A 72,089-nucleotide genomic window follows, 5' to 3' on the forward strand; every position below is an offset into this window, starting at 1 on the left:
CTGCTGCTTGCAGTTGCTGACCTAAACCCTACCTCCTTCACCCCGATGCCCCTGCCTGATGCCCAGGATAGGCTCTGCCCTGCAGGACCTGAGATCTATATAGCCCTACAGTACATAATGATGGGGACCTCTGCAAAACACTTTTTAAACATTCTGTACATTTTCATTGTGGATCTCCTGAGTGTTTTTTGAAGGACTTCCCACTCCAGACAGATTTACTGCACAGTACTATGTGGTTTGTATTTCTTATTGTCTGATGTGAATGAAATCCAAGACATTTTCATGGACTTATCTAAAAGGAAAAACTGTCTTTACAGTCACAACTTGTATTAACAATAATATTTGTGTTTTGTCCACTTATGTATGGTCTCTGAAAAGGTAGCTCAGTTGGAAAAGTAGGGCGTGGTTCTCCATCTTTTGCATTCTCAGAAACTAACGCTTCTCGAGAATGTGTGAAGTTTTGACTCACTGGGTGCAATGTTGAGAAATGTTGGTCCTTTCTGTGTGGAGTGTACATGTTGTCCCTGTGTCCTCACGGGACATCCACTCCAGCTTAACTCCCACATTCAAAAACACACTTATTTAGGATCTGCTCCTTTCACCGTCCCTGACAGAGGCCTCACGTGTTCTCCTGCTGGACCAGGAACACAGCCAGAACTTTGTCCCCTGTTTTTTTTTTTTCTCTCCAGCTGTCTGAGTGAAGGAAAAAAAAAAAATCAGCACACAGAGACCTTTTATTGTTCAACTGTGTCCACATTCAAAACACACTGAGACTGTTGAATTGTTAAACAAGTGGATGATTCAAATTGCTACAAAATATCAACAGTTCTCACCATGTTCATGAACTGCATTAACAGTGACAACAGAGAGTTGTTTTCAGATGGAGATTAAAAAAAAAACCTATCAAAGCAGCTGAAGCTGTTGGAATTCTAGTCTGGCTTCTTTTTTTAGGTGACCTATGCTTCACAAATGAAAGTTTAACCATACCTGCTCCCAGTAAAGAGCTGATCTGCAGATTTAACAGCTGGCTGCTGTGAAGAAATTTTTGTGAATGTTTCAACACATCAAAAATGAGATACAAAGAAGATTATGTCCACCAAGGACGCAATAAAATCATCAGTGTTTATTATTTATTTGTCTGTCTCTCTGCCTGCCTGTTAGCAGGATTACTTCAAAACCACTGCATGGATTTTGATGAAATTTTCACCACAGATACACATTAGGCCATGGAAGAATCCATTCAGTTTTGGAGGTGATCCGGATCCGGATTCTGGATCAAGATTTACTGTGTACAGGGTTTGAAGGATTAAATGAAAACTACGACAAGGGGTCTGATGAGATTTTTAACACAGATAGATATTAGGCCATGGAAGACTCACTATATAAAGTTTCACTTTATATAGGCTTTGAAGTATTACTTCAAAACTACTTCACAGATTCTCACCAAATTTGCACCACAGATAGATATTAGGACATGGAAGACCACTGAATTTTGGAGATGATTAGGATCCGGATTGGTGGATGTCAGAAATCTGTGATTGCTCTTGTTGGTGTAAATTTATCTCACTGGAAAAAAAATAACCAAATAAACAAACAGCTTCACCTCTGAATGTACAATAAACTTGTTAATTAATTATGATTATCAAGTGTGGAGAATTAGTAGCTTACTAATGAGGCTTACAGTCAGGTCCATAAATATTAGGACAGTGATGCAATTTTTAATTACAATTACAATTACAATTGAAGTAAAGCAATCTTGATGTTCTTTTAGTGTCAACTTTCATATTTAAGAGGTTTTACAAAAATATTATGCAACCATTTACGAATATATATATATATATATATATATATATATATATATATATATATATATATATATATATATATACGAGGGTAGGCTGAAAAGTTCTAAGGCTCACTATGATACAGTTAATGCATTAACTACATCATAGTGAGCCTTAGAACTTTTCAGCCTACCCTCGTATATATATACTTACATACCCAAAAAACCATCCCAACCATGAAGCATGGGGATGGAAACATCATACTCTGGGGGTGCTCTTCTGCAAAGGGGACAGGACGACTGCACGGTATTAAAGGGAGGATGGATGGGGTCATGTATTGTGAGATTTTTGTAAACAACCTCCTTCCCTCAGTAAGAGCATTGAAGATGGGTCATGGCTGGGTCTTCAAGCATGACAATGACCCCAAACACACAGCCAGGGCAACTAAGGAGGGGCTCCGTAAGAAGCATTTCAAGGTCCTGGAGTGGCCTGGCCAGTCTCCAGACCTGAACTCAATAGAAAATCTTTGGAGGGAGCTGAAACGCCAAACCTGAAAGATTTGGAAAAGATCTGTATGGAGGAGTGGACAAAAATCCCTGTTGCAGTGTGTGAAAACTTGTCAAGAACTACAGGAAACGTTTGACCTCTGTAATGGCAAACAAAGTTTCTGTACCAGTTGTTAAGCTCTGTTTTTCTAAGGGGTCCAATATTGTTTTATGCAATAAAATGCAAATTAATTATTTAAAAATCATACAATGTGATTTACTGGATTTGTTTTTTAGATTCTGTCTCTCACAGTTGAAGTGTACCTACGATAAAAATTACAGACCTCTCCATTCTTTGTACGTGGGAAACCTGCAAACTGACAGGGGGTCAAATACTTATTTTCCCCACTATAGAGAGAGAGAGAGAGAGAGATAGTGATATTTTAAATTTCCCACCTATATTGTGGATGGTTTTTTTTTTTTTTTTGTTTTGTTTTGTTTTCAGAAAATCCTTCTCTGCTCCACTTTGTAAAACTACTGATGCAAAAGGCAAACATGTACTATGAACAGTTTCTCTAATCCACAACCTTAAAGTCTCTAACTCCTTCAGAGTTGTTAAGAGTGTCTTGGTGTCTTCCGCCACGATCTCGTTTTCTCTCTGTTTTGAGAAATACCACATAGCATAACTTCTCCCAGCCAGACTTAAGATTTCAGAGCTTTCATTCAGATTTCAACAGAAGGCAGCTGCTCTCCCTTTCAGTCATCACTCACTACAAGAGAGAAGTGCACATAGTTTTTTTTTTTTTTTATGTCAGGTCAGGTCTCACTTGTCTGCTGCTTGCAGTACTGACCTAAAACGCTACCTCTTTCACCTCGCGGTCCCTGTCTGTTGCCCAGAGTAGGCTCTGCTCCTGCCCTCTTCTGATGGCAGAAACCGAGATCTACGTCATGATGGGGACCTCCGTGAAACACTTTTTAAACATTCTGTACATTTTCACTGTGGATTAAAATCATTAATGTTTTCTTGTCTCCTGAGTCTTTTTTGAAGGACTTCACTCTCCAGACAGATTTACTGCACAGTACTATGTGGATTGTATTTCTTATTGCCTGATGTGAATGAAGTCCAAGACATTTTCATGGACTTATCTAAAAGAGAGAAAAAAAAAACACTGGCTTTAAAAGTTACAACTTGTACTAACAATAATACTTGTAGTTTTTCCACTAATATACGGTCTCTGAAAAGGTAGCTCAGTGGGATAAGACATTGAGCTTTGAATATGTAGACCTGGGTTTGCTTCCCAGTCTGTCCTTAGTGAAGACATTTTGTCTGCATTGTCCCAGTCCATAACCTGTGATTGACAGAGGCTCCATGCACAGGGAGTCTATGACTCCCTGTGCATGCTCTGTTTCATGCTACAAAATCAGTGGATAATACTGGCACCATTGGGCGACAAGACCACTACAGGAAAATAATTTGGACTCTGTCTTACTGATTTCACATCACAAATGAGAATGTTTTCTCCAAAAATCATTGCTGTAAATAATATATTCTCTAATGCGTCAAGAGGAAAACATTTGCAGATGACCAGGTTGAGTTGAGTTCTGACTGACTACTTCAGTAATATGGGTTTGGAGTCTTTCATTCCATTTGCACTCTCATAAGTTTAATATGATAGGAAAATGATGAAATGATGGAAAGAGTTTTGGCTTGTGTGTAACACTGTGCTTCCTTTTTTATACTTTGGAAAATATGTAGGAGGACAGCAGTGGAGAAAGACAACATATATGTGCTATGTTTGAGTCCAAGAACAACCCCAGGTTTCTTTTCAGCACTGTAGCCAGGCTGACAAAGAGTCAGAGCTCTATTGAGCTGAGTATTCCATTAACTTTAACTAGTAATGACTTCATGACTTTCTTTGCTAACAAAATTTTGACTATTAGAGAAAAAAATACTCATAACCATCCCAAAGATGTATCGTATCTTTGGCTGCTTTCAGTGAGGCCGGTATTTGGTTAGACCTCTTTCTCTCCGATTGTTCTGTCTGAGTTATTTTCATTAGTTACTTCATCCAACCATCAACATGCTTATTAGACCCCATTCCTGCCAGGCTTCTCAAGGAGTCCTACCATTATTTAATGCTTCAATCTTAATATGATCAATCTATCTTTGTTAGTTGGTTATGTACCACAGGCCTTTAAGGTGGCAGTAATTAAAACCATTACTTAAAAAGCCATCACTTGACCCAGCTATCTTAGCTAATTATAGGCCAATCTCCAACCTTCCTTTTCTCTCAAAGATTCTTGAGAGGGTAGTTGTAAAACAGCTAACTGATCACCTGCAGAGGAATGGTCCTATTTGAAGAGTTTCAGTCAGGTTTTAGAATTCATCATAGTACAGAACAGCATTAGTGAAGGTTACAAATGATCTTCTTATGGCTTCGGACAGTGGACTTATCTCTGTGCTTGTTCTGTTGGACCTCAGTGCTGCTTTTGATACTGTTGACCATAAAATTTTATTACAGAGATTAGAGCATGTCATAGGTATTAAAGGCATTGCGCTGCGGTGGTTTGAATCATATTTGTCTAATAGATTACAGTTTGTTCATGTAAATGGGGAATCTTCTTCACAGACTAAAGTTAATTATGGAGTTCCACAAGGTTCTGTGCTAGGACCAATTTTATTCACTTTATACATGCTTCCCTGGGGCATTATTATTAGACGGTATTGCTTAAATTTTCATTGTTACGCAGATGATACCCAGCTTTATCTATCCATGAAGCCAGAGGATACGCACCAATTAGCTAAACTGCAGGATTGTCTTACAGACATAAAGACATGGATGACCTCTAATTTCCTGCTTTTAAACTCAGATAAAACTGAAGTTATTGTACTTGGCCCCACAAATCTTAGAAGCATGGTGTCTAACCAGATCGTTACTCTGGATGGCATTTCCCTGATCTCTAGTAATACTGTGAGAAATCTTGGAGTTATTTTTGATCAGGATATGTCATTCAAGCGCATATTAAACAAATATGTAGGACTGCCTTTTTGCATTTACGCAATATCTCTAAAATCAGAAAGGTCTTGTCTCAGAGTGATGCTGAAAAACTAATTCATGCATTTGTTTCCTCTAGGCTGGACTATTGTAATTCATTATTATCAGGTTGTCCTAAAAGTTCCCTAAAAAGCCTTCAGTTGGTTCAGAATGCTGCAGCTAGAGTACTGACGGGGACTAGCAGGAGAGAGCATATCTCACCTGTGTTGGCCTCCCTTCATTGGCTTCCTGTTAATGCTAGAATAGAATTTAAAATTCTTCTTCTTACTTATAAGGTTTTGAATAATCAGGTCCCATCTTATCTTAGGGACCTCATAGTACCATATTACCCCATTAGAGCGCTTCGCTCTCAGACTGCGGGCTTACTTGTAGTTCCTAGGGTTTGTAAGAGTAGAATGGGAGGCAGAGCCTTCAGCTTTCAGGCTCCTCTCCTGTGGAACCAGCTCCCAATTCAGATCAGGGAGACAGATACCCTCTCTACTTTTAAGATTAGGCTTAAAACTTTCCTTTTCGCTAAGGCTTATAGTTAGGGCTGGATCGGGTGACCCTGGACCATCCCTTGGTTATGTTGCTTTAGACCGTAGACTGTGTTTCATAATTATTGTATGGCCTTGCCTTGCAATGTGGAGCGCCTTGGGGCAACTGTTTGTTGTGATTTGGCGCTATACAAGAAAAAAGTTGATTGATTGATTGATTTGATTAACAGATTTTTATGACATGACAAATGCACTTTTATTTTGTTAAAATTTTTATTTAGTATCGCATGATTTTTTTAAATGACAGTACTTACAGAAGGAACTTACAAAAAAAAAAATCAGGTACTGATGTTATAAACATTAATTTACTAATTAAAACAACACAACCGTCAGAATAATGATCACAAAAAGCTACAGCACCACTGACAACCATAGAACAGTACATGTGGAATAAAATTTAGCATAATTTGAATAAACAGTATGAAAGAACTTATTGTTATCAAAGTAATGCCCAGGTTAAACTTTAAGTAAAACTTTTTCACTAGTTAGAGGTTCTTCTTTATCCTACAGGTCAGGCTTTGTGGTTTCGGCTCTGTGCAAGTCGTGGTACATTTCTGTCAGGCGAGTAGCCTCTCTCTGTCCTGACAGCAAAGCACCATGGGTAGTGGAATAGTATTTTCTGTGGGTGGCTTCTCCTGCAAACAGGACCTGTAGGGGCTTCAGGGAGAGGGCAGCAGAGAAGGAACAAAGATTTGAGAGACAGATTTTCAAATTATATCTACTATAACTGTCCAGTACATGCATGTCATTTTTTTTTTTTTTTTTACAGATATCGATTCACTCAGAAATGGCCAAAGATTAAAATATCCTCAACCAAAGTGAATCACATCCAGTGGTACAGACAGTGGTACCGTTTTTTCCTGGGGGGACCCCCTTGCCCACCCACCATACACTTATTGTCCACTAGAGGTTGCTACTGTCATGTTTCAGCCACAGTATTATTTTGTGAAGTATATGATAGTCATGGGCAGCACGGTGGCTTAGCACTGTGCCTCACAGCGAGAAGGTTGTGGGTTCAATTCCCGTGGCCTTTCTGTGTGGAGTTTGCATGTTCTCCCCGTGTTTGCATGGGTTTCCTCCGGGTGCTCCGGTTTCCTCCCACATCCAAAGACATGCGGATTAGGTGGATTGGAATCTTTATAATTGTCCGTAGGTAGGTGTGTGTGTGGGTGTGTCTGTGTTTGTTTGTCTATTTGTGGCCCTGCAACAGACTGGCGTCCTGTTCTGGGTGTACCCCGCCTCGCACTCTATGACTGCTGGGATAGGCTCCAGCCCCCCGCGACCCTTAATTGGACTAAGCGGTAGAAGATGGATGGATGGATGATAGTCATACCAGGATCCTCCTAGTTGCACAGGCAGGTAGTGGCACCTCAGTGGCAGTCTGTGCCAAGTCAACCGCATCTGGTGACATCACACTCTTACGGTACCTCAGTGGAAATTTGTGGCACCTCTGTGGCAGTCTGTGGCATCTCAGTGGCACCTCTGTTGTGTGTTAATTGAGGTGCCACTGGCTCCCAGTGAGGTGTCACCACCTGCCACTGCCACGACAGGGTTCCTGCTGCCTCTTACACCTAGTGTCTTGATTTTTTTCAAAATTAGGAACTAATTCCGAAAGTAACTGTTTCATTGACCGTTTTGAACATTTCAAAGAGGAGAATTTTTTTAATTGTTCATTTACGAGGTCTATTAGAAAAGTATCCGACCTTATTCTTTTTTTCAAAAACCATATGGATTGAAACTCTCGCATGCCCACGAGGGTTCAAGCACATTAGACATGCTTGAACCCTCGTGGGCATGCGAGAGTTTTTCACGCCTGTCAGTTACGTCATTCGCCTGTGGGCAGTCTTTGAGTGAGGAGTCGCCCACCCTCTCGTCGTTTTTTCATTGTTTAGGAATGGCTCAGAGACTGCTTTGTTTGATCAAAATTTTTTCAAAACTGTAAGGCACAACTGAGTGGACACCATTCGATAAATTCAGCTGGTTTTCGGTAAAAATTTTAACAACTGATGACAGATTTTGGTCTGGTAGTGTCGCCGTAAGGACGGCCCTGTTATGTGCAGACACGGGTTGAGGAGCGGACCTGCGTCTGACTGAACCCAGCGCTAAATAACCAGAAAGCGGTTCCAAAAACAAAACAATTTTATTTTTCTCCTGTGCAATAATTGGTGTACAACATAATGTGCGTTTGTCTGGCGAGGTGAAGGACGGCGCGCTCTCCAGCGCCCAAATGGATCACAGCTCCGCGCTTCTGGACCCAGACTCACCGCCAAACACCCCCCAGGTGGATACGACAAACTGACTCTGAAGGATGGAAAAGGTGAGGTAAGTCAACAGCTACAACAAATATACTTCAAAGGCACACACTATCAGCAACACATTCAGGTCTGAATTTAAGCTTTATGTAAATGAGCAGCTTCTCACAACAGGTGGAGGATCATCATTCCATATGCCACGGCAGTGAGAAGCGAGCTGCACAATTCTCATCAATATTCAAATATACTGCGTAACAAAATACCAAATTACTGTTAACACTTATTCAGACAATAATCACCTCTGATGTGTGCTGACAGCATGTGTCCCTCACCCGTCCTCCTTCACAGGCACGATGTGTCAAACCCTGGCGCTGTTGTGAAAGTGACGTGACACGAACCCACAACAGGGGGCGTTAATGAACGGACAATGGATAAGCCAAAAAGTAACAATTTAATGTTGTGAATCGCACAACAACGTACAGACAATAACAATATGGTGGACTGTCAATCATACACCAGGTGACGTGTGGGCAGGCTCGACGATAGAAGACGCCTGGAGAGAGAAGAGCTGGATCCCCACACAGCTTCCACCACCAACGGAGCTGAAGAACACCGGAGCCGCCAAGCCCTGCGCCCCAGGTGGCCGCTGTCTTCAGCAATCAGACCCGGTACTGCTGGCAGAGAACAGAGACAGTCCAGATGAGTGTGAGTTCGCACACTCAGTAATCCCACAGTCTGTATTAAGTAAAGGAGGGAAAAACTCCACCTCCAATCACACACACTCGTGCAGCTCCTGGTAAACCACTTATCTGAGTTGGGGTGTGAGGCGAAGCCGTCGCTGTCACACCAAACGCCAATCCTCCAGATAGGAAACACTCCAGGAAAACGGCTGCAAATAGAAGTTCAGCTTAAACACACACAGTGTCAGGCAGCAGAGAAATTACCTGAATGGTAGTTGATTTCTCGGCGAGGAGGTGGAGTTGCAGTCCGGTCTTTGTAGTGGTGGTGATGGGTGACAGCTTGTGTTGATTGATGACAGCTGTCACCTCCAGCAAAGCCGACGCCCTCTTGTGCTTGAAGCCCACACTTCAAGCAGGGCGCCATCTTGTGGTGGTGGGCCAGCAGTACCTCCTCTTCAGCGGCCCAAACAACAGGCGCGGTCCTCAGCGTCTCACAAACGAACGTCACAAGGTCGAGTTCCCGGCAATTCTGCTTGAAACCACTCATGGCTTAAATGCAGAACGCCATCTCATTATCTGCTTCAGCTGAAAGTCCTCAAGTCTGCACGTGAGCATCATCCACAGGTGCTGCAAATCATGCTGATGAGGGTGAAGGACTCTTCTGCCAGCACCTTCTCCACAGACAAAAAACAGTTTGCATACCACCTGGAGAGCAAAGAAAAGAAAACAACACCAAAATGTCCAGCCAAACCCCCCAACACACAACAGGCCCGCGGTGCCTGGCGGCGATCTGCGCTTCGAGGCGGCAGTGTCTCGCCGTTTCAAGTTGAAAACTTCCACATTTCAGGCTCTGTTGACCCAGGAAGTCGTCAGAGAACAGAGAACTTTCAGAAGAAGTCGGCATGAGGAGTTTATTCAGACATTCCATTGTTAACGGACATTTTGTAATGAAAGAACGTGCGGGCAGAGTCGCATGTCAGGCCGGACCCGACCGCGGGGGGGTCGCGACAGGAAAAACACCTCCGTTGGAAACCTTAACGGGCAAGTTGGAACATGCCCAAGCTGTTAAACAATTTCTCAGTTACTCACTTGTTGAAAGTCATCAAAAGCCGCCTGAATTTTACAAATGGTTTTCAACACAGAGGTGTTTTTCCTGTCGCGGTGCACACAGATTTGCCAAGTCGTCACGGAAACGACTCTGCGAATTTGCGCGCACGTCTTTCATTAAAAAATGTCCTTAAACAGTGGAATGTCCGCATAAAGTCCTCATGCCGGCCTCTTCTGAATCTTCTCTGTTCTGTCACGACGTCCTGGGTGAATTAAGCCTTAAATTAGGATGTTTTCAGGTCAAAACAGGCCGACGACGGCGCCTGGAAGCACTGCATGACGTCCCGCTCTGTGGGAAGTCCTTACACCGACAGAAACACCCCATAATCTCTCATCAGCCGTTAAACTTTTCACCGAAAACCAGCTTAATTTCTCGAATAGTGTCCACTCGGATATGCCTCACAGGTCCAGAAAAAATGTTGATAAAGCAACACGCGCCGTCTCGAGCAGTGTGTGAAACAAAGGAATTCAGCCGAGAGGGCGGGACCACATCTCACTCAAGGCCTGCCCACAGGGAAATGACGTCACCGACACGCGTGAAAAAAACTCACGCATGCACACGAGGGTTCAAGCATGATTGGTGTAATCGCACGTCATTCAAATCCATATAGTAAAAAAAAAAATAAAAGGGTCGGTTTATTATCTAATAGACCTCGTACTCTTTCAAGTATTTAAGAAAAATGAATTATTGTCTGACACAAACTTTTCCTGTTTCCAGCATTTCCAAAGAAAATGATTCCTTTTGTTAAGAAATTAATTTACTGTTCATGCATTTGAAGTACTGTTTGAAGTAATTGTTTAATTTACAGTTTCAACCATTTAAAATGAACTGTTTTGAAAACCATTTGCATAATTTACTGTTTCAAACATTTCTAAACAGTGAATGTCTGCCTGAATATAATATTTTGTGCATTTTCAAACTGTGAACAGTGGCATGAAGCATTTGATTCATTATTTAGTTCATTATTTCAAAATAATGAATCTCTGTAAGAAGCAATTATTTCATTTCCTGCTTTGAGCAGTAAAAGCAGTGAACTGTATTTTAAAGTAACTGGATCGCTTGGTTAAACTCTCCCTAAAACTTTGTTCTTGCCGTAAGTGTTTCATGAGGAGTTCAAAATAGAAATCTAAACTTTGGCTCCACTGGTGATCAGCTCGTTGTACTTGTAAATGCTGGACAAAATACAACAAACACACATTATTTGAAAGTAGAGTTGTAACAATACACAAACTCCACAATATGATACATACCACGATACACTTATCGCGATTCACCTCATGTCACAATACATTATTCTGAAGTATAAATTGTAATACATGATGTTATCTGTATCTTATTTGTATATTTAATAATTTATTTATGACTTTTCTGCAAGAAGTCATTATTTCTTCCATGCAATAGTTGACTTTCCATAGTATTACTACAGTAAAACTCACATATAATCGATTCAGGAGGACTAGTGAATTTTGTCCATTATAATTGAAATCTGTTACACGAGGTCTGTTAGAAAAGTATCCGACCTTTTTATTTTTTGCAAAAACCTGATGGATTTGAATCAAGCGTGTTTGCATGAGCCAACCTTGAGCCTTTGTGCGCATGCGTGAATTTTTTCACGCCTGTCGATTGCGTCATTTGCTGGCAAGCAGTATTTGTGTGAGGACGTGTGTTGTGCTCTCGGCGGATTTTCATTGCAAGGAAAATGGCGAAACGACTGGAGCAGCGCTACTGCATCAAATTTTGCCAGAAACTGGGCGACAGCCAGGTGGAAACCATTCAGAAGATTCAGACGGCTTTCGGTGACGACCCTAAGGGCATCACACAGATTAAGGAGTGGTACAACTAGTTTAAAGACAGCCGCACAACAGTGGAGAGCGCGCCACGCTCCGGTCAGCCATCAACATGTTGAAATGACCAGCTCATTTCCAAAGTGAACACTGTGGTGATGCGGGGACCGTCGTGTGACTATCCGAGAAATTGCGGAAGAGGTGGACATCAGCACTTTTTCGGCACATTCCACTGTGACAGAAGATTTGGCCATGAAAAGAGTGGCGGTGAAATTCGTGCTGAAGCTGCTGACGGTGGAGCAAAAGCGCCTCCGTGTTGAAGTCTGGACTCCGACAAATGATGCCCACCTCTTCCACAATTTCTCGGATAGTCACACGACTGAAAAGCCACCGAAAGCCATCTGAATCTTCCGAATGGTTTCCACCTGGCTGTCACCCAGTTTCTGACAAAATTTGATACAGTAGCGCTGCTCCAGTCATTCCACCATTTTCCTTGCAATGAAAATCCGCCGAGAGCACAACACACGACCTCACACAAAGGCTGCTTGCCAGCAAATGACGCAATCGACAGGCGTGAAAAAATTCACGCATGCGCACAAAGGTTCAAGGTTTGCTCATGCAAGCACACGTGATTCAAATCCATCAGGTTTTTGCAAAAAAATAAAAAGGTTGGATACTTTTCCAACAGACCTCGTAAAATGGACAAAATCCGTTATATCTATGCAATGGTTTAGTTACAGTCAGGAGGTGCCAAATGATTTACGGGGAATCCCCAGCACCTTATGTATTTCCTTGAATAAACACCTGACCTTGAATAGGGGCCTGCCTCATTTATTGTCTGATATGTCTGATCACGGTTTGAAAAATAAACGCCCGGGCTTTCAATCAAGGAAACAAGGTACCCACTTTTCTTGAATCGGCAAGTGTCAGTGCTGAACTAAATTTCGTACCTCTGTTAGTGGGCACGTCCAGACTGCTCTGTCCGTTATATGAGGTGGGCTTTTAATGGAAATGCATTGCAATTGGATGGGACATTTTGTCCAAAATGAGTGAAAATCTGTTAAACAAAATCTGTTATATATGGTGTTTATTGCATGGAAAACCATACAAAAGCATTGGGACTTTTGTTCGGTGAGTGCGAGTATCAGGTTTATACGATGACGTTTAAGCAGGTTTTACTCTATACTCATTAAAAACCGACAGGATTCCAGTGGTGGGCACACCTAACCAAAAAGTTAGCTTCGATAACCATTAATCAGGTAACTGAAAAGTAATATTTTATGACGCTAAACCGATAAACTGCTAAAAAAAAAAAATCTTTATTACAGATAGCCGATAGGCGATAACTTTTAGAATTGATTCGGACGCGACCACATCAGATTACACTGTCGGCTTCTGATAAACCAGTTTCACTTTCACTTTTCACCGCTGGGTAAATTCAAGGATCACAAACACATAAGAATGCACAAAAAATGGATGAATAAAAAATAAAACCCCAAACACTGTCATCATTTTTCAAAAGCAGTAAAACACAGTATTAAAAGTATGAACTAAAAAGCTGCTGCTTTTTTCACACGCTTTGAACCCTGTGGCTTAAACAACCGAAATACGTCCATTAATGCATTGATTGGCAAAGTAAAAGACTTAGAGTAAATATAAATTCTTACCTGTTAGTTTCAGTGGGATTCATCTGAAGAAATAATCCACATAATGCGTCCTTTAATTTTATCCAAAACAGTGTCTAAATGGTGAAGAAAAGTCCCTATGTACACAGCTGTGCCATGAGAGCTCCTCTCCCCCACCAAGTCTTGGCAATTACATTATACCATCAGCCACAAAGGCATAAAATAAAATAATGTTAAAATTAGTCCTTTTTTTTTTTTGTGTCGAGCACACGGTAACACTCACTGTAGCGTCCAAAGTGAACCTGAACTACACTACCCACAATACTCCCTGCGTCGACCGGCCATCATGTTTGGCGCTTAATGATGACATCATCAGCAAACAATAAGCAGCCAGTCTGCCACAAATACACAACAGACGGACTAAAATGTTTGATTTTCGGGTTACAAACATTTTTGAATGTTAAATTTTGCTCACTTTACCGGCAAAAAATGTTATCGGACTGAAAGTTATCACAAGTAAATTTATCGGAAAACAATTGGTCCGATGATGATTTTAGAACTCATCTGAAGAGCTAATCCGCTAGCAAATCATTAGCTTCGATAATTATCTGTTATCGGATTAGCTGAACTGTGCCCACCACTGCAGGATTCTATACAAGCCCCACTGTACGAGTACCACAATAAACAATTTAACGTTCCACCCTGAATGTAAATCAATGAGCTTGAGAAATGACTCCCGTAAAAATCAGAAATATCAAATCAGAAAGATTTGTCACTGTTACTTATTTCGAGGTTAATGTGTTGTAATCATTATAATATTTTGATGTTGTTGTGTTAGGACTGTCTCACCGAAGCCTTGGTGCTGTTGGTGTATGGCAGTGGCGTGGCCAGCCGTTCAAAGTCACCCCCGTTAGAGCCCACTCGTGTGAAGGAGTACGAGCCCCGAATGTAGGGGTTACTGCCCCACAAGGAGCGCAGCACGCGCCTCGGCTTTGGAATGTTTGGGTTGCCTATGGTAGAAAGACAGATGGACAGAAAGAGAGTAGATATATTTGTAAAAAAAAAGAGAACATGTAAACAGATGATTGTTTGTTCAAAACTCAGTGACCATCGTACGAGAGCGATGTGACACTGCACAGCTGCACTTCCTGGCGCATGTAGCGAATAGTGCATGGGTCGCCTTGAACTGAGGGCTTTCTGGTTTCTGGAAGGCTCCAGCATTTTGCACATCAGTTGATCAATTTTTAAGATATGAACAAAGAAACCTTGAGTGAAGGTGGGGCTGTGATATTTTACCGAAGTCTCCCATCTACTCACACAACCATACTGAGCATCCACAGAGACACACAGGATCTTGCCTGTGTTTATCATAGATTGTATGTGTAGTGGACAAACCCCCACCCAGAGGCTTTCAGACAAACCAAATGATGGGAGCAAGTATTAAAATGTATGACCAGCATACTGGGACCATGGTCCTATGTTGCAAAAGGGTGGATTGTCGTCTCTGGGTCAGGGGAGAGTTATTGACCAAAGTGAGGCAGTTCAAGTATGTCAGGGTCTTATTCTTGAGTGGGGGTACGATGGAACGTAAAACTGACAGATGGATTAGGGCTGTGTCTGAGGTCCTGCTGGCACTGTACTGGACCATCGTGGTGAAGAAAGAGCTAGCCAACACGCAAGACTCTTAATTTACCAGTTAATTTGGAATCCTATCCTCACCTGTGGTCATGAGCTTTGGGTAGCGACCAAAAGAACAAGGCTGCAAATGAGATTCCTCCATCGAATATCTAGGCTTACACTCAGGGACAGGGTGAGATGCTCTAACATCTGGAAGAGACTCAGAGCAGAACCGCTGAGTCTTCGCATTGACAAGACTCTGCTGATCTGGTTTGGGCATGTGGTTAAGACTGCCCCCTTCCACTCATGTCAGGGTGGAAGCCTGGGGAAGACCCAGGACACACTGGATGAATTATATCTCCTAGTTAGCATGGAACACTTTGGAATCCCCCAGGAAGAGTTACAGCACTTGGCCAAGGATAGGGAAGCGCGAGGTGAGCTGCTTAGTCTGCTGTCACTGTAACCTGGACCCAGAAAGTGGCGTTAATGTCACCAAGCTATCGATATCATGTAATTTGTGCTAACGTTGCTAACATACAAGTTAAATAATAGTGAACTCTCACTCATTGGAAACATTGGAGCACAGACTTGGTGGATGGTCCATTAGGACAAATAACCTTACAGTAAGCCATATTATCTTAGATATTTGTAATGAAATACTTAGAAATGACAAACACGATCAAGTCCACAGAGACAAGCAGGTGGACACCTTAAGCCGGCACACTATCACTAAAGCGATCATGCCACAATTATTCATAATGTTATACCTTAACATGAAACTGAAACTGCTTGTCTAAAATCACCTCCCACCCCCACACAGTTGTCATGAATGAGGAAATGGTACAGAGACCAAAACAAGTTTTTGTATCAGGCTGCAAATGTATTTTTTGTTCTGCTGTGAAGCTGGACATTTTAACATGGTCATCTATGGGGAGTGACTCTCTTTTGGAACAAGTCTCAAGTGGCCAGTCAAAGAACTGCAAGATTTGGCACTTCCACAAGGTCTTCAGTTTTCAGAACTGGAGGTTGACACTTGGCAATCATGTGCCTTTATTTTATATTATTATTATTATTATTATTATTATTATTATTATTATTATTTTAAATGGATTTTCTAATGTTGAGCCATGAACATGAGTCAGTCTATCACGTTTGTCCATTTTGTGCCCATTTTGCGAGTTCTTTTCCAGGAGAGATTTCTCTCTTGTACAGGATGTGATGCACAATATTAAAGGGGAGCAATCAAAAGTCATTTAAAGGCCCTTTTCCTTCAGCCGACACATCACTCACAGGCTTAGTGTGATTCACTGACACAAAACAAACACCTGAGTCATTCAGTCATGTCTGCACAGTTCTTCACAGAAAACGCGCTTGACGTCACAGCTGGAGGTTATGTCAGTTGCTATTGATGCAACACTTTGATCCCGTGTATCTCAGGGTTTGTCTGAGTCACTGACTCTCAGCCTGCTGAGGTTATTGCGTTAGCTTTGGTAAAGAATATAATTGCTATAAACATATTCTTGACAGGATGATGACTAAATGATGAGATTCTCAACTCTGTAAATACGTTTCCTGTCTGCTTTGATGTTTGTGTCCTCACCTGTAAAGCGCCTCAGCAGCTCACTGCAGATCTCGGACACCATTTCATCATCGCAGCGCTCCATGTGAAGTGCCTCCTGCCCACATATCCAGCCGCTCAACATGTATCCGTAGCGCTCAGGTGGGTAGAGAACATCAAACCTGCAGATCTTCTTGTACCACAGCTCCTCTGGATAGGCCAGCTGTTCCAGCTGAGCCTCGTCCTCCCACACAAATTGAATGCTGTTGCATTCCGGGCTCCAAAAGGGCTCAGCGAACTCTAAGAATATCTTATCAGTGGTGCTGATGCCAAGCTTCTGGATGGCTTGGACCTTGTCCTCTGGCAGCGATGGGGAAAACATGGTCTCGTGGCTCTGCTTCAGCACACCCAGGGAAGCTGTCACGATCACGTGATCGGCTTTGATCCACTCCTCGTCTTCGCACTCCACGTAAACAGGGTGCCCTAGGATAAGAGGGTCCTCGTAAGGTTGCCAGCGATGGTTGTTTTCATTGTGATTGCTGGTGCTGCTCTTGGTGATCACCTCCTCGTGATGGGCGGAGTAGTTCCAGTGGATGCAGCGGACCGGCTTGTTAAGGCAGATGGTGTGGGAGGGGATATCCTGGGCCAGCAGCTCCACAATCTTCATGAAACCTCCAGGAATGACATAATGTGCACCTGGGATCTCGGTCCACTCACCAAATGCACTCAGAGACACCTCATCCATGCTGGGAGAGCTGCTTTCACAACTCTCCACCTGAAACAGGAGAGCAGAGAATATTAAGACAACTCAAGCTCATGTCTGGGGAGGAAAAAAAAAAAAAGCAAAAAAAAAAAAAAAAAAAAAGCTGCAAAGATTTCTGACATCCACCAATCCGGATCCAGATCACCTCTAAATTCAGTCGAGTCTTCCATGACCTAATATCTATCTGTGGTGCAAATTTGGTGAGAATCCATGAAGTAGTTTTGACGTAATCCTTAAAAGCCTATAAAGAGAAACTTGATCCAGATCCAGATCACCACCAAAATTTAATGGAGTCTTCCATGGCCTAATATGTATCTGTAGTACAAATTTGGTGAGAATCCGTGAAGTAGTTCAGACGTAATCCTTCAAAACCTATATAAAGTGAAATCTCGAACACTCAGCCACATGGGGTGTGCAGCCAGTACATTCTGAGTGCCGGTCCCAAGCCCGGATGAATGAGGAGGGTTGCGTCAGGAAGGGCATCCGGCGTAAAACAAGCCAACCCAACTATGCAGACTCAGAATCGAATTCCCATACCGGATCGGTCACGGCCCAGGTTAACAACGTCCGCCACTGGTGCTATTGCCCAACAGGGTGCCGGTGGAAATTGGGCTACTGCTGGGCGAAGACGATGAAGAAGAGGAGGAAAACGTTGCCACGAACAGCGGGAGAAGAAGAAAACTAGAAGGGTGGAAATGAGAGCGGGGACTTTGAATGTTGGTAGTATGACTGGTAAAGGGAGAGAGCTGGCTGATATGATGGAGAGGAGAAAGGTAGACATATTGTGTGTGCAAGAGACCAAGTGGAAGGGAAGTAAGAGCAGGAGCATCGGCGGTGGGTACAAGTTGTTGTACCATGGTGAGGACAGGAAGAGAAATGGTGTTGGGGTCATTTTAAAGGAAGAGTATGTTAAAAGTGTGTTGGAGGTTAAGCGAGTGTCTGACAGGGTGATGAGTGCGAAGTTGGAAATTGAAGGGGTGAAGATGAATATCATCAGTGCATATGCCCCACAGGTAGGTTGTGAGATGAAGGAGAAAGAAGATTTCTGGAGTGTATTAGATGAGGTGGTGGAGAGTGTGCCCAAGCATGAAAGAGTGGTGATAGGAGCAGACTTCAATTGGCATGTTGGTGAAGGGAACAGAGGTGATGAGGAAGTAATGGGTAGATATGGTATCAAGGATAGGAATGGGGAAGGACAGATGGTAGTTGATTTTGCAAAAAGGATGGAAATGGCTGTGGTGAATACCTACTTTAATAAAAGGGAGGAGCACAGGGTAACATATAAGAGTGGAGGAAGGTGCACACAGGTGGACTACATTCTTTATAAGAGATGCAAGCTAAAAGAAATCACAGACTGTAAGGTGGTAGCAGGAGAGAGTGTCACTAGACCGCATAGGATGGTTGTTTGTAGGATGACTTTAGAGGTAAAGAAGAAGAAGAGAGTGAGAGCTCAACAAAGGATCAGATGGTGGAAGCTGAAGGAGGAAGACTGTTGTGTGAAATTTAGCAAGCAGGTGAGAGAAGCACTAGTTGGAGGGGAAGCAATTTTGGACAACTGGAAAAGTACTGCAGATGTGGTGAGGGAGACAGCTAGGGCAGTACTGGGTATGACATCTGGACAGTGGAAGGAAGACAAGGAGACTTGGTGGTGGAATGAAGAGGTCCAGGAAAGCATAAGGAGAAAGAGGTTGGCGAAAAAGTTTTGGGATAGTCGGAGAGATGAAAAAAGTAGACAGGAGTACAAGGAGATGCAGCGTAAGGCGAGAAGAGAAGTGGCAAAAGCAAAGGAAAAGGCATATTGCGAGCTGTACAAGAAGTTGAATAGTAAGGAAGGAGAAAAGGACTTGTACAGATTGACCAGACAAAGGGACAGAGCTGGAAAGGATGTGCAGCAGGTTAGGGTGGTAAAAGATGCACATGGTAATGGCTGACAAGTGAGGAGTGTGTGCTGAGAAGGTGGAGGGAATATTTTGAAGAGTTGATGAATAAAGAAAATGAGCGAGAGAAAAGGCTGGATGATGTAGTGAGAGTAAATCAGGAAGTAAAAGAGATTAGCAAGGAAGAAGTGAGGGCTGCTATGAAGAGGATGAAGAGTGGAAAGGCAGTTGGTCCAGATGACATTCCAATGGAGGCATGGAAATGTCTAGGAGAGATGGCAGTAGAGTTTCTAACCAGATTGTTTAATAAAATCTTGGAAAGTGAGAGGATGCCTGAGGAGTGGAGACGAAGTGTGCTGGTTCCTATTTTCAAGATCAAGGGTGATGTGCAGAGCTGCAGTAACTACAGAGGCATAAAGCTGATCAGCCACAGCATGAAGTTATGGGAAAGAGTAGTAGAAGCTAGGCTTAGAAAACAGGTGAGGATCTGTGAGCAGCAATATGGTTTCATACCGAGAAAGAGCACTACAGATGCAATGTTTGCTCTGAGAATACTGTTGGAAAAGTACAGAGGACAGTAAGAGTTACATTGTGTGTTTGTGGACTTAGAAAAAGCTTATGATAGGGTGCCAAGAGACGAGTTGTGGCATTGTATGAGGAAGTCTGGAGTGGCAGAGAAGTATGTTAGGGTAGTGCAGGACATGTACAAGAATAGTGTGACAGCGGTGAGATGCGCAGTCGGAATGATAGACTCATTCAAGGTGGAGGTGGGATTACACCAAGGATCAGCTCTGAGTCCTTTCTTGTTTGCAGTGGTGATGGACAGGTTGACAGATGAGATCAGACAGGAGTCCCCATGGACTATGATGTTTGCAGATGACATTGTGATCTGTAGTGAGATTAGAGAGCAAGTTGAGTCTAGTCTGGAGAAGTGGAGATATGCTTTGGAGAGAAGGGGAATGAAAGTCAGTAGACGCAAGACTGAGTACATGTGTGTGAACGAGAGGGAGCCCAGTGGAATAGTGCAGTTACAAGGAGTAGAAGTGGTGAAAGTAGATGAGTTTAAATATTTGGGGTCAACTGTTCAAAGTAATGGAGAGTGTGGTAGAGAGGTGAAGAAGAGAGTGCAGGCAGGGTGGAGTGGGTGGAGAAAGGTGGCAGGAGTGATTTGTGACCGAAGAATATCAGCAAGAGTGAAGGGGAAAGTTTACAAAACAGTAGTGAGACCAGCTATGTTGTATGGTTTAGAGACAGTGGCACTAACAAAAAGACAGGAGGCAGAGCTGGAGGTGGCAGAGCTGAAGATGTTGAGATTCTCTTTGGGAGTGACAAGAATGGACAAGATTAGGAATGAACATATCAGAGGGACAGCTCAGGTGGGACGGTTTGGAGACAAAGTCAGAGAGGCGAGATTGAGATGGTTTGGACATGTGCAGAGGAGGGACCCAGGGTATATAGGGAGAAGGATGCTGAGGATGGAGCCACCAGGCAGGAGGAGAAGAGGGAGACCAAAGAGGAGGTTCATGGATGTGCTGAGAGAGGACATGCAGGTGGTTGGTGTGACAGAGGAAGATACAGAGGACAGGGTGAGATGGAAACGATTGATCTGCTGTGGCAACCCCTAACGGGAACAGCCGAAAGACAAAGAAGAAGAAGAAGAAGTACAAATATAGTGAGAATCCTTGAAGTAGTTCAGACGTAATCCTTCAAAACCTATATAAAGTGAAATCTTGAACCAGAATCTGGATCTGGATCACCTCCAATATTTAATGGAGTCTTCCTTGGTCAAATATGTATCTGTAGTACAAATGTGGTGAGAATCCATGAAGAGGTTTTGACATAATCCTTCAAAACCTATATAAAGTGAAATCTTGAACCAGAATCCAGATCTGGATCTGGATCACCTCCAATATTTAATGGAGTCTTCCTTGGTCAAATATGTATCTGTAGTACAAATTTGGTGAGAATCCGTGAAGAAGTTTTGACGTAATCCTTAAAAGCCTATAAAGAGAAACTTGATCCAGAATTCAGATCCAGATCACCACCAAAATTTAATGGAGTCTTCCATGGCCTACAACCCCTGGCAAAAATTATGGAATCACCGGCCTCGGAGGATGTTCATTCAGTTGTTTAATTTTGTAGAAAAAAAGCAGATCACAGACATGACACAAAACTAAAGTCATTGCAAATGGCAACTTTCTGGCTTTAAGAAACACTATAAGAAATCAAGAAAAAAAGATTGTGGCTGTCAGTAACGGTTACTTTTTTAGACCAAGCAGAGGAAAAAAATATGGAATCACTCAATTCTGAGGAAAAAATGATGGAATCACCCTGTAAATTTTCATCCCCAAAACTAACACCTGCATCATATCAGATCTGCTCGTTAGTCTGCATCTAAAAAGGAGTGATCACACCTTGGAGAGCTGTTGCACCAAGTGGACTGACATGAATCATGGCTCCAACACGAGAGATGTCAATTGAAACAAAGGAGAGGATTATCAAACTCTTAAAAGAGAGTAAATCATCACGCAATGTTGCAAAAGATGTTGGTTGTTCACAGTCAGCTGTGTCTAAACTCTGGACCAAATACAAACAACATGGGAAGGTTGTTAAAGGCAAACATACTGGTAGACCAAGGATGACATCAAAGCGTCAAGACAGAAAACTTAAAGCAATATGTCTCAAAAATCGAAAAATGTACAACAAAACAAATGAGGAACGAATGGGAGGAAACTGGAGTCAACGTCTGTGACCGAACTGTAAGAAACCGCCTAAAGGAAATGGGATTTACATACAGAAAAGCTAAACGAAAGGCATCATTAACACCTAAACAGAAAAAACAAGGTTACAATGGGCTAAGGTAAAGCAATTGTGGACTGTGGATGACTGGATGAAAGTCATATTCAGTGATGAATCTCGAATCTGCATTGGGCAAGGTGATGATGCTGGAACTTTTGTTTGGTGCCTTTCCAATGAGATTTATAAAGATGACTGCCTGAAGAGAACATGTAAATTTCCACAGTCATTGATGATATGGGGCTGCATGTCAGGTAAAGGCACTGGGGAGATGGCTGTCATTACATCATCAATAAATGCACAAGTTTATGTTGATATTTTGGACAATTGAAAGGATGTTTGGGGATGATTAAATCATTTTTCAAGATGATAATGCATCTTGCCATAGAGCAAAAACTGCAAAAACATTCCTTGCAAAAAGACACATAGGGTCAATGCCATGGCATAGGGTCAATGTCAATGAGCAGATCTGATTTGATGCAGGTGTTAATTTGGGGGATGAAAATTTACAGGGTGATTCCATAATTTTTTCCTCAGGATTGAGTGATTCCATATTTTTTTCCTCTGCTTGGTCTAAAAAAGTAACCGTTACTGACTGCCACAATCTTTTTTTCTTGATTTCTTATAGTGTTTCTTAAAGCCAGAAAGCTGCCATTTGAAATGACTTTAGTTTTGTGTCATGTCTGTGATCTGCTTTTTTTCTACAAAATTAAACAACTGAATGAACATCCTCTGAGGCCGGTGATTCCATACTTTTTGCCAGGGGTTGTAATATGTATCTGTAGTACAAATTTGGTGAGAATCCCTGAAGAGGTTTTGACATAATCCTTCAAAACCTATATAAAGTGAAATCTTGAACCAGAATCCAGATCTGGATCCAGATCACCTCCAATATTTAATGGAGCCTTCCTTGGTCAAATATGTATCTGTAGTACAAATTTGGTGAGAATCCGTGAAGAAGTTTTGACGTAATCCTTCAAAACCTATATAAAGTGAAACTTCATCAAGAATCCGGATCCAAATCACCTCCAAAATTTAATGCAGTCTTCCTTGGTCTAATAACCATCTATCCATCCATCCATCCATTTTCTTCCGCTTTATCCGGAGTCGGGTCGCGGGGGCAGCAGCTCAAGCAAAGCCGCCCAGACCTCCCGATCCACACACACCTCCCCAGCTCCTCCGGGGGAACCCCAAGGCGTTCCCAAGCCAGCAGTGGCGGGCACACTTCCGATAATCCGATAACAGATAATTATCGAAGATAATGTTTTCATTATCGGATTATCTTTATAGGTAAATTTAAAAACCATCATCAGAATAATTATCTTCCGATGAATTACCATCCGATAACTTTTAGACCGATAACGTACTAAACTAAGGTGAACAGTGAAAAACATTTTTAAAACTGTTAAAGCTGTTGAGACCTACCTGTTAAAAGTTTCCTAATAGGCATGTTGTTCTATCCTCTGCAATCAGAAACCACTCTATCATCTGTAAGCAAAGGAGAACTGGTGACCAAAAAAAAAAACATTTCTAATAATGTAATAATAATAATCGCAATGTCACCAAGTCATCCAGAGGCATACAGGTTTAACTTATGGTTCAAATTTTAACCACTCATTTTAGACAAGTTATTTAAAATTATTGTCATGTCTGAAGTTTATAAAGTGAAAATATCAGATATATGTTTTCGTTTTAAAGTAATGTGCTAATTTTTAAGGTTTTGTGAGCACATGCTGTGCCAGGCAGCAATGCATTATGGGTAGCATAAGGTAATCTCAGACGTTCACGACAGGACAAATGCATTTCAGACACTCTGTTCAGGGTCCACAGATAACAGCGTTAAACTCTAGTGCCTAAAACTCTTGTGAATATATTCTCTGGGTTTACAGACGTTAGTGTATTTGCGTTTGTTAAATTCCACGCATCTTAAATGTAGCAGGCACGGATTAGCTGGAATTTTGTTTGACATTTTTTCAAGGCCGCTACTGCCATCTACTGGCCAGGAGTGTTCATGGCAGTATTAAACGTCTGGGTACATGGCTGCTCTCAAAGTGTTGGTATTGTCCATTGTCAAGGCACTTTTTGTGTGCATATATTTGTTAACTTTGTATTCTAAAACTACGGTTAGTAATTCCGACTCCTTATCGGTCCACACGAACGAGGTTGGCGCCATGTTTTTAGTTTTTGTGGAAGTGACGACAAGAGAATAAGGCTCCTGATTGGATAGAATTTTAATCAGTACCGCCACCCAAAGGTTTGGCAGACCAATTACAACACATTTATACGGTTTGATGTGGCTGGATTTTTTTTTAAACGACGTAGTGTGGATGAACTTTTTTCCCCAAACTGAAAGGGTAAGATATTCGGTTTTACAAATACCCGACAACGTGTGTACATGGCCTTATGTCTGTGAAAGGCACTATATAAATAAATTTACTTCTTACTTACTAATATTGAGTGCACGTTTTACAACATCATAAAAGTTTTAAAACATGCAATTGCGATGACACTTCCAGGGCTCCGTAAAAATGCCTGTTTTTACAAATAAAAATGGAATATTTTACAAAAGCACATTTATCTTTAAACCAACACATGACACACGTCACATTAACGTGTTGGTTTACATAATGGATTACTGAACCAATCACTGTTTAGCACTTTTACCCAGAATGCTTTGCGGTCTGTGTTTGTTACAAAACCTCAGAATTAGTGCCTTATTCAACATTAAAAGATATATGTTATATTTTAACTTTGTACAAATGACAGCAGTGACATTAATGGAGTTATTCTATCAGTATTTTCAAAAAACCATAAGTTAGTATGACTTTATTTTTCAAGACCTCCGCCTGACCAGGGTGTTGAAATTGATAGGGAGCTGGCCTTATGTCTGCTCTTGGTGTGCCTCTGTGGTGGGAGCACTGTTGTAAACAAGAGCTTCCAACAGGGGCAGAATGTTGAAAGAAAAATGATTATGATTAGTAAAGAGTTGATTACGTGGGTGTTCTCAGGATTTGTCTGTGCTGCTTCCTGCAGGGAGCAGCATGGTCTAACATTCATTGATTATTCTTCAGGTCTTTTACCGCTTTTGATGCTTTCAAAAGCGGTCGTGTTAAAAATCCATTTCAGCTCTTTAGTAACTGCAAATGTCCCATAAACAACACCAGAATTTATCGGTTATCAATTATCTGTACCTTCCGATACATTTTTGGGTGGTTTATCAGTTTTATCAAAGATAACTTTTCAGTTATCTTATTATCTGTTATCGAAGTTAATTTTTTGGTTATCTGTGCCCACCACTGCAAGCCAGCTGAGAGATGTAGTCCCTCCAGCGTGTCCTGGGTCTTCCCCCGGGCCTCCTCCCAGTGGGACGTGCCCGGAACACCTCTCCAGCGAGGCTTCCAGGGGGCATCCGGAAAAGATGCCCGAGCCACTTCAACTGACTCCTTTCGACGTGGAGGAGCAGCGGCTTGAGTCCGAGCTCCTCCCAAGTGACTTGAGCTCCTCACCCTATCTCTAAGGGGAGATAGCGTGTATCCTAATATCTAATATCCATCTGTGGTATAAAATTGTCAAAGCCCAGTAGTAGTAGTAGTAGTAGCAGTAGTAGCAGTAGTTTTGATGTAATCTTGCTAACAGACAGACAGACAAATAAATTAATAAAATAATGGATGCAGATGATTTTATTAGATCCTTGGCGGACGTAAAACAATTCAATTTATTTCATTTATATAGCGCCAAATCACAACAAAGCTGCCTCAATGCCCAAATGAAACAAGAAATCTGGACTTTTGTTGACTTTCATTGGCACCGTGTAACCTTTGCGCAGCTTCATTCCCACAGCTGGTGATTCGTCAGGATTTTTAAACTCTTGAAAAATTTGAACAAATGCTGCCGAAAACCTCAATTCATCCATATTTCTTTTTGCTGTCATTCTTGGCGGTTTCTCATCATTTGCTTTTTCGTTTTTGTAATGTTAGCATTTAGTTTGACTTTGTTTGACCAGCTGAATGTTTTTTGTGAGCACTGCTGTGGAGGAGAGATGCAGCTCCTCCACGGGCGGTGCTGGTGTGCTTCTGCTGCTGCGTGTGATGGGGCAAGTACGGCTGCTGTCATGCCTGGCTGGCCATGAAAAATTTGTCTGCCTCCTCCGCCAGCACACAGCAGTCCGTGATCGTGGTGTTGTTCCAGCACTGTGCGCACCTGAGGAGAAACTTTGCCAGGAGCTGCAGCATTCTGTCCATGTACTCTGAAGGGCTTGCTGTCTTCTAGGCCGTGCAGAGAGAAGATCCTACTGGCCCTTTCAGTCTGACAGTTCAAAAGGTTTGAGGAGGTGATCCTTGATCGCTGCGTATTTGTTCGCAGTGGGGGGAGGGCTTTGCAGGAGTGCGGTCAGCCTCGTTGCTGTGTGACGCACCTTGAGGCAGCTTTGCAAAAAAAAAAAAAAAAAACCCAGTAGCACAACAGACCAAAATTATGTTTACCAGAAAGAAATTCATAAGTTAAAAAATCATTTGAGAAAAAACTTACAGTTTTACAATGATCAGAAGCAATTTAGATCCAGCCAACTTTCATTTTGTGAAAAGACAAAAAAACAGTCTTAACATAAGATGTGAGAAAGCCTATGAAAAAAGTGACAAGTTGAACGTGAAGTTGAACACTAAGGGAAGAGAAAAGCACCTGTGTTGTTTGCCCAGACAGAAGGACCGACTTTGAAAAGAAAACAGAATTTTCTTGACAAGTGAGGACAGTGTGCTGAGGAGGTGGAGCAAGTGCTTTGAGGAGCTGATGAATGTAGAAAATGACAGAGAACACTTGGTGATGGTGAACAGAATGAATCAGGAAGTACATATATATACATAGCCTGTGAGACTATGCTGTTATGGGAAAGAGTACTGAAACCTGGACTGAGAGGAGAGGTGAAGAACTGTGAGTAGTAATGTGGATTCACGCCAGGAATTAGTGGCCTGGCAACGACCTGCTAGTACTTAAATGCCTGGGCACAACCCACCCACAACTAATTGTCATTCAATTCAACCACACCACGAATTATCCATAACTTTATGACTTAATAAAATTGAAACTAATGAGTTGTGAAAATTCACCCCACTTACAGTTGTCACAAATGATGAAATTAGCTAGAAAGCAAAATTGTTTTTGTACCAGGATATATCCATATTTATTTCTGCTGTAGATTTGGACATTTTAACATGGGAGTCTACGGGAATAGATTCACTTTTGAAGCCATTTGCGGAACTGCAGGTTTTAGTATTTCTATTAAGATTCATTTTTCAGCACTGGAGGTTGACATTGGGCTGGGTCAGCGCAGATGTATGTGAGGGTGGTGCAGGATATGCATGAGGACAGTGTAACAGTGGTGAGATATGAAGCAGGAATGATGGGAAGATTCAAGGTGGATGTAGGTGTGCATCACAGATCAGCTCTGAGGCCTTTCTTGCTTACAATGGTGATGGATCAGGCTCCAACCTCCTTCGACTATCATGTTTGCAGATGATGTGATTGGTTAGGACAAGCCTGGAGAGTTAGAGCAACACATAGGGGAGAAGGGAAGTAAAAGTCAGTTGAAGGAAGATGGACTACATGTGGAATAGTGTGGTTGCAAGGAGTTGAGGTGGTGAAGGTTGATGAGTTTAAATACTTGGGGCCAACTTTCCAAAGTAATGGAGAGTGTAGTGAGACTAGCTATGTTGTCCAGCTTAGAGACGGTGGCACTAACAGAAGAAAGACAGGAGGCAGAGCTAAAGATGCTGAGTTTTTCCATGGGAGTGATGAGGATGGACAGAATCAGGAATGAACATTTCAGAGGGACAACATAGGCAGTATAGGACAGTATGACATGAAAAAGTCAAGACTGAAATGGTTTGGGTGTGATTAGACAGGACGATGTACATCCGAAGAAGGACACTGAGGGTGGAGGCAAAGAGGCGGCAGTGGGGGAGGATATGCAGGCGGTTGGTGTAACAGAAGAAGATGCAGAAGACAGGGAGAAATGGAGACGGATGATCTGCTGTGGAGATGCTTAATAATGAAAGTCATCAAAAGAAGAAGAAGAGATTGTTTATTCATTTATTTATTATGGAATTGGTGGGATGATATTTGAGAGATATTCGGCACCTGTTTTAGTCTTACCTGTCACACACTCCATGACACAGAAAATTGAATCGATGGTGGCTTAGTGATTAGCGCTGAAGGGGGGGGTTTGTTACAGGGCAGCATTACGTTTCACCAGGTGTGTCTAATCCGGCAACTGAGTGTATAATTGTAGCCAAATGCAGTAACATTACTAACTCTCTCTCTCTCACCCACACACAGTATCACCTGTCACTGGATGACTGTATTTAACGTCTAACCACTACAAGCCATTCAGGTTCCGTTATTATGGAACACTTTACTTGGATTCGTCATAATAGTGACATGATGACATGTAGGTGTCATAAACATTATGTCAATGTCATAAACATTTATGACTTCTGTCATTAAGTGTCATTCAGTTTTTGTAATGATAAGTTCACAACTTGGCATACAACCAAAGACCAAAAGACCAAAGAGAACTTCTGGTCATGTCACTTTGATTAAAATCAAGTTGTTATAATCAAGACAACCCCAAAAATATGAACTTGTCATTATAAAAACCTAATGACACTTATGTGATGACATTTATGACAGCAGTAATAAATCTTTATGTCATTGACATAAATTTTATGACACCTTCATGACTGTGTTAGATACCTTCAAGTAAAGTGTTACCCGTTATTATTACTCTGTTAGGCTGTACAGGAGCATGCCTAATATGTCTGAACCATGGAACTGCTTTAAAACTCACCATTTCATGAAGCTGTTGAAGTTGGATGAAGTTAGGCTGCATGCTACTAACTGTCAGCTTCTTGTTTTAAACTGAGCTCGAGAGAATGGAGTTGATTGAAAGCTTCAACTGAACGCTTTGATTCAAAGCTTTAAATACTCCAGAGTGCTTCGGCTCCAATCTTTTATTTTTTATTTTAAATTATGTGATGTCATGTGACGTTACCTTGATATCTTAGGTTATCAATTGATAACTAGGTATTGTAACATATTCCACAGTTAACTTCTTCTTTTGAATTCAGCCATTGAAAGGTTTTGAGCCAAAGCTTTGATGTGCGCTTAGAAGATTCTAACATATTTTGTGATGTCATATTTTCTTTGATTGCTATGATATGGTGTAATGATTGGAAAACAAGAGACAAAACAAAACAAAAGTATGTGGAAGTTGAACTTGGAAAACACACACTTGTCTCTCTCACACACACACACACACACACACACACACACACACACACACACACACACACACACACACACACACACACACACACACACACACACCTTGAGGTACTGTTGAAGCATGGACAGTTTGAGCTTCTTGGTGCTCTCAGAGTCATCAGGATCCACCATGATCCGCTTTCGCACCACATCCCGTGTAAAAACACCGACACTGTTCTGGCTCTCGGCACACACAGGCTTCCCGTTCTGGAAGAATTCTTGTGTCAGCTCATACACCTGAAGGAACAAAAAGGTTGAAAAAGATTTTAATGTAACCAGGAAAAATCAGAGGAAGCAGGAAGAAAAGGAAATCAGTTTAGTTCAGCTGATTTCAGTTACAACTATAGAACACATCATTGCATCCTTTATTACTGTGAACCATACTGGGTGCATGATGGTGGAATTTGTGCAAAAGCATACATTTAATGATCAATGAAATAATACTGTTCTTGTTTTAAGGTATTTTGTTGAGACTATGAGTCATATTTTGAAGCAACTTATATAATAAAAATGATGCATTATAGTCTATGGCCACAAGATGGCAACATCTACATACATAACAAGCTGCTCTGGTATACAGATCTAAATAACTGTCTGATCCACACTCCGGAGCAGGTGGTGGCAGTATTGTACCATTAAGTTGGGTGCCACCTGATCCAAAAAAGAAGATGATGATGATGATGATGATCCGATGAGGTTGGTCCAATGGCAGTGGCACCACTAATGAATGCTACATAATGAAAATGAATGATGATGATGATGATCGGAATCAGGAGGATATGCTGGGTTTTACAAAAGGTGCAAAATTAATAAATCTTGCTCTCAAACTGACACACCATACTCTTGAATAAAGAGAAGGAATAACCTTCAGCGAATGGAAATGAAGATAAGAATTTTTGTTGTTGTTGCTCAGGCGCTGTGGGAGACTGCTGCCTCTCCAGTACCTCTCCAGTTTTACCTCATTTTTATCTCTTTTTCCTTTCCTTTCTACCCTTCTGCTCTTCTCACTAAGATATTATGTGCTTTATACATACCCAATGGATATTTTTAACTTTTCAATGCCACCAGGAGCCAGCTTTTTCACTTATTCGAGAGTTTAACTACTGGCTCTGAGAACATTGGGACGAGCCGGGATATGACACCCCATCCCGGTAGGGTTGAGGAGAAGACCCAGGGGCTGCAAGGGCCGGGGCTAAGCCAAAGGCTAGGCAAGCAGACAACCGGATGTGCTACAAGCCATTAATTCCCTCCATGAGCATAGGAAATGTGAACTCATGGCTGAACAAGAGCGATGAGCTGTCCGCATTGAAAAACCAGCGGATTTATGGTGAGAGCAGCTTGTCAAACTTTACAGAGACGTGGCTAACCCACCTCGTACCGGATACTAACATGGACCTGCTGGGATTTACTGCTGTGAGAGCCGACAGATACACTAAAGCGTGTGGAAAAAGCAAATGTGGGGGACTCATCATGTGTGTTAACAACTGCTGGTGTAACCCAGGACGCATCGCTGTAAAGACGGCAGTGCTGCCAGGACCTTGAACTGCTAGCTGTTAGCCTGTGGTCATACTATCTGCCGAGGGAGCAGATAGTTAGTCACATGATAGCCATCTGTGTTTACATCCCCCCGAGAGCGGACAGAGCCACTGCATGTGAGAAAATTCACACTGTCACAGCAAGGCTGCAGACAAAGCAACCTGAGCCACCGATGATCATTTCTCTGGATTTTAACCATGCAACTCTGGACTCTATTTTGGCTGCTTTTCACCAGGTTGTGGACTGTCCAACAAGAAACAAGAGGACAATAAGTCACTTCAGCATCTCGGGCGTGCGCAGGATGATGGGAAGGCACTGTAAGAGGAAGACACAGGAAGGGGAGAGGAACAGTAGTGGCCAGTAAACCAGTAGCGAGCAGTATTTTTGGTATTTATATTTATTTGCAAATTGTTTTTTACTTTCAATTTGATACTCTGTGTGCTTCTAACCCTGTGTGGTGCTATACAATGCTGCTGGAACCTCAATTCATCTGAGGGATTCTTCCCAAGGGATTAATAAAATTCTATCTAATCTAATCTAATCTAAAATCAACTTTATTTATCCTGAATTATTTTGCCAGAGTACAGAAACACATAAACAGTGAACAAAGTTTTTCTTTGTGTGTGTGTGTGTGTGTGTGTGTGTGTGTGTGTGTGTGTGTGTGTGTGTGTGTGTGTGTGTGTGTGTGTGTGTGTGTGTGTGTGTGTGTGTGTGTGTGTGTGTGTGTGTGTGTGTATTGCGCTGCACTATGTACTGTCTGCTCTGCACTGGGTGTAACCTAGAGACCATATTCATACTCACTTGCAGACACACTTTCTCTTACAAGACATGCAATAGAGAATATATAGTATGTCTGTGTGAAGGAGTATAAAAGTCTGAATTCTGGCATGTGTGCCATCTCACTCTGAAAAGAAAATGCCATTCTTGTTATGTGCAGACGCAGGTTGAGGAGCGGACCACCGTCTGACCGAACCCAGCGCTAAATAACCAGAAAGCGGTTCCAAAAACAAAACAGTTTTATTTCCCTCTTGTGCAATACTTTGTGTACAACATAAATGTGCGATTGTCTGGCGAGGTGAAGGACGGCGCGCTCTCCAGCGCCCAAATGAATCAAAGCTCGGCGCTTCTGGACCCAGACTCACCGCCGAACACCCCCCAGGTGGATACGACAAACTGACTCTGTGAAGGATGGAAAAGGTGAGGTAAGTTAACAGAGCTACCATAAATATCCTTCAGAGGCACACACTATCAGCAACACATTCAGGTCTGAATTTAAGCTTTATGTAAATGAGCAGCTTCTCACAACAGGTGGAGGATCATCATTCCGTACGCCACGGCAGTGAGAAGCGAGCTGCACAATTCTCATCACTGTTCAAATATACTGCGTAACAAAATACCAAATTACTGTTAACACTTATTCAGACAATCATCACCTCTGATGTGTGCTGACAGCATGTGTCCCTCACCCGTCCTCCTTCACAGGCACAATGTGTCAAACCCTGGCGCGGTCCTCAGCGTCTCACAAACGAACGCCACAAGGTCGAGTTCCCGGCAATTCTGCTCGAATCACTCATGGCTTAAATGCAGAACGCCATCTCATTATCTGCTTCAGCTGAAAGTCTTTAAGTTTGCACATGAGCATCATCCACAGGTGCTGCAAGTCATTAGGCCTGCATGTGAACATCCTCCACAAGTGCAGCCAATAATGCTGATGAGGGTGAAGGACTCTTCTGCCAGCACCTTCTCCACAGACAAAAACCAGTTTGCATACCACCTGGAGAGCAAAGAAAAGAAAACAACACCAAAATGTCCAGCCAAACCCCCCAACACACAACAATTCTAGCATGATGGGGAATCATCACAGGCAGCACAAATCACAGCAGATTAACAATAAAGGCATTGTATGTGTCAGTGTGCAGGATATGCAACAGCCCTCTAATGCCATCGATTCGTGATGTGTAACCATTTATGCTGTTTCCCACTAGGTGGCAGAATGTGGTTATCTGCATATGCCTGAGTGTGTCTGAGGGACAACATAACATGGTAATGAAAATGTCATGACTGATTATTTGCAGATACACCATATTTGAATCATTTCATCTTCACATTTATATTCAGCCTCATACAAAGTAGAAAGTTCCTGTGTGTCTTTGTGAGTTATAAGGTCAACAGATTTCTCTGGAATGACTCACTCATCCTAATCTGTGCTTAACTTCACTGATATTTGTTTCAAAGAAAGCTGAACCTTTTCACAGCTAACTGCATAAAAAACTGAGTTTAGTTTTTTTTTTTTTCACATACCTCCTTTTATGTTATGAGTGACTTGTTTTTCTTATGTGACACGGTGCCTGCACATCCTTTTGCACGTCTGGGTGTCTGTTTAGTTTCCTTGGGGCATCCTGTGGTTTCCCTACCCATTAGCGCAAGGTTGTTTTTCTGGGAACATTCACTGGTTTCTCCTCATGTGTTTCCCTTTTTGGTTCTCAGTTTTTGTGTGCTCTGTCGGCCTTTGAGTTAGTAACTCCTTTTACTTTTATTGTTATTTTAGAAAGTATTAGAATTTGTTTAGCCCCTTGTGTTTTGTTCTTAGGAGTCAAAAGGTTACACACTATCTCATCTGTGTAATTAGTCGCACCGTGCACACTCATTCTCCACACCTGTTCCTCATCACTCCCTCTCTGTTTCAGTTCTCCTCTTCTTCTTTTCCTTTCTAACCCTTTATTTTGAGGTGTTTGAGTAGTTTTCCTGTGTGCTTTTTGTGTCGTTGATCTCTGAGCTACCTTGTATCCTGAGTGCCACACTTAAAATCTCTATTGTATTTATTTATTTTTATCCACTGTGTGTCATTTCCTCCCACAAAGATCTGTTCTTGTGTCCGTTTTTTCTTGTTGTAGCTAAAGCAAATGCGGTAGCATTAAATAAGGAGAGCAAAAAAGAGCACACATGCACCCAAAATAAACACAAGTCAACAGAAAGCATGATATGAAAATTTCTTTCATTCCTCCCTCAGCACTGGAGAAACTGTGCACGGTGTAATCTTTGTCGGTTACATCAGCAGCTGTACAACATCATGGAAAGAAACAGAATGTTCTCAAAAAGATTGCGAAATTTCAGCTGCAGTTTAGAAGAAGGCACATGGGAGACTGGAGCCTATATTTGATGTATTTTCTTATGTGAACACACGCACACGTGTCCGTCAAAACATGGTGTGTGTGTGTGTGTGCTTGCTGTCCTCACATTGAAATACATAAAAACATATATCGCTTTTGCAGCGAGATGGAGAGCACGCACATTGACAAGGTGTTCCAGCTGGACCTGACTGTCAGTTCATATGGACATGCAGCAGGCGATCTGAATGTCACGGCCAACAGTATGACAAATACGCCACTTTCAGTCATGTATCAGCAGAAATACGCAGTAGCAAACGCCTTTTGGTCAGTTATTTTCTCTTTTTTTAGAAAATACATTTATCTGTTTTGTTGATTTGAGCCATTTCACGCTGCTGTTATAAGACAGTGATTGTAGCACAGTGGAAAGTTTCTATCTAGTAATCAGAGTGTGTGGGTTTAAATCCTGTGAGTGGCATTTTTATGTATTTCAATGTGAGGACAGCAAGCACACACACACACACTTGTCCGTCAAAACATGGTGTGTGTTCTGCAGCTCTGATGTCCAGGACCAGAGTTGTCAACAGCTGCCATGCCCCCGTCTGTTCAGTGCTCAGGCCAAGGTGTCACTCTGTGATCAGTTGAGATGCACCTCTCCTGGGGGGGGGGGGGGGCATGTGCGCCACACGGAAGCACGTGTTGGGGGGAGAGTGGGGGGAGCGCGTGACACACACACATGTATTGTGGGGGGAGCCGACACTCTGGCATGCCACATGTGCACTCGGCAACTCCACAGTCGTGGGGCACTTAGACAAATTTCACATCCAGCTTGACAATGATTGTTTGCTGACTGTTTCTGTGTTAATAGTGTGAATGGCCACACATTTTCTAAGGGCCAAACAATCAGTGTTAGATGTTCGTGTGTGTCAACTGGAATTTGGCCGACACCTGCCACAAGAGGGTTCGATGGGCTCGCAAAGGGCACACTCTGTCTTTCAGCTGCTGGTGTGCGCAAATAGTTGTAGCAACAGGTGTATGAGGTGTTGGAGGCAGGTACAATTTTACACGTTTTGCATACAATTCCTGCTTCATGTGCACTTTATGCGCAATTCGACCAAATTCTCACTATGTGTGAAGGAGCCCTTAGGGACTTTGTCCACCCTTCTTTGGCAAGTTATGGACATTTGCCACAGTATTATCCATAGATTCAGCCATGTCGTGTAGTTTATACGGAGCCTAAATGTCCGAGAACTGCTAACTTCACGCTTTGCACCCCAAGGCATTCCACGCAAATGACTTTGAGAATACTTATCGTGCATGTGCCAATCAATACAACAACGGTCTATTGCCTACTCCAGACACATTTACCATAGAGTACATCACTGCTTGTTTTTTGAAAAATAAAATTTAAAATAAAAATAAAGTCTATTAACTCCTGGCAATAATGTATTCTGACTTTTTCCAAGGTATCAAATCCATCTGCATGTTCAGGCAGTCTGTAAAAAAAACACACAACTTTTTTTTTCTTGCACGCAACTTACGCAGCCATTCCTGCATACTAGATATGCAGCACAATGCAACTCTACGCAGGCCCGGTATGAAAGCGGCTTTATCGAATTAATTTTGTCAAAGGTCAAGGAATTTATTTTAATCTGATTTTGGACCAAATGTGGCACACACTTAGGCAGAGTCCACAACTGACCTGGGAAGGTCAGCCAAAGGTCAGTCTATAGGATGAAGGTCAAGGTGACAAGGGTCAAATGTCAGATTGCGGTAGTGCTGGCTGTCATCCCGCCCATGGTTACTATTACCTAGTTTGGTTAAAACACAGAAACCTGGAGGTTAGCAGAGACCAAAATAATTAAAGGCTTTCAGATACTGAAAGTAGAGGAAGGCCATTTTTACTGCCAGTGTTTGAAGGTGTATAATTTCATGAAGAGTCATAGCGACAGCAGGGCATTTTTGTCCCTGTAACTTAGACTGCTGCCACATGTGACCCAGTTAAATTATTATGGTTTAGTGGAGATCAAACAACGCAGAACTAAAATGACTTGGACCACGTCTAGTCACTATGCTTTGTCATCAGACTTCTGGCTCGCCTCAAAATAAATTAAAAGGGAAAGGCATTCAGTAAAGCGTATAATTCTGCCAAGGCTAAGTGTTCCATCTATTGCATCTACCAAAATCACCAAACCCAATATTTTCCCCAAATGTCATGAAAATTACTTCATTGTCTTTATTTGCATTTGTGTGGCTTCTAGGATAGGCTGTGCTAAACGTGTTCATAGAGTCGCCTGAAAAGCAGTTCCTTAACTTTTGAGTAATGCTTCCAATGATCCAACAAACCAAACCAACAGATACAACCTTAAAACACAATTTAATTATGGCGTCCTGGACATCAAGAGTGGTTTCATCAAATTTCAACATTATTTACAGCATTGTAGAAATGTTTTCAGCATATTGGACATGGATAACTGTTATCTGAAACAACAGCAATCAGAGATTTCTGATGTCCGCTAATCTGTTCCATGTTCTAATATCTATCTGTGGTGCAAATTTGGTGAAAATCAGTGAACCGCGGCTAATGACGCATGTGCAGTGAAAGCAGAGCAGACCGGTTTTTAGGGAAGACCGTTCGGTCGGCGACACCAGATCCAGATCACATCAAAAATTTAATGGAGTCTTCCTTGGCCTAATATGTATCTGTGTTGAAAATTTTGTCAAAATCCATGTGGCAGTTTTGGCGTAATCCTGCTTACAGTATTCCTTCAAAGCCTATATAAAGTGAAACCTGATCCAGAATCCAGATCCGGATCACCTCCTAAATGTTATGGAGTCTTCCATGGCCTAATATCTATCTGTGGTGAAACTTTTTTTCAAAATCCGTGCAGTAGTTTTGACGTAATCCTGCTAAAAGATAGACAGACAGACAGACAAATAAATAAATGCCAATGATTTTATTAAGTCCTTGGCGGACGTAATAATGAAAATAATAATAATAGAACTACATGGGCCAGGTTGTAATGGAATTCATTCTAGTATTGTCTGGGTCAATGATTTCAACTTGGAAGGAATCAAGAAAAACATGAAAATGTGGTTGAAACGATGTTTTAAAAATTCTGTAAGCTAAACTGGAAACTAAAAGAATGGAGAAGGATATTGCAAAAGTGCAACAGCAGTCATCTTAGTTGTGTTTGCCATAGGCTGGAGGATCTGGACAGCCTTCCTGTTTCCTATAGTTGCAAACAATTTCTGTCACAAAAATAGATATACATCATTTTCTTGGCTTAGGTTGGTGTTGAAAGCAAGTCTTCCACCCTTTCAAGCATACATAGTACCAAACCCTGGTGTGGATATGAGCGTGGTTATGGTGGCATTTCTCATCGGCTGATGGTTGTACGTAGCGTGCACACACCCACCATCACCAAGCTAAATTCCATTATGGTTACCATTTTTCTCAAATTAAATTTGAGAAAAATTTGAGAAAAAGTACCAAAAACGTTTGTGGAATACATGCACTTTGAACACTGATGGATGTTCCTCAGCATCTCCAGCTGAAAGACATTTGATGGGAACGTAGCTTCCATCTGTGTAACCTATTGCATTCTTACAGAATGTCATCTTGTAGTTAGCCTGGGCTGTAGCATCAGGAAACATGTTCTAAATCCCTTTGAATTAATAAATAGGATTGCAAGCCCTGGGAATAATTTGGGATAATGTTGGTTCACTGATCTCTCATAAATCCTCACTTTCATGGTGAAAGGTGACACATGCCAAAAGACTCAGGGTACATGGCACATGGACAGAAATTGGTACCGTTTTCCTGTTTGTGTGAAAGATTAAATCCTTGGTTCCAAAAGTGAAACTGTTCCCAGTGGATTGGGTTTAGGCATTCTTAAAGGATCATAAAACACTCATTGTTGGTCATTGATGTAGAAAAAAGCAATCCATGTGATCTCCATTGACAAATAATGTGAAGATTAAAATAAACCTTCCTTCTTGGATGTTTAAGTTAAAACAATCATGGCGCAGCAGATAATTTTATATGAGAAAGTGAAATGTTCTACTTCTATTCTCAGACTATCCTTATTCCCTTTTTGCCAAGCCACCCCTCTGACATATTTTTGGAACAAGCAGAGGTATTTGTATTGGTCCAGGTAAAGAGTAGTTACCAAAATTTAAGTGTATTTCGTAAAAAAAACAAAAAACAAATATATTAAATTAACAATAATAATAATAATTTTAATAATAATTAAGAAATGTATGTACACTATGGGAATCAATGTGAAAACAAGTTATTTTAGGCTATAAATAAACAACACTTTTTAAGTGCTCTATGATTGCAATATTTGCTTATGTGCAATATCCACTGCAACTGAAATATCCAGTTTTGTACATACTTTTCTCTTTTTTATATGTAATCTCTTTTTTTGCTACTATGTACTTGTATTTTGTGTGTGTGTGTGTGTGTGTGTGTGTGCTCTAGACATACCTTTTTCATTCTGTTAAATTTATGTTTATTTATTTTGTCCAGACCTTTCAAGTCTGCATATAGTTTACTCAGGCTTGCAGGTTTGCTTAAGGTTTGCACCTTACCCTTTGTTGTACTTACAATGACTATAAAGAAACTGTATCTGTATCTGTGATTGTGATTGTGCTAAAACTATCAAATGTGTGCTGTTTCTTTATAGCGTTAATACATTTACTGTGCATTTTGATTACTTTTTTCATGTTCTGTATTGTATTGACTGAGAATAATTAATGACATAACTCCACACATTCTGATACACTCCTGCTGGGCATCAGGCGCAAAAAGCCATAACTGCATCTGGAATGACACTTCCATTTGCATTAATGCAGAATCACCTGAAAATGTAGTGAGTTCTGTTCTGTACCAGAGGGATCTTTTTTATCAGGTTTCAAAACAAAATGCTCATTTTGAAGTGTATGAAAAGATTGGCCTAATCCATAATCATTCTACTGATTTTATTTCTGAGACCAGAACACATCTTCAGTTGGACCGGTCATGGATAAAATAATGAGGTATGTGAGAGGCACAATATAAGTCTGTCCATCCGTGAACACGTGTGTCCTCTCACCTCATTGTACAGGTCACTGAACTCCTCCACCATGTCCTTGGGGATCCTTCTGCCCAAGTTGGTCTGGTAATGAGCCACACCATTTTTGGTATACAGACTAATGCGTCCGACACTCCGCTCTCCATCTGTGGTGTCTTCAAGTAATCCATTGTCCTCTGCCAAGTGGTACACCGGGTTCCCGTTGGCACCATGAATCCATGTGGCTCCGAGCTCCAAAGTAGTTTTTCCTTAAAAAATTAAATCACATATTTCAGAAAAAAAAACTCTTCTTCCTGAGTTATATTATTTGATGGTTTAAAAAGAAGGTCAACTTCATTAAAACTCTGCAGCTTATGAAGTCCTATTGAATACTGTTAATTTCCCCAAGGGGCATAAAGGTCTTTTTAAAATTAATTTACTAGTGAAACAAATTGTGAAATCCAGATACATAATCTCCCAGCACATTATTTTCATTTATAATACAGAGTTCCATTTCACTGCATACCGTACATACTGTAGAAATCTGTGCAAAAGTTTTAGGCACACTAGGTTTTTTGATGCAAACTTTGATTGATGAAATTTTCTTCATCAATGAGTTAACAGAAAATCTCATTTGAAAGAACCATTCCATTCTTCCACTGCAATATATTTTACAAATAAAAACTAAAGTCAAATTGGCAGAACCCTTGGCTGACATGGAGGTGGACTGCTCAGTATATGCCAACATGAAAACAATAAACTGACTGTAAAAGGTTGATTAACTTCAACAACTTTTTTGTGTAAATCACAGAAGATCATCTCAGAGAAATTATTCATGATAGTTTTCAACAAATTTAAAAAAGTGAGAATAAGTATGCGTTATATAGGAATTGAGACTAATTGGTGCTGGTGCTTAACCCTGGATTCCGTAACGTGAAGTAGATAAATGTCTCTAACTCCAAATGGATGGCACTCCAGTCCTCCAGGTTACCCATTTACAGCTGGGTAGACTGGAACAATGCACATGAAGTGTCTTCTCAGAGGACACAGATGGATAGTGCAAACCTAAGGCCACATAATGATACTCCAGCTCCTTATCCCACTGACCAACCTGCTTTACACGTGTGTGCAGCGACAGCAGAGTGAGTGTGAACAACATAATCCAAAGTGTTCTGATCTGACTTGGACCAAACTTGGTGGAATGAATGAGGAACAGCCAAGGCCAAAATCAGTAAAAGTCAAGGTCACAGGCCTATGTCAGATTTAGGGTCGGATGCTTAGAGGATATTTAGAAAGTCTGTTCTGAAGAACTGGTTAAAGACCCAGCTATGGTTAGATGAGTACAAATATGAAGGCATATACCACCTTTATAGCCTTGTTTTTAAATAACATTTGACACTGGTGACCATGAAAGGTTTTTTTTTGGTGGTGGGAGGGGGGGTAGGTTTTAGGCATATTACTGTGTTTCAACCTGATGCATAGTGTCAGTTCTCTCAGCGATGTTGCTTCCTTCTTATTTCCCTTCATTGGTTTTAGCAGTTTCGTTGAAAAGCGTTGTTGTTTTTCACAAACCAGATTTAAATTTATTATTATTGTGAATATTTATGAAGCAATTCTGAGTGCATGAATATTTGGTTTGGTTTTACAGTAAATTATGAGAACTATGTGACTGATTCATTTACTTCTACTTCATTTATCCATCTATTCATTTTTTGAACCCAATGACTCCAGTTGAAGAAGTTTATATTTTTCTGGCCATCCTCAACTTGAATGGACAGAATCTGAATGACCTTAACTGCTGGCATAAAACACTCTCCTTGTGCAATGGGCTTATCTTCATCCATCCATTTTTTTAAACCTAAGAAAAGAGTCACAAGGAGCTGGAGCCTATCCCAGCGGTTGTTGGGCCACAGGCGGGGTGCACTCTGGACAGATCACCAGACCATTGCAGGGACAAAACATATAGACAAATACTTTAACACTGTTACCTACGGTCAATTTAAAGTCACCAATTCACCAAACCTGCATGTCTATGGAGGTGGGAGCAAGCCGGAGCACTCAGAGGTGAACCTACACAAACACCACACATAAAGGAGCAGTTTGGAAGCACACCTGGGACCTTCTAACTGTCAACAAAGCTCCCACTTTTCTATAGGAATATATACTTCCTACAGGCACTGTACTAGTATAGACAAACACATTCACAGCCACACGCACACCTATGTACAATTTAAAGTTTCCAATTCACCTAACCTGCATGTTTTTGGAGGTGGGAAGAAGCCAGAGCACCGGGAGGAAACCCACACAGAAAGGCCACAGGCGGGGAATCGATCCCATGACCTTTTTGCTGTGAGGCAACAGTGCTAACCACTAAGCCACCATGGTGCCGATGTAAAAGCACACAAGGATTAATCAAAACCGATTAGTCAGCTACCAGCACTGTAGTTTCAGCATGATTCAGAAAGATGGCATAAACTGGCCGTCACAACAGCCTTTGAACAGCTCCACCCTTAGGACCCCTTCACACATAGTACAAATAAATACAAATCAGGGTGAATCACGTCAGAACAGCTCGTAAGAGGGAACCACGAAAACATAGAGCTGACGGGCAGGTATGAACAATCCTACTGCAATGGTTTTGTGCACATGACGGTGTCGTGCACGAGCATGCACAAAACCGTCACAGCATGAACATAAGGTTAGACCTTACTTGTGTGAAGTGCTTTGAGGCAACTTTGTTGTGATTTGGCGCTATAAAAATGAAAATAAATTGAAATTGATCAGCTGGAGCATGTGTAGCCACATCATGCAGCTGCTGTGAAAAAAAAAAAATACATGGCACCCATGGGATTCGAACCTGCAATTTACAAAAGCTCTGTTTACCAGCCAGAAACTTTACCACTGTGCTAGCCAGAAACTTTACCACTGTGCTACCATCACTGGCCTATAAAGGGTGCGGAAAAATGCCTGAAATCAACAAGGACATAAATGTTTTTTTTTTTTAAAGAGAAAAAAAGCACCGTAATAACTTACTAAACATCATATTTCTGTTGATACATGACTGAAAGTGGCGTATTTGTAGCACTGTTGGCTTGTCATATAGTCCTGTGGCACGGCACTCACAGGACACGCGTGTCCTGTCAGATAGACATGACATTCAGATCGCCTGCTGCGTGTCCACATGAACTGACCATTTTAGCTGGAACAGCCTGTCAATATGCACGCTGTGCGTGCTCTCCAGCCCATTACAAATGCTTTTATGTATTTCCATGTGAGGACAGCAAGCACACACAAATGTGTGTCCGTCAAAACATGGTACGTGTTCTGCAGCTGTGACATCCAGGACCAGAGTTGTCAACAGCCACTGCTGTTGGCAGCCAGTCACGCCCCCTGTCCGGTCAGGGCACAGACCAAGGTGTCACTCTGTGATCAGATGAGAGGTGCCTCGCCTGCAGCGGGGGGCGGGGGTGCACGAACCACACGCATGCATGTGTTCAGGGGGCGGGGAAAGCACGTGAAACGCGCACACATGTTGTGGGGGGGCCGATACTCTGGCACGCCACATGTGTACTCAGCAACTCCACACTCGTGGGGGCACATAGACAAATTTCAGCTCCAGCTCCAGTGATCTTCTGCTGACTGTTTTTCATGCTAATAGTGCGAATGGCCACACATTTTCTAAGTGCCAAGTGAGCGTTGTTAGATGTTTGTGTGTGTCACCTGGAATTTTGCCGACACCTGCTGCATGAGGGATCGAATGGGCTCTCACAGCTCACAGTCTGTCTTTCAGCCGCTGGTGTGCGCAAATAGTTGCAGCAACAGGTGTACGAGGCATTAGAGACAGCTCCGATTGTACACGTATTGCATATGATTCCTGCTTCATGCGCAGTTCATGTGCAATTCAACCACATTCGTATTATGTGTGAAGATGCCCTTAAAGACATCTCAGTGTTATTTGACTGACTCATCTAATTCGAGTTCATTAAAACAAAAACAAATTAATCACATTCTTGTTTTAAAGCACATAAGAATTAATCAAAACTCCACAAAAAAGATTTAAAAGCTGATGGGGTCACCAAACCATCAATCATATCCTCTGCTGGTCTGTTGTCCAATTACAGTGAAGGACTTTAAAAGAAGTTATGCTATCTCGAAGCAATGAAGATACATTTTCAGCTAGAGGGTATGCTTGTTGGGAAAGTGTCAGTACACGGACCCACAACAGGGGGCGCAAATGAACGGACAATGGAGAAAGTCAAATAACAAGGCTTTACTGTTGTGAACGTGCACAACGAATACAACCAATCATGGAAATGGACAACAGTCAATTCACAAAAGTGTCGTGTGGGCAGGCTCGAAGATAGGAGACGCCTCTCCAAGGTAAGACCGGAACCACACGGCTTCCTCCGCCACAGGACCCCGGGAATACTGGAGCCGCCAAGTCCCGAACTCCCAGGTGGCCACTGCCTCCGCGTGTCGGACCTGGTACTGCTGGCGAGGAACAAAGAACAGTTAGATGGGGGCGCGTTTGCACCCAAGACTCCGAACAGCAGGGAAGTTACCTCCACCTCTCGTTGGAACAGTAATCCACAATCTAAGCACTAATCCAAAAGGATACACTCCGTCAGCTTTGATACGTTACCTTTCAGGTAGAAACGATATCTCGGCAATGAGGTGGAGATGCTGTCCTGCTGATATACCCCACTGATGATTGTTGTCAGCTGTCTCAGGTGATGGGTGACAGCTGTCACCTTGGCTGCTCCTGTGAGGCGGCGGCGCCCTCTGGTGCCTGGAGCCCGCACTCCAGGCAGGGCGCCCACTGGTGGTGGTGGGCCAGCAGTACCTCCTCTTCAGCGGCCCACACAACAATGCTGTTGTCATAATCACATGTTTGGGATCATTTTATTCTGGGTGTTGGGCGTACTCCTGGGCTGCTCGAGCTTTAACGGGTTAAGGCAGTGATAGGCCATCTTACTGTGTTGAACACTATGAACTCTCCCGGTGGACATACACCTCTCTGTACACCTCTGCTGTCCACATCTTGTTCTGAGAAGAGACACTTGTCCAATTTTAAATAAAATATTAAATGAAATGTATCTATTTAAGTGTTTCTATTAATAGTGTTTCTATAATAAACACTATTTCTATTTGTGTAATGGAAAGAATATTTTCATTTAATGAAAGAGGGAATGTTCCAGCTTTCTATTATACTCATACACACACACACACATATATACATATACATAGATAGATAGATAGATAGATAGATAGATAGATAGATAGATAGATAGATAGATAGATAGATAGATAGATAGATAGATAGATAGATAGATAGATAGATAGATAGATAGATAGATAGATAGATAGATAGATAGATAGATAGATAGATAGATAGATAGATAGATAGATAGATAGATAGATAGATAGATAGATAGATAGATAGATAGATAGATAGATAGATAGATAGATAGATAGATAGATATACATATAATTGTGAGCACTATTTGAAGGTACTGGGCATACTCTTGGGCTGCTCCAGCTTGAACAAGTTAAGACAGTGACAGGCAATCTTACCGTGTTGTACACTGAGAACTCTTCCGCCAATGTGGTCTGATGCCTCTAGCACAGTAACATTCGTGAATCCGTTTTTCTGCAGGACCTTTGTTGCAGCAAGGCCAGCTAAACCAGCACCAATCACCAAAATTCGAGGCTGCCGATGAGTGTGTAGGCTGCAACTAAGAGGATCATCAGTGCTGTCTGAGGAAATGTCACAACTTTGCATGCCGTCCAAGCTCCTCTAAGATGCAGTCTGACAACAAAAGAAAAAGTAAAGAAAAAGAAAAGTATTAAAAAGTTGATGATGGTGGGGACAGCAGTGGCAGGTGTTCACCAGAAAACACTTCCCGCTTTGAAGTCCTGAGTATGAAGTTGCTTACAAGAGCTGAAATGATTAATCGATTATTCAATCAACAGAAAAAAATAGTCAAAGACTATGATAAACATTTAATTGTTTATTTTTTAAAAATAGATTTTGTCTCTTTCTAGTTCCAATCCTATATGATGAGTTGCTACTTTTCTGTTCTGTTTGAAGCAGCAGGACCTTCGTGGCCGGGACGACGGTGGGGGATCGAACACACGCGGCTCGCACCAAAAGACCGTTCCTCTACCAGGTCAGCCAAAGGGGAACTCCCCCACCATTGTCCCGGCCACGAAGGTCCTGCTGCTTCAATCTGGCGTCACGAACAGGATGTGGGTCACAGAGTATGCTAACATGCACCTGTGACTTCGGGACGAAGTCAAAAATGGTGGGGAGATGTGTAGCGGGATGAAAGTCCCGGGTCCCAATTGAAAAGACGTTCCCGCTAGCTTGGCTAACGGGGAGTTCCCCTTTGGCTGACCTTGTAGAGGAACGGTCTTTTGTGCGAGCCGCGTGGGTTCGATCCCCACCGTCGTCCCGGCCACGAAGGTCCTGCTGCTTCATGTTTAAGGGCCTTTTCACACGTAGTGCGAAGTTTGGACGGCGTTTGGACGAAAACGGCAAAACAGCGCGAAACAGTTCGAAATTAGAGCATGAAACATTGCGCCGACGGGCAGGCGTGCACGAACCCGGTGTGAGAGTTTGTGCATGCGCCGGTGTCTGTCGAGCAGGAACAGTGCCAGGTGCAGCACATGGTGCCGCTTATGTGGAAGAAATAAAAATCAGCTGATATGTGTGGAGCCACATTGCGCCGCTTATGTGGAATAAATAAAAAATAAAAACCAGCCGGTACCTGTGGGACCACATCTTCTGCTTATGTGGAATAATTAAAAATAAAAAAAACACACACACCACCCAGGATGTGAACTTGCGCCTTTCAAAATCTCTGATTTCCAGTCAGAGACTTTACCACTGAACTATGGAGCTGGTCTTTGAAAGCTGTGGGAAGCTGCCTTATATGAGGAAGGCCATGGAAGTATTACGAAAAAAAATTAAAATCCCACACCATATAAAACACCATATTTATCAAGCAAGCAACACAAATATGATCCGTCTATTCCTCTGGTGATGACCCATGGTCACAGACATACAGTCATGAAATGACATGAATGAGAAGTAGTGTGCTCTGATGTCCACATCTACTGGTCAGGTGCATCCAGTCGGCCGCACACGTGTTCTCCCGGACATGCATGTCTTGTGGATAGCGCACCACAGCACAGACACCGCGTCATGTGGAACAGAGCTCACGTGGGTGACGTGATGGTCAGATTGCCTGCTGCATGTTCTGATCTGACGGTCCATTTCAACCTGGGGGGCTGTCAGTCGCCACTCCATGTGCGCGCTCGCTTGCTGCAGTTTGTCGCCACCACAGCGATATATGTTTTTATTTATGTCCATGTAAACACAGCAATCAGACACACATATCTCACAGTGGGCAGTTGTTAGTCCATGACTGTCCAAACACAGTAGGTGTGGTGTAGCTGGAATGTCTGGAATGACAGATCACCACAGCTGCTTCTGTCAGAAGCCACACCTCCCGTGAGTGGAGCGCACACACCCACGTGTCAGTGTGTGTGATTGCAAAGTCACACTCGTGGCGAACTTAGACAAATTTCACACCAGTACGACAGTGATTGTCTGCAGTCTCTTGTTGTGCCAAGAGTGCGACTGGCCACACATTTTCTAAGTGCCATGCGAGCGGTGTTAGGTGTTCATGTGTGTCACCTGGAATTTGGCCGGCACCTGCCGTGAGAGGGTGCGATGGGTTCGCATAGCACGCACTTTGTCTTTCAGGCGCTTGTGTGCGCAAGTAGTTGTACAATGTGTATAGGTATACGAGGTGTTGGCGGCAGGGACGACATTACACGGTTTGCACATGATTCCTGCATCATGCACGCTATGTGTGAAAGGGCCCTAACAGTTTGACAAGCTTGAACATCTACACCAAGAACAATAAACTGTTTATAACATATATTATACAGATTCAATCAGCTTGAAACGGCTTAAAACCAGGTATAATCTTGCCCGGTGTGTCTATCAATGTGTGTACAAAAAATGCAGATCCAGTTTGGATCAAACTTAATGGAATGTTTGAGGGTCAGCCAAGGACAATATATACTGATTTTTAGAAAAACTGGTTGAAAGTCAAGGTTAGAGGCCCTTCTTATCATTGCTGGGATTAACTTCTCTCCGAGTCCTCTTCCACCGAGGTGTTGATTCTGTTTATTCACTGTGTATTCTTTTGAATGGCACTATTTGTTGAGCATAACATTGAATTAAGTCTTAGGACCACCAAGTTATTTCCATCAAAGACCAGACTGTGCCTAAACAAAAAGATTTCCTATTATCTCTGGGGTTGCTCAGGGACATTAACAGCGACGGGCACACAAGCGGCCTTGTTGTTTCGCGGCATGAGGCTGCTAAATCGGAACGTACGGACAGCTGTGTGTGGGAATAACACACTGGGAGACCATTCAGAGGACGTTCATATTGTGCTTTTAGAGCATTCCTATCATCATTGCGCACTCAGTGTTAACATACAAGCACAGAATAATTGCACTCACAACAGATTCTCAGCAGCAACATGAGTCCCTATATTCTGCTGTTTCACAACAGTCACAAGTGCACAACAATACACATGTTGCCACATAACACAGGTCATACATGCTGTATGGTACTGCATTGAAAAAGCTTTTTTTGTTGTCCAAGTTGACGCCATTTTAGAACGAAAGAGGGAAAGAACACGAGATCTAAATATTATAATACAGTTGTATGTAAAAGTTGGCATCCCCTTACTTTGAAATGCCTAAAAGAGTAAATCAAACATTTTTTCATCAACATATTTAATACCCAGGTCAGCATGAACAAATGTTGCTTCATCATAAAGAGCAGCAAAAATGTACAAACAGTATATAAAATGTATTGTAAGAATAAGAATAAGATGAACTTTATTATCCCAAAGGAAATTATTTTGCCAGAGTACCAAACAATTAACAGTGAGCATTTTTTTATACAACAAATTTATGCAAAATGACTAAAGACATTTTCACAAGATGTTCACCATTATTGGACATAACTGAGTAACTGAATAACTCTGTTCATTATGTATTCATCCTGCAGAAGGGGAAGAAATTAGAGTCTGATTGCCACAGGTAGGAAAGACCTCCTGGTGTTCTGTGGTGCACCTTGATGGTCTCAGTCTATGGCTGAAGGTGCTCTGACAGGACATCAGTGTGGCATGTGTGGGAAGTGTTGTCCCGTATGCTGCGCAGTTTCCTCAACATCCTCCTCTCTGATACTTCCACCATCGACTCCAGCTCAACCCCGAGGACAGAGCCAGCTTTCCTGCCTTTAACTTGCTTCCCCAACACACTACAGCATAGAACATGCTGGAGACCACACAGTGATAAAACATCTGCAACATATTTTTGCAGACACTGAAAGATCTGAGCCTCCTGAGGAAGTACAGTCAACTCTGACCTTTCTTATACACAGCATCTGTGTTTACAGTCCAGTCCAGTTTGTTGTCTATGTGGACACCCAGGTACTTGTAGTAGTGATAGTAGTGTAGTAGTAGTGTAGTAGTGGCTGTCCACTAGTACAGATATTATATAGAAATGCTGAAATAGTATCAATCCAAAGGATTGCATACACCTTTATGAAATGTTCTCTAATACTTCATACAGTAGTGTTCAGAATAATAGTAACGCTATGTGACTAAAAAGATTAATCCAGGATTTGAGTATATTTCTTATTGTTACATGGGAAACAAGGTACCAGTAGATTCAGTAGATTCTCACAAATCCAACAAGACCAAGCATTCATGATATGCACACTTGTAAGGCTATGAAATTGGGCTATTAGTAAAAAAAGTAGAAAAGGGGGTGTTCACAATAATAGTATTGTGGCATTCAGTCAGTGAGTTCGTCAGTTTTGTGGAACAAACAGGTGTGAATCAGGTGTCCTCTATTTAAGGATGAAGCCAGCACTTGTTGAACATGCTTTTCACTTTGAAAGCCTGAGGAAAATGGGACGTTCAAGACATTGTTCAGAAGAACAGCGTAGTTTGAATAAAAAGTTGACTGGAGAGGGGAAATTGGAGAGGGGTGCAAAAAATTATATGCTGTTCATCTACAATGATCTCCAATGCTTTAAAATGGACAAAAAAAATCAGTGACGCGTGGAAGAAAATGGAAAACAACCATCAAAATGGATAGAAGAATAACCAGAATGGCAAAGGCTCACCCATTGATCAGCTCCAGGATGATCAAAGACAGTCTGGAGTTACCTGTAAGTGCTGTGACAGTTAGAAGACGCCTGTGTGAAGCTAATTTATTTGCAAGAATCCCCGCAAAGTCCCTCTGTTAAATAAAAGACATGTACAGAAGAGGTTACAATTTGCCAAAGAAAACATCAACTGACCTAAAGAGAAATGGAGGAATATGAAAGTAAAATTGTTCTTTTTGGGTCTAAGGGCCACAGACAGTTTGTGAGACGACCCCCAAACTCTGAATTCAAGCCACAGTTCACAGTGAAGACAGTGAAGCATGGTGGTGCAAGCATCATAATATGGGCATGTTTCTCCTACTATGGTGTTGGGCCTATATATTGCATACCAGGTATCATGGATCACTTTGGATATGTCAAAATACTTGAAGAGGTCATGTTGCCTTATGCTGAAGAGGACATGCCCTTGAAATGGGTGTTTCAACAAGACAATGACCCCAAGCACACTAGTAAACGAGCAAAATCTTGGTTCCCAATCCCCGGACCTAAATCCAATTGAGAACTTGTGGGGTGACATCAAAAAAGCTGTTTCTGAAGCAAAACCAAGAAATGTGAATGAACTGTGGTCTTGGAGTGGAATAACAGCTGAAAGGTGCCACAAGTTGGTTGACTCCATGCCTCGCAGATGTGAAGAAATCATGAAAAACTGTGGTTATACAACTAAATACTAGTTTAGTGATTCACAGGATTGCTAAAAAAGCAGTTTGAACATAATAGTTTTGAGTTTGTAGTGTCAACAGCAGATACGACTATTACTGTGAACACCCCCTTTTCTACTTTTTTTACTAATAGCCCAATTTCATAGCCTTAAGAGTGTGCATATCATGAATGCTTGGTCTTGTTGGATTTGTGAGATTCTACTGAATCTTCTGGTACCTTGTTTCCCGTGTAACAATAAGAAATATACTCAAAACCTGGATTAATCTTTTTAGTCACATAGCACTACTATTATTCTGAACACTACTGTATGTCATTTCTTTGACTTTGTAACCTCCTTCAACCTCTTTGGGTTCCTCTGGGCAGCTTTTGTATCCTCTCATAGAAATATATGTATGTATCATAGGAATACAAACAGTATGATACTACTGTAGTTCTCAAAAACTGATATGCAGAAGTTGAGGGAAGCCACCAAGACATCCATGACAACTTTGGAGGAGACATAGACATATGTGGCTTTGTCTGTTGCACCACCAGTTATATACCCTCATGAGGGGCGGATAGAACAGAAAAGAATTTTCTTAAAGAGAACACACAAAGCTTCTGTTATAGTTTACCAGAAAGCACTCAAGCCTAGATTCAATGTATTTTTTTGCAAAAATTCTCCTTTGTTCCACTCCATCATAAAGCTCTGTAACAAAGTTGCACTATGCACAGTTTCTCTGATTACAGCCACAAAGGCCTATAACTACTTCAGGGGTGTCATGGTTATTTTGGTGGCATCACCTTCTTGCGTGACCTACTCCAAACAGATTTACCGAACAATACCATACTGTGTGTATTTCTGTGATATACACAGAAATTTGCAAAACAGGATCTTCTCAGGGAGACCCAAGGAGGTTGGATGAGGCTATAAAGGCAAAGGGAGGGCATACCAAGAACATTTCATAACGGAAGATGCAAACTTTCACATTGAGATCATTTTCAATATTTCGCTATTTCACTATGATTTTCTTTTTTAATTCTGTTCATTTTTGTTTCTTTTGCCCATGAAGAGCTGAATAGCCATTGTGCTTAAAAAAAAAAAAATGTTGCTCCCCCCCACTTACTTTTTTGTGATTTCAAATTAAAGGGATGCAAACTTTTGCCCTCAGCTGTATATCCAAGTTTGTACTTAAAGGTTATTGTGTTACACCCTGTTTGTGTGTAACCTTAAATTACATGAGCTCACTCATCTTTTTCTGACTGACCAAAGCTCAGCAAGTGCATCCATTATGTAGACTACAATTACATATAGGGACGATCTTAGACAACGCTGCACAACATGGTTACAGCTCGACAGCAGCTGGCTGTCGTGTGTTCAATACTGCAATGCGAGTGAGGAATTGTGGGATTTGTTCACGGTACTCTGGGGGCCCTGCTGGCTGCGCTGGGGAGCCTGGCTGTTGGGGGGCCTTGTGCCCTTCCTGGCCTCGGGGTTGGGCTTTGCCTCTTGTCTGGGGGCTGGGCCCTGCCCTCATGTGGCTCGGTGATCCCTACCTTGTGCTTTGGATTCGGTTGCGGTGGCTCCTTTGCCCCCCATCCTTGCCGCCGCTCGCTCCTGCCCTCAGGGGCCGTGGCCCTGGTGGTGTGGTTCTGGGGCTCCCCCTATTGGTGGGCCTATGCCGGCGCCCTGCACGCTTCCCTTGAGTATGGGGCTGCTCCCCGTGTCTCCATGGGGAAGGGTGGTGTCGGTGGCTTTGGGGGCTGCCTTTCCTGGCCCCTGTGCCCTTCCGCTGCCCCTTTTCTCCTGGTTCCCCCGGGGCCCTGCATCCTGGACCCACTTCCGTCTGTGCTCACAGCCGGCCACGTGGCTTCTGACGTGCCGGAGTGGTCCATGTCATATGGTAAGGTTCTGTACTTTTGTCTTGGCCCAACACACCAGCCACAGTAGTGATCGGATATTTAGCTGTGATCTGGGTCTCTGTGTGTGGATGGTTGCGTATTTGTGGCCGTCACCACAATTTGGTTTTTGGATGCTCTTAAGGGGATTAACTCTACGGTGTTCTGGATTAGGGTATGGATGCTCACTAATTAGACAACAGACTGTTGCTGTCACTGTTTGTTCATGTGTGGTTGTTTGTCATGGTATGTCGTATGGTTGGGGCCCCGTCACCTCGGTGTCTCACTTCACAGTTATTGTCTTCACCACTTGTCTCTCGTTCTTATCTGTCTTTGTGTTGTTTTGGTGGTCTGCCCTTCCTGATAGAAGTTGTCAGTTGGCTTTGAGTAGGATGTTGTAGGCTGTTCGGGAAGAGCGGATGGGGGTCACACACACCACATTCACTCGCACTACATACCTTTTGTCTTGCAAGAATAAATTGCATCTATGTGTATTAATGTTCATAAATGGTTCTGCCAGTGTGGCATTTACCATTACTATATATGCAGACAGGGGGGGAAAAAAGGAATGTTCAAAGCCTTCTTTTAGTGTGTATGAACAGATTCAAACCAAAGTTGGTGGGAATATTACTTTAGTTTGTGTCTCCTTTTTTCTAACATTTGGAACAGATTGGTCATTGGTCAAGGTCAAGCAACTCATTCATTTAAACTTTAGTTAATCAGGTGAGTCCCATTGAGAACGAGACCTCTTTTCCAAGGGAGACCTGGACAATTATACAGTTTCCAATTCACCTAACCTGCATGTCTTTAAATGTGGGAGGAAACCGGAGCACCCGGTGGAAACTCACACAAACACGGGAGAACATGCAAACTCCACACAGAAAGGCCGCAGGTGGGAATCAAATGCATGACCTTCTTGCTTTGAGGCAACAGTGCTAACCACTTAGTCACCGTGCTGCCATGGTGCAAGCAAAAAATAGCACATATTGGTCAGTAAAATATTTGTGATTGGTGACTTCATGAATAGAATAGTATACAAATAATGAATGTTTATGAGTTCAATGGTACAAATATGTCATGAGGTGAAAGCTGGAACTTGTACCATTTCAACAAGGTGAAGCCAAGTTGAAATGGTATGTTCCAGCTTTCACCAAAATAAATATTCATTCCACTGAAAGAATGTAAAAACATTATTTGTTTTATATAATGTCTAAAATAGAGCCTTGTCATTTTTTTGATATTTTATTAATTCATAAACAACAGAAAAGGGACTTACATTTTGGTGGTCCACTGGTGCTTAACAGTCTAACACAAACTTTTAATAGGAGTCTAAAATTGACGATGCAGTCCATGATGCTGTGCACTGACTTTGTGTACTTCCAAAAAAAAAAAAAATAAATAAATTTTTATTAATATTTGTATATTTATATATGATATTTATTTATATGATAGCATGTATTATATTATTTTTTAATATTTATTTTGTTTAATTTAATTTAGAAATTTAATTTTGATTTTTTTTTTTTTTTTTTTTGCTTTTGTTCACCATGCCTACAGTTATTTGCAGAGTACTGTATATGCTTCTTGAATCATTTAGGGGAAAAAAGTCTGCATAACCAGTTCTTCATGTCTGGAAAAATGCAGTTGTGTGCTATAGTTTATACATCTGGTTTTGATTCTTTCTCAAGCCACACAGGCATTTCTTATCTACAAGACACCAGTTACATTTAGGCATGTATAGGTTGAGCCAATATGTTTTTCTTTTAAAGTCATGCAACTTTAATTAAAATGTACTTACAGACCTCCAGCACTGGCCAAGATTAGTGAAACACCATTTATAATAATTTGTGTGTGGAAATAACAGCTGTAGATGGAGTATTTAGGGCACTATCTTAATGCATGGTGTAGGTGGATTTTTTTTTTTTTTCATATTCTGTAAACACTACCATTTACACATCAAACCAGGGCACTGGGTGCAAAGGAGTTGGATTACACAAAGATATGTTGTGACTGATGAGATCAACCAGTCAGTTAGAGTGACACCCATCTGTATCGCAGCCACCATGAGGCTGTGCAACTGGTTTCTCCTGCGTTTACCTTAGTACATCCACCAAGGGTGTAATAAAATCATCAGTGTTTATTTATGTCTATCTGTTAGCAGGATTGCTTCAAAACTACTGCATGTATTTTGATGAAATTTTCACCATAGATAGATATTAGGCCATGGAAGACTCCAATAAATTGGAGGTGATCTGAATCCGGATTCTGGATCAAGATTTCACTTTATATAGGCTTTGAAGCATTACATCAAACCTACTTCACAGATTCTCACCAAATTTGCACCACTGATAGATATTAGAACATGGAAGACTCCACTACATTTTGGAGGTGATCTGGATCTGGTGTTGCAGATCGAACGGTCTCCTCCTAAAAATTGGTCCACTATGCCTTCATGGCACATGCGTCATTTTGCCCACAGCAGCTCATCTGAGACTGAGTCTCTACACCCAAAGTGATCAAATGGAATAATGTGATTATTAACCATCAGATGACAAAGTTAAAACCTCTTAAATCATTCTAAAATCAGTTTTAAGCAGAAACAAGGCTGTTTTAAGCAGAAACAAGTCGATAATTGGTGAGTCGCTACTGACGTTTTGAAACGACGGAGATGCAGTGAACACGACAGCTAGCAGCTCATCTTTTATTATGAAATACTGCTGAATTTATGTGGAAATTATTGTTGTACAAAAGCTTCAGATATCTGTTGCTAAGATAGATGATGACTGGAGAGCAGCTTTAAGTAAAATGAGGTGATAATCGGTGAACCGTGGCTGATGCACAGAAATGGCGAATACGCAGTGAAGGCGGGGGGATCAATTTTTAGGGGGGGACTGTTCAGTTAGCGACACCGGAACTGGATTCTGGATCAAGATATCACTTTAGATAGGCTTTGAAGCATTACATCAATTGTCTGGTATCTGTTTTTTGTCCTCACACACCCATCTTCTGACACCTGTCTGTGCTGACCTTTGTTTAGAATAATGTTTGAGTTCTTTGTTTTCTGTCATCATTTGTCATCATGGATCACTGTGAGAGTTAAGCCATGTTGTGTCAAGGTTCATTTCCTACTTTTTTCCCTCCTACTTGTCAATGACCAACACATGATAACCTTCTTTCACTGTCTGGATTCACCACACACCCTATGCCAAGTCCGGACTGCTGATCATCCCCTAGTATTCACAGCACTTGTCAGATTGCTCTTCATGTCAAAAGTCACCTCAGTGTGAGTGATCATTTGTCATCATGTCAGATCTCCCCATAAAGACAATCTTTCTTAGAAATTGTCACTTTTACAGCCAATTTTCTTTAAACAAGCCAGGAAATAGACTATTTCCAAGTCACCAAATACGTCTTGGGCTTCATTTACATCAGGGGTGAGCAACTTGTTCCAGAAAGGGCCAAGAGGGTGCAGGTTTTCTTTGCAGCCACTGATTCCACCAGGTGATTTCACCGAGTAACTGATTCCATCTGCTCAAACCTGCACCCTCTTGGCCCTTTCTGGAACAAGTTGCCCAACCCTGATTTACATCAATCATTAACAAATACAAACAGTATGGTACTGTGCGGTAAATTTGTCTGAAGAAGGCACTTCTCAAAAACAGACTGCAAGAAGAAGACAAGTGCGGGAAGCCACCAAAACACTGTGGACATCGGTGACATATGTCACATCTGTATAAATCAAGCTGCTTCAAGTTTAAATTTAGTTTCTTTATGTGCAGTCTTAGTGTTTGTGGCAGTTTGGGGATGTTTCCAATGAAACAGCAGTCATATACAAAACGGTAAACAACAGGTAAAAAGTGAGCCTGCTCTTTAAAGGACCCTCTCCAAGGGTGCTTAAAGGGGTACAGGTCACATTCCAATGATCACCACATTTAAAGGGACAGCAAAAACAATGTAAATCATATATATATATATTTGGGTTTTTTTGTTTGTTTTTTTTTATGTCAGTTGTTTTTCCCCCTAAAAGAATCTTCATGAACTGCAGACTAAAAATCAGAACAGTTATAATAATAATAATAATAATAATAAAATAATAATAATAATAATAATAATAATAATAATAATAATAATAATAATAACGTTTTCAGGCTTTATCATCACACACTAACTTCATAAATGGTTGACTAAAGACTAACAATAAGAATGAAGCTGTTTTTGTACGTGAGGCGTTCACGGCGATCAGCTGTGCCACAGTAAACAAAGAAGTTCACAGAGTGACTGAAACGACGGACACACACAGCACATCTCAGTCACCGATATCTGAGGGAAAATGCAGCTCCCACTTATTTCCAGGTCAGTTTCAAGCCATCCGTTAAATAAAAAACAGCGACCTGTGTGACGCGGTGTTCCCGAAAGCTGCCGTTTGTTTTTTATTTTGCGTTCTTAAACACAGCACTGACATTTAACACTGTTATCTGCTCGCCGCGCGGAGGCTGAAACAGTTTGTTCCAGGGACAAATCACGCCACATTTAACTGTGGGGTTTTTTGTATTTATTTTATTTTTTATTTGAATGATGTGAGCTTTAAAGACATCCGCTTACCTGACTCTCGTGGTCTTCAGCTTTAAAAATCTCAGTCCGCCGCTTTCCTTTGTGTGCTTTCCCCCTCAGACCGGCTCAGCTTTGTATTTATGCCGAGAAACCAGAAGCAGCCAGTTTGTACGTGGCCGCTGCCTCCTCATTAATAAAATATGAGCACAGCCTTCTACGGAGACTGATCCCTGCCTGTGCGTAAATACGCACGGGTCAACCTTTGGAAAACCACCACTATAAAAAAAAAAAGAAATAAAATAAAATAAAACGGAAAAAAATCCATCAAGACATATCTTGATTTTAAAAATGCTGGTTCACACTGCTGACATTCAGAGAAGGCTACGTTTTGTATTTGAGTCACTCCATGATTAAAAATATAACAGACGTTAAGAATTTCTTGGTTGTGTATTCTTGAAAAATGTAGTCTCAAATGGACTGTTCATGACAAAATTCATGATAAAAACATTCTCAAATAAAACACTTTGTTTAAAATATACGTTTCAGTTGTAAAATTCAATTAAGTTAATTTCATTAATACAGTGACAAATCACAGCACAAGTCACCCCAAGATGTTTCACAAAAGTAAACTCCCTCAGGTTGGTTTTTAAAAAATTCTTATTATAATTGGATGAAACCTCAAGCAGACCAGACTCAGACAGGTGACCATCTGCTTTGGCTTTACTCACTCACTGCTCATCTTCAACTGCTTACTCCAATTAAAGGTCACGGGGGGTGGAGCCTAAGCCAGCAGTCATAGGGTGTGAGGCGGGTTACACCCTGGACAGGACATCAGTCTGTAGCAGGGCCATATATAGACAAAAAACACAGTCACAACCGCACGCACACCTACGGACAATTTTAAAGTGGGCGGAAGGCGGAGCACATGAAGGGAACCCATGTAAACACGGGGAGAACATGCAAACTCCACACCGAAACACCACAGGTTGGAATCGATCCCATAACTTTCTTGCTGTGAGGCAACAGTGCTAACCACTACGCCACCGTGCTGCTTTTGGCAATATTACCAATGACAAAATAACAAATAAAACAAACATCAAAGAACTGTCAAACATCAAAAGACAGATATGATACAGTGAAGCAACCAAAAACTTATAATGTCCAGTGGTCATATTAATGAAGGTATGGCCAAGGTATGTGATCAGTACATCCTGCAAAAGATTTTCTATTTTAATAACAAAACCTTAAAATCTGACCAGTGTTGCCACAGTAACTTTGAAAAATTACTCTTTCAGTTACTTTAAACAGTTACATTTTACAGTTACTTTACACAGCTGCTTCATTAGCAGCAGCGGACAACTTGTTGGCAGCTGCTCAATGTAACTAATAAAGTAACTAGCAATCTAACTTAGTTAGTTGCTGATTACTCAATCTTAAGAGTAACCAAGTTAGATTACTAGTTATCTTATTAGTTACATTACTAATTAGTTACAAGTTGTCAACAGCTTCTGATAAAGTAACTGTGTAAAGTTACTAATGAAGTAACTTAAGAGTAACCAAGTTAGATTTGTTGTTTGGGCCGCTGAAGAGGAGGTACTGCTGGCCCACCACCACAAGATGGCGCCCTGCTTGAAGTGCGGGCTTCAAGCACGAGAGGGCGTCGGCTTTGCTGGAGGTGACAGCTGTCATCAATCAACACAAGCTGTCACCCATCACCACCACTACAAAGACCGGACTGCAACTCCACCTCCTCGCCGAGAAATCAACTACCATTCAGGTAAATTCTCTGCTGACTAACACTGTGTGTGTAATAATCTGAACTTCTGTTGCAGCTGTTTTCCTGGAGTGTTGTCTTATCTAGAGGATTGGCGTTTGGTGTGACAGCGACGGCTTCGCCTCACACCCCAACTCAGATAAGTGGTTGACCAGGAGCTGCACGAGTGTGTGTGATTGGAGGTGGAGTTTTTCCCTCCTTTACTTAAGACAGACTGTGGATTACTGAGTGTGCGAACTCACACTCATCTGGACTGTCTCTGTTCTCTGCCAGCAGTACCGGGTCTGATTGCTGAAGACAGCGGCCACCTGGGGCGCAGGGCTTGGCGGCTCCGGTGTTCTTCAGCTCCGTTGGTGGTGGAAGCTGTGTGGGGATCCAGCTCTTCTCTCTCCAGGCGTCTTCTATCGTCGAGCCTGCCCACACGTCACCTGGTGTATGATTGACAGTCCACCATATTGTTATTGTCTGTACGTTGTTGTGCGATTCACAACATTAAATTGTTACTTTTGGCTTATCCTTTGTCTGTTCATTAATGCCCCCTGTTGTGGGTCCGTGTCACGTCACTTTCACAACAAGATTTCTCGGCCAGCGTCATGGATCCCGAGGGGCGTCAACCATCGCTTGAACAGCCAATGGGAGAGCGAGGTGCACAGGCAGGAGGCGTGTTGGGTGAGCTGCAGCACATCTTAACCGCCTTTGCCGCTCGGTTGGACTTAGTTACCGAGCAGAGCAGTGTTCTCAATCGCAGGATAGAGGCTCTCACCGCCCAGGTGGAAGCGCATGCTCAGGGCGCTGCTGCAGCACCTCCTCCTGCTGACCGTGTGCCAGAAACAGACATTCCGCTGGTCGTTCAACGACCCCCCCCCACCTTCCCCTGAAGCATACATAAGCCCTCCGGAGCCGTACGGAGGCTGTGTGGAGACGTGCGCGGACTTCTTGATGCAGTGCTCGCTCGTCTTTTCACAGCGTCCTGTCATGTACACGTCAGACGCCAGCCGGGTGGCTTACGTTATAAACTTGCTTCGAGGAGAGGCACGCGCCTGGGCTACGGCGCTTTGGGAGCAGAATTCACGGCTCCTAACGGTTTATACTGTGTGTGAGGGAGTTCCGACAGGTGTTCGACCACCCTCATAGAGGCGAGACCGCTTCAAGTGTGCTGCCGTCGATAAGACAGGGGTGTCGGAGCGCAGCAAAGTATGCAGTCGACTTCCGCATCGCGGCAGCGCGAGCCGGCTGGAATGCTGTTGCGCTCCGCGCCGCCTTTGTAAACGGACTGTCTCTGGTCCTCAAGGAGCACCTGGTGGCGAAGGACGAGCCGCGGGATTTAGATGGGCTTATCGACCTGGTTATACGGTTAGACAACCGATTAACAGAACACAGACGGGAGCGAGACGAAGGGCGTGGTCAGGCACAAGCCGTCCCTCTTCCTCCCGGGTCTGAAAGGGAGCCGACTTCCCCACGCTCCACTGCCAGGGCTCTCCACGTGACAACAGCTCCCCCTGCTGACGTTGCTATGGAAACGAGCAGGGCCAAAAAACGATCAGATCAGAGACAAAGGAGGCTGATCCGTGGAGAGTGTTTTCTCTGCAGCTCTACTGAGCACACACAGAGAGAATGCCCCAAACGATCAAAACAGCAGCACTCGTCCTTAGAGACTGGGCTAAGGGTGGGTCACAATACCCACGCGGGGAGACCCCGTAAATCTGCACGAATCCCAGTCACGATCCTGAGTGAGGATTTAACCCTTCACGCCCCAGCACTGGTGGACACGGGGTCGGAGGGAAATCTGCTGGATAGCAGATGGGCAAAGGAGGTTGGGCTCCCTCTAGTGGCCTTACCGTCACCATTGTCGGTGCGGGCACTAGATGGCACCCTTCTTCCACTAATCACACACCAGACTCAGCCAGTGACATTGGTGGTGTCTGGGAATCACAGGGAGGCGATTGTGTTTTATGTAACATCTTCTACCTCCCGAGTGATTTTGGGTTTTCCATGGGTGTTAAAACACAATCCCCGGATTGATTGGCCGTCTGGGGTTGTGGTTCAGTGGAGTGAAACCTGCCACCGGGAGTGTTTAGGATCCTCGGTTCCACCCGGTGTGACAGCTAAGGAGGAGGTTTTAGTCCCCCCCAATCTGGCGGCGGTGCCAGCCGAGTACCACGACCTTGCTGACGTCTTCAGCAAGGATCTGGCACTCACGCTGCCCCCGCACCGTCCGTACGATTGTGCCATTGATTTGATACCGGGCGCTGAGTACCCGTCCAGCAGGCTGTACAACCTCTCACGTCCGGAACGCAAATCAATGGAGACCTACATCCGGGACTCGTTAGCTGCCGGGTTGATCCGGAACTCCACCTCCCCGATGGGTGCTGGTTTCTTTTTTGTGGGCAAGAAGGACGGCGGACTCCGTCCATGCATTGATTACAGAGGGCTGAACGAGATCACGGTTCGAAACCGATACCCATTACCTCTGTTGGATTCAGTGTTCACTCCCCTGCATGGAGCCCAAATTTTCACGAAATTGGATCTTAGGAATGCTTATCACCTGGTTCGGATCCGGGAGGGAGACGAGTGGAAGACGGCATTTAACACCCCGTTAGGTCACTTTGAGTACCTGGTCATGCCGTTCGGCCTCACCAATGCGCCTGCGACGTTCCAAGCATTGGTTAATGACGTCTTGCGGGACTTCCTGCATCGGTTTGTCTTCGTATATCTAGACGATATACTCATTTTTTCTCCAGATCCTGAGACCCATGTTAAGCATGTACGTCAGGTCCTACAGCGGTTGTTGGAGAACCGGCTGTTTGTGAAGGGCGAGAAGTGTGAGTTCCACCGCACTTCTTTGTCCTTCTTGGGGTTCATAATCTCCTCCAACTCCATCGCCCCTGATCCGGCCAAGGTTGCGGCGGTGAGAGATTGGCCCCAACCAACGAACCGTAGGAAACTACAACAGTTCCTCGGTTTTGCAAATTTCTACCGGACGTTCATCAAGGGCTACAGTCAGGTAGTTAGCCCCCTGACAGCCCTGACCTCCACAAAAGTCCCCTTCACCTGGTCGGATCGGTGCGAAGCCGCGTTTAGGGAGTTGAAACGCCGGTTCTCAACTGCACCAGTTCTGGTGCAGCCCGATCCCAAGCACCAGTTTGTTGTTGAAGTGGATGCCTCTGACTCAGGGATAGGAGCCGTGCTATCCCAGAGCGGGGAGTCCGACAAGGTTCTCCATCCATGTGCCTACTTTTCCCGCAGGTTGACCCCAGCTGAACGGAACTATGACGTCGGCAATCGGGAACTTCTTGCGGTGAAGGAGGCTCTTGAAGAGTGGAGACACTTGTTGGAGGGAGCATAGGTACCATTTACAGTTTTCACGGACCATCGGAACCTGGAGTACATCCGGACCGCGAAGCGTCTGAACCCCAGGCAAGCCCGCTGGTCGCTGTTCTTGGGGCGTTTTGACTTCCGGATCACCTACCGCCCCGGGACAAAGAACCAACGATCTGATGCCCTGTCCCGGGTGCACGAAGAGGAGGTCAAGACTGAGCTGTCAGACCCCCCTGACACCATCATCCCCGAGTCCACTGTCGTGGCCGCCCTTACCTGGGACGTGGAGAAGACCGTCCGGGAGGCCCTGACACGGAGCCCGGACCCGGGGACCGGTCCGAAGAACAAACTGTACGTCCCACCAGAGGCCAGGGCTGCGGTCCTTGACTTCTGTCATGGTTCCAAGCTCTCCTGTCACCCAGGGGTGCGAAGAACCGTGGCAGTGGTCCGGCAGCGCTTCTGGTGGGCGTCTATGGAAGCCGACGTCCGGGAGTATGTCCAGGCCTGCACCACCTGCACCAGGGGCAAAGCTGACCATCATAAGGCCCAAGGCCTCCTCCAGCCTCTGCCAGTGCCTCGTCGCCCCTGGTCTCATATCGGCCTGGACTTTGTCACGGGCCTCCCGCCGTCCCAGGGAAACACCACCATCCTAACGATAGTGGACCGGTTTTACAAGGCGGCCCACTTTGTGGCCCTCCCGAAGCTCCCGACGGCCCAGGAGACTGCAGACCTCCTGGTCCACCACGTCGTGCGTCTGCATGGGATTCCATCAGACATTGTCTCGGATCGTGGTCCTCAGTTCTCCTCCCAGGTCTGGAGGAGTTTCTGTAGGGAACTGGGGGCCACCGTCAGTCTCTCGTCTGGGTACCACCCCCAGACGAACGGGCAGGCAGAGCGGACAAACCAGGAACTGGAGCAGGCCCTCCGTTGCGTGACCTCCGCGCACCCAACGGCCTGGAGTGACCATCTGGCCTGGATCGAGTACGCTCATAACAGCCAAGTCTCGTCTGCCACCGCCCTCTCCCCATTTTAAGTGTGTTTGGGGTACCAGCCTCCATTGTTCCCGCTAGTGGAGGGAGAGGTCAGGGTGCCCTCGGTCCAGGCCCATCTGAGAAGGTGCCGTCGGGTGTGGCGTACCGCCCGCTCTGCCCTGCTCAAAGCCCGGACGAGGGCCAAGAACCATGCAGACCGCCGGTGTGCCCCGGCCCCTGCGTACCAGCCTGGGCAGGAGGTTTGGCTTTCTACAAAGGACATTCCCCTGCAAGTGGAATCCCAAAAGTTGAAGGACAGATACATCGGACCTTTCCCTATCCTCAAGGTCCTCAGTCCGGCCGCAGTGAAGCTGAAGCTGCCAGCTTCACTGCGGATCCACCCGGTTTTCCATGTGTCCCACATCAAACCTCACCACGTGTCACCCCTCTGTACCCCCGGACCGGCGCCGCCTCCTGCCCGGATCATCGACGGGGAGCCGGCTTGGACCATGCACCGGCTCCTGGACATCCGTCGGAAGGGCCGGGGGTTCCAGTATTTGGTGGACTGGGAGGGGTATGGACCCGAAGAACGCTCCTGGGTGAAGAGGAGCTTCATCCTGGACCCGGCCCTCCTGGCCGACTTCTACCGGCGGCACCCGGACAAGCCTGGTCGGGCGCCAGGAGGCGCCCGTTGAGGGGGGGTCCTGTTGTGTGGGCCGCTGAAGAGGAGGTACTGCTGGCCCACCACCACAAGATGGCGCCCTGCTTGAAGTGCGGGCTTCAAGCACGAGAGGACGTCGGCTTTGCTGGAGGTGACAGCTGTCATCAATCAACACAAGCTGTCACCCATCACCACCACTACAAAGACCGGACTGCAACTCCACCTCCTCGCCGAGAAATCAACTACCATTCAGGTAAATTCTCTGCTGACTAACACTGTGTGTGTAATAACTTGAACTTCTATTGCAGCCGTTTTCCTGGAGTGTTGTCTTATCTGGAGGATTGGCGTTTGGTGTGACAGCGACGGCTTCACCTCACACCCCAACTCAGATAAGTGGTTGACCAGGAGCTGCACGAGTGTGTGTGATTGGAGGTGGAGGTTTTCCCTCCTTTACTTAATACAGACTTAATACATTGGAAGCATTACAGGACAAGTTTGAACATGCCCAGCTGTTAAACAATTTCTCGGATACTCACTCGACTGAAAGCCATCGAAAACCACCTGAATCTTACAAATGGTTATCAACACGGAGGTGTTTTGCTGTGGCGCCGCGCCATGAGCGGCTGGGTGCCGACGCGAGAATCCGTCTGCACGTCTTTCATTACAAAATCTCCTTTAACAGTGGAATGTCCGGATAAACTGCTGATCCCGACCTCTTCTGAAACTTCTCTGCTCTCTCACGACATCCTGGGTCAACAGAGGCTTAAATTTGGAAGTTTTCAGCTCGAAACAGGCTGAAGACGGCGGCTCGGGGCGCGGCGCGCCGTCCGGCGCCGTGGGCTGTCCTTAAGGCGATAGTAACACTCCTTAATCTCTCATCAGCCATTAAAATTTTCACCGAAAACCATCTGAATTTCTCGAATGGTGTCCACTTGGATGTGCCTTACAGTTTCTGAAAAAATTTTGATCAAGCAAAGCGCCAGTCTCTCAGGAAGAAGTCAGACAAAGGAATTCCGATGGGAGGGGTGGACCAGTGCTCACTCAAAGCCTGCCCACAGGCAAATGACGCAACCGACAGGCGTGAAAAAACTCACGCATGCGCATGAGGGTTCAAGCTTGTCTGACGCAATCACACGTGATTCAAATCCATATAGTTTTTGAAAAAAATAAAAAGGTTGTTTTATTTTCGTATAGACCTCGTATAAAGTAACTAAAAAGTAACTTTTCAAAGTAACTGTGGCAACGCTGAATCTGATCTCACACAGATGGGGAGCCAGTGGAAGGAGGCCATGATCAAGGTAATATGATCAAACAATCAAGCTGTTAATCGATAAAGATCATGGACCACTGAAGTGCAACACAATTGTCAGTTGGCAGTTCTGTTTCTTAGAACATTCCCAAAAGTCCATATAATACCCCAGAATCCTGACCCTGTTTTTTGTGTGCCTGCGTGATGCAGTGTACGCCTTAACAAATTACAACATATATGTACTTAATCTAATTTTTTGTTAACCCTCACCACATAACCTGGTGGTTTAACAAAATATATAGCTAATTTAACAAAACATACAATTGTATGTTACAGTATATTCTGTTTGATATTTAAACAATTGAGGTATGTTGGGCTGGTTTGCCAAACTAGATTAAGTGAATATAGCAGAGTGTGAATGTGCCAAATCAAATTATTTGACGTGAGATTTTAGTTCCTTACTGTTTTGTGAGGCGTCTGAACATCTCAAGTTTAATTTGTGTGTTTTTCCTGTTACCTTCCTTTGTGTATGTACTCAGAGATCAGATTCAGTTCTGATTTCATTCTGCTTTCTATGTCATCACTGGTGATATGACTGCTGTGAGATCAGATAACGGTCACTTGCAAACAGAAAAAAAAAAAAAAAGATTCGGGAACAAATATCACAAGAACTCAGAAATGGGTGGAGTCTCATCAGAAACTGTAACGATGAAACCAGGGCCAGAAGGAAAGTCAGCACTGCAGAATCACTGGCATCTATACAACAGGCGTCTGTCTGCATACGTCAGAAATGACGTATCCTGCATACGTCAGGATGTAAATCTAAGATTAATCCAAACAGTCAAATAAGATGATCCTTGACTATTGGTTGACAGCAGATAAGATAAGTAAGAAAATGGTGAGACCACTTTAAACCTTTAAAAATGCAGAACTGTTTTATGTGGTTTTACAAACATCAAGCTAAATATTGAGCTCAATGTTGAGACAAATATGCACCTTAATAAAAGAGCTAATCGTTCCTCCCTAAAAGACAGATTAATATAGCGTCTAATGACAGACATTTAGTATGTGAGGGCATATTTATTAAAATTTGCAATTAATGGATGTTCTGTATATGAGTTATATTGTAGCCTGCAGTCTTTTGATGTCAATTTCAATTTCAGGGGCACTTCTAAAATATTTAAAATAATAAGAAAATAAGAAAAATGGCTGTTTGTGCAAAATTTTGTCTGGGTTTTTTTTTGGGGGGGGGGGGGGTGCTCGGAGGGAGTCTCACCCAGGGAGTAATTCAGTGTAGAACCGCCACTGCGTGGCGCCATCACAATCTTGGCATGAGATGGGGTTGCCATATGTCCAGTACCTCAGTACCTCTCCAGTCTCCCTAATTCTCTCATAGACCAAAAAAGGCATGGCCAATCAGTACATACCAGCATCCATAGCATCCATACCTCCCCAACATCCCAGCAATGGACAATCCGCGCTCAGAGAAAATAGACTGACAGATCCACAAAAATCTTCTCCTGTGTCCTGGGCTGTCACTGATGATGGTCTGCAAGCCGCGTCCCACACGGCTTCCACCACCAACGGTCTGAAGAACACCGGAGCCGCCAAGTCCCGAGTCCCCAGGTGGCCTCTGTCTTCGGCTGTCGACCCTGGTACTGCTGGCAGAAAGCAGAGATAAGATGAATGAGTGTGAGTCCGCACACTCAGTAATCCACAGTCCAAACACAGTTAGGAGGGAGCACCTCCACCTCCAATCACACACACTCGTGCAGCTCCTGGTCAACCACTTATCTGGGTTGGGATGTGAGGCGAAGCCGTCGCTGTCACACCAAACGCCAATCCTCCAGATAAGGCAACACTCCAGGAAAACGGCTGCAATAGAAGTTTAGGTTATTACACACAAAGTGTTAGTCAGCAGAGAAATTACCTTTCCAATGGTAGTCGATTTCTCGGCGGGGAGGTGGAGTTGCCGTCCGGCTTATGTACTGGTGTAGATGAGTGACAGCTGGTGTGATGAGTGACAGCTGTCACTTCCTCTGGGTCTGGCACCCTCTCGTGCTTGGAGCCCGCACTCCAAGCAGGACGCCCTCTGGTGGTGGTGGGCCAGCAGTACCTCCTCTTCAGCGGCCCACATAACAGGACCCCCCCCCCTCAACGGGCGCCTCCTGGCGCCCGACCTGGCTTGTCTGGGTGTCTTTTGTAGAAATCGGCCAGGAGGGCTGGGTCCAGAATGAAGCTCCTCTTCACCCAGGAGCGTTCTTCAGGTCCATACCCCTCCCAGTCCACCAGATATTGGAACCCCCGGCCCTTACGACGGATGTCCAGGAGCCTGCGGACTGTCCAAGCAGGCTCCCCGTCGATGAGCCGGGCAGGAGGCGGTGTAGGTCCCGGAGCACAGAGGGGTGAGGTGTGGAGTGGCTTCAGACGGGAAACATGAAAAACAGGGTGAATCCGCAGTGAAGCCGGGAGTTGGAGCTTCACTGCGGCCGGGTTGATGATCTTGAGGATACGGAAAGGACCAGTGAATCTGTCTTTCAGTTTTGGGGAGTCAACACAAAGAGGGATGTCCTTGGTCGAGAGCCACACCTCCTGCCCAGGCTGGTATGTGGGGGCCGGGGAACGCCGGCGGTCCGCATGGGTCTTGGCCCTCGTCCGGACCTTTAACAGGGCAGAGCGGGCAGTCCGCCACACCCGGCGGCACCTCCTGAGGTGGGCCTGGACCAAGGGCACACCGACCTCTCCCTCCACCAGCGGGAACAATGGGGGCTGGTACCCCAAACATGCCTCAAAAGGGGAGAGGCCGGTAGCAGACGAGACTTGGCTGTTATGGGCATACTCGATCCAGGCCAGATGGTGACTCCAGGCCGCCGGGTGCGCGGAGGTGACGCAGCGAAGGGCCTGTTCCAACTCCTGGTTAGCCCGCTCTGCCTGGCCGTTTGTCTGGGGGTGGTACCCGAACGAGAGACTCACGGTGGCCCCCAGCTCCTTACAGAAACTCTTCCACACCTGTGAAGAGAACTGGGGACCACGATCTGATACAATGTCCGATGGTATCCCATGCAGCCGCATGACGTGGTGGACCAGGAGGTCTGCCGTCTCCTGGGCCGTCGGGAGCTTCGGGAGGGCCACGAAGTGGGCCGCCTTGGAGAACCGGTCCACTATCGTGAGAATAACGGTGTTGCCCTGGGACGGCGGGAGGCCCGTGATGAAGTCCAGGCCGATGTGAGACCAGGGGCGATGAGGCACCGGCAGGGGTTGGAGGAGTCCCGAGGTCCTCCGATGGTCTGCCTTGCCCCTGGCGCAGATGGTACAGGCCTCGACGTAGTCCCGGACGTCGGTTTCCAGGGACGCCCACCAGAAGCGCTGCTGGACTACTGCCACGGTCCTACGCACTCCGGGATGACAGGACAGCTTGGACCCGTGACAGAAGTCCAATACGGCAGCTCTTGCCTCTGGTGGGACGTACAGTCTGTTCTTGGGGCCAGTCCCCGGGTCCGGGCTCCTTATCAGGGCCTCCCGGACGGTCTTCTCCACATCCCAGGTGAGGGAGGCCACGACAGTGGACTCGGGGATGATGGTCTCGGTGGGGTTCAACAGCCCCGCTTTGGCTTCTTCTTCGTGCGCCCGGGACAATGCATCTGGTTTTTGATTTTTGGTCCCGGGGCGGTACGTGATCCGGAAGTCAAAGCGCCTGAAGAACAGAGACCAGCGGGCTTGCCTGGGGTTCAGCCGCTTGGCGGTCCGGATGTACTCCAGGTTCCGATGGTCCGTGAAAACCGTGAAAGGCAACGATGCCCCCTCCAACAGGTGTCTCCACTCTTCAAGAGCCTCCTTCACCGCGAGGAGCTCCCGATTGCCGACGTCATAGTTCCGTTCAGCTGGGGTCAACCTGCGGGAAAAATAGGCACAAGGATGGAGAACCTTATCATCCTCCACGCTCTGGGACAGCACGGCTCCTATCCCTGAGTCAGAGGCATCCACTTCCACTATGTACTGGCGATCAGGATCAGGCTGCACCAGAACTGGTGCAGTCGAGAACCGGCGTTTCAACTTCTGGAACGCGGCTTCGCACTGATCCGACCAGGTGAAGGGGACCTTGGTGGAGGTCAGGGCAGTCAGGGGGCTAACTACCTGACTGTAGCCTTTAATGAACCTCCTGTAGAAATTTGCAAAGCCGAAGAACTGCTGCAACTTCCTGCGGCTTGTTGGTTGGGGCCAATCTCTCACCGCCGCAACCTTGTTGGATCAGGGGCGACGGAGTTGGAGGAGATGATGAACCCCAGGAAGGACAAAGAAGTGCGGTGGAACTCACACTTCTCGCCCTTCACAAACAGCCGGTTCTCCAACAACCGCTGTAGGACCTGACGTACATGCTGGACATGGGTCTCAGGGTCCGGGGAAAAGATGAGTATATCGTCCAGATATACGAAGACGAACCGATGCAGGAAGTCCCGCAAGACGTCATTTACCAAAGCTTGGAACGTCGCGGGGGCGTTAGTGAGGCCGAACGGCATGACCAGGTACTCAAAGTGACCTAATGGGGTGTTAAATGCCGTCTTCCATTCGTCTCCCTTCCGGATCCGAACCAGGTGGTACGCGTTTCTAAGATCCAATTTAGTGAAAATTTGGGCTCCATGCAGGGGCGTAAACACTGAATCCAACAGAGGTAACGGGTATCGGTTGCGAACCGTGATCTCGTTCAGCCCTCTGTAATCAATGCATGGACGGAGTCCGCCGTCCTTTTTGCCCACAAAAAAGAAACCAGCACCCATCGGGGTGGTGGAGTTCCGGATCAGCCCGGCAGCTAAGGAGTCCCGGATGTAGGTCTCCATTGATTCGCGTTCCGGACGTGAGAGGTTGTACAACCTACTGGACGGGTACTCAGCGCCCGGGACCAAATCGATGGCACAATCGTATGGTCGGTGCGGGGGAAGAGTGAGCGCCAGATCTTTGCTGAAAACGTCAGCAAGATCGTGGTACTCCTTTGGCACCGCCGATAGATTGGGGGGGACTTTAACCTCCTCATTAGCCGTCGTGCCGGGAGGAACCCAGGATCCTAAACACTCCTGGTGGCAGGTTTCGCTCCACTGCGTCACAACCCCAGACGGCCAATCTATCCGGGGATTGTGCTTCACCATCCATGGAAATCCCAAAATCACTCGGGAGGTAGAAGGTGTTACATGGAACAAGATCTCCTCCCTGTAATTTCCAGACACAACCAAGGTCACTGGCTGTGTCTGATGTGTAATTAATGGAAGCAGGGTGCCATCTAGTGCTCGCACCTGCAATGGTGCCGGCAGAGCCACCAGGGGGAGCCCTACTTCCTTTGCCCATCCGCTATCCAGCAGATTCCCTTCCGACCCCGTGTCTACCAGTGCTGGGGCATGAAGGGTTAAATCCCCACAAAGGATCGTTACTGGGATTCGTGCAGATTTGCGGGGTTTCACCGCGTGCGTGTTATGACCCACACTTAGCCCAGTTTCTAAGGACGGGCGCTGTAGTTTGACCGTTTTGGGGCAGACCTTCTGCATATGCTCACAAGAGCCGCAGACAAAACATTCCCCGCGGGCCAGCCTCCTTTGTCTGACGTTTGTTTTTATTTTGGCCCTGCTCGTGTCCATAGCCTCCTCAGCAGGGGGAGCTGTGGCCATACGGAGCTCTCTGGCAGTGAAGCGTGGGGACGACGTCACCCTTTCGGAACCGGAAGGGGGAAGGACGGCTCGTGCCCGGTCACGCCCCCCCGACGATGCTCATTCAAACGGTTGTCTAAGCGTATAACCAAATCGACAAGCCCGTCAAAATCCCGCGGTTCCTCCTTAGCCAGCAGGTGCTCCTTCAGGACCAAAGACAGTCCATTTATGAAGGCGGCGCAGAGCGCAACGTTATTCCAGCCAGACCTCGCTGCTGCGATGCGGAAGTCGACTGCATACTCGGCTGCGCTGCGACGCCTCTGTCTCATTGACAGCAGCACGCTCGAAGCGGTCTCGCCTCTGTTGGGATGGTCAAAAACTTGTTTGAGCTCCCGTATAAACTCAGCATAAGACATTAGGAGCCGTGAATTCTGCTCCCAAAGCGCCGTAGCCCAGGCGCGTGCCTCTCCTCGAAGCAGACTAATAACATAAGCCACCCGGCTGGCGTCTGACTCGTACATGACAGGACGCTGTGAAAAGATGAGCGAACACTGCATGAGGAAATCTGCGCACGTCTCAACACAGCCTCCGTACGGTTCCGGAGGGCTTATGTATGCTTCAGGGGACGGTGGGGGGGTCGTTGAACGACCAGTGGAACGTCTGTTACAGGCCCAGGACCAGCCAGAGGAGTGGCTGCAGCAGCGCCCTGATCGCGCGCTTCCACCCTGGCGGTGAGAGCCTCCACCCTCCGGTTAAGGAGAACATTCTGCACAGCCACTAAATCCAGCCGAGCCGTGAAGGCAGTTAAGATTTGCTGCAGCTCACTCAACACGCCTCCCGCTGATGCCTGCGCTCCTGGCTCTTCCATTGGCCGTTCAAACTCGGGTTGACGCCCCTCGGAGTCCATGACGATTGGCCGAGAAATCCTGTTGTGAAGGTGTCGTAGCACGGACCCACAACAGGGGGCGCAAATGAACGGACAATGAGTAAGCCAAAAAGTAACAATTTAATGTTGTGATAATACACAACTAAATTCACAGAAGTTTAGGTTATTACACACAAAGTGTTAGTCACCAGAGAAATTACCTTTCCAATGGTACTCGATTTCTCGGCGGGGAGGTGGAGTTGCCGTCCGGCTTATGTACTGGTGTAGATGAGTGACAGCTGGTGCGATGAGTGACAGCTGTCACTTCCTCTGGGTCTGGCGCCCTCTCGTGCTTTGCGCTCGCATTCCAAGCAGGACGCCCTCTGGTGGTGGTGGGCCAGCAGTACCTCCTCTTCAGCGGCCCACATAACACCTTGTGTTTCATGGACATTCTTCAGACTGTAGATGTAATGAGACTGAGACGTCGCCGTAAGGTGGAGGACAAAAGTGATTCAATACAGCCAAGTTTATATCAGTCATGGGACAGAGAGAACAGATGAGTCTTTAATCTGGATTTAAGCAACTCCACAGAATCAGACTGTTAGCAGGTATTCCACAGAATAGGTGCACAATAAGAAAAAGTGCTGTGACCTGCACACTTCGTTTTTAAACATGTGGAACACACTGTAATCCTGAATTCTGATAAGGCAAAGCATGGGCAGGTACATAAGGTTTAATTATAAGACAAATAGAGAGGTGTTATTCCATGTATGTTACTAACAGAACCTCAAAATCTGACTTCATATCAACAGGGAACCGGTGGAGGGAGGCCAGGATCAGTGTAATATAATCAAACTTTCTTCTCTTAGAGCTCGAGCAGCAGCATTTTGAACCATTTGCGGATGATGATGATAATACCCAAGTTTAATAATTCTAGAAAAGGTACAATGCACTCTAAAACAAATTGTTTGAAATGAGCAAACTCTGTATTGATGTGTGTACAATCAAGTTGTTCAAATCATCTCATCCACATTGTTAACACTGCACAGGCTGTGTGGTGTATCTGTTTAAACAACCAAAGCAATCTGTTGTTAAAATTTTAAGAATAATTGTTACAAAACAGACTTAAGATTGAATATTATGAGCGTTCACAAAAGCTTTGAACTGGTTCAAGAAACAAAAATGATCAGAAAAAATATATAATTACAGTGCATCTGGAAAGTATTCAAAGTGCTTCATTTTTTTCCCAACATTTTGTTATGTTACAGTATTATTCCAAAATGGAGTGCATTCATTTTTCTCCCTAAAACTTCTACTCACAACACCC

At 44.0% G+C, this 72,089-nt stretch overlaps 1 protein-coding gene across 1 annotated transcript; it reads right to left on the minus strand.

Annotated features, from left to right (window-relative positions):
• Positions 1-6,351: 6,351 nt before the first annotated feature.
• On the minus strand, positions 6,352-56,492 carry smox (spermine oxidase). The gene is made up of 7 exons (XM_034187817.1): positions 56,343-56,492; positions 44,513-44,747; positions 38,981-39,207; positions 29,302-29,475; positions 16,528-17,260; positions 14,160-14,320; positions 6,352-6,518 (listed from the first exon to the last, which is right to left on the minus strand). The coding sequence occupies exons 2-7, from the start codon at positions 44,718-44,720 to the stop codon at positions 6,366-6,368; spliced, it is 1,656 nt and encodes a 551-aa protein (XP_034043708.1). The 5' UTR covers positions 44,721-44,747; positions 56,343-56,492; the 3' UTR covers positions 6,352-6,365.
• Between the last annotated feature and the right edge of the window lie 15,597 nt (positions 56,493-72,089).

This window comes from Thalassophryne amazonica, chromosome 15 (assembly GCF_902500255.1).
Source record: "Thalassophryne amazonica chromosome 15, fThaAma1.1, whole genome shotgun sequence".
NCBI lineage: Eukaryota > Metazoa > Chordata > Actinopteri > Batrachoidiformes > Batrachoididae > Thalassophryne > Thalassophryne amazonica.

Bases quoted from the DNA above. Each gene is read 5' to 3' on its own strand.
- smox (XM_034187817.1), bottom strand. From the start codon at position 44,720: ATGCAAAGTTGTGACATTTCCTCAGACAGCACTGATGATCCTCTTAGT. The intron at 29,476-38,980 runs GTGAGAGGACAC...TTGTTCCTTCAG, and splicing joins TCAGTGACCTGTACAATGAG to GTGTATGAGCTGACACAAGA. The intron at 6,519-14,159 runs GTGAGACAGTCC...CTCTCCCTGAAG, and splicing joins CCAACAGCACCAAGGCTTCG to CCCCTACAGGTCCTGTTTGC.